The sequence below is a fragment of the Lithobates pipiens genome, unplaced genomic scaffold (genome assembly GCF_037356315.1).
Source record: "Lithobates pipiens isolate NorthernLeopardFrog02 unplaced genomic scaffold, aLitPip1_a1.2 Scaffold_8, whole genome shotgun sequence".
NCBI classification, from domain to species: Eukaryota; Metazoa; Chordata; class Amphibia; order Anura; family Ranidae; genus Lithobates; species Lithobates pipiens.
Window position 1 is genome coordinate 525,343,568 of NW_027507903.1, and position 72,089 is coordinate 525,415,656.

The window sequence follows — 72,089 nt, forward strand, 5'->3', positions numbered from 1 at the left end:
CTCCTCCACCCCCTCCTCTTCATCTTCCTCCATGGCCTCTTCCAGTGCTCTGTCCTCAGAATCAGCGGTGCTCCGTAGGCGTTTCAGGGGCTACGCAAGTACGCAGGCAAAACGATGCCATGCCGTGTCTTGTTTGGGGGACAGAAGCCACACTGGGGCAGATGTTTTGTCAGCTCTGCAGGGGCAGGCCGAGAGGTGGTTGACGCCACGCCAGCTTAAGCCAGGACTGGTGGTTTGCGACAATGGCACCAACCTCCTCTCCGCCCTCCGACAGGGACAACTGACCCTTGTGCCCTGTGTGGCTCACGTCCTTAACCTGGTGGTGCAGCGGTTCTTGGGCATGTACCCGGGCTTACAGGATGTCCTGAAGCAGGCCAGGAAAGTCTGTGTGCATTTCCGCCGATCATTTAATGCCTGTGCTCGGCTGGCTGAACTCCAAAAGGAGTTGAACCTGCCCAAGAACCGCCTTATATGTGACATGTCCACCAGGTGGAACTCAACGTTGGCCATGCTGCAGCGGCTGCACATGCAGCAGAGGGCCATCAATGAGTACCTGTGCAACTACAGCACCAGGACAGGGTCAGGGGAGCTCGTTTTTTTCTCACCACGCCAGTGGGGCATGATCAGGGATGCATGCACTGTCCTGTCACCGTTTGAGGAGGCCACAAGGATGGTGAGCAGTGACAGTGCATGCACCAGTGACACTGTACCTCTTGTCCACCTCTTGGAGCATACGCTGTGGGGAATAATGGACAGGGCACTTGAGGCAGAACAGAGGCAGGAAGAGGAGGACTTCCTTGCCTCTCAAGGCCCCCTTTATCCAGACAGTGTTCCTGCTGTGCCACCCATCACACAGGAAGAGGATGAGGAGGAGGAGGAGGATGATTGTGTCAGCATGGAGGTGGAGGCTGGCACTCAGCATCAGCAGCAGTCTTGTAGGGATGATTTACAGTCCCAAGAAACCCGTGGACTTGTACGTGGCTGGGAGGAGGTAGCTGTGGATCATGTTGTCCTTAGTGACCCAGAGGGCTCCAGACCAAATGCCTCAGCTAACCTACGCTGCATGACCTCCCTGATCCTGCAAAGCCTGCAGAAGGATCCTCGTATTCTTCGCATCAAGGAGAGGGACCATTACTGGCTGGCCACTCTCCTTGATCCGTGGTACAAGGGTAAGGTTGCCGACCTTATCTTGCCGTCGCAGAGGGAGCAGAGGATGAGACATCTCCGGGAGGCATTGCAGAAAGGTCTGTGCAACGCGTTCCCAGAGACTGGGAGATTACAAACTCCTGGTCCTGGACAACGTGTTGCTGAGGCATCGGTCAGAAGGAGCGGTGGAGAAGGTGGCCGTCTGACCGATGCGTTCAGACAATTTTTTAGTCCGCAGCCCCAAGGTATGATCGGTTCCAGCAACCATCGCCAGCGTCTGATTTACATGGTGCAGGAATACCTAGGGGCAAGGTCAGACTTGGACACCTTCCCCACCGAATATCCGCTGGCTTACTGGGTCTTGAGGATGGATCACTGGCCAGAGCTTGCACAGTATGCAATTGAGCTACTGGCCTGTCCTGCACCTAGCATTCTTTTGGAACGCACCTTCAGTGCTGCTGGTGGCTTTGTTACCGATCACAGGGTGCGCCTGTCCACCGACTCAGTTGATCGACTGACCTTCATCAAGATGAATCAGTCTTGGATCACCCACAGCTACCAAGCATCTGAAGCTGATGTAACCGAATAATTTTTTTTGAAATATCACATCCCTTCAAGACTGCCTATGCTGATGCTGAGTGACTGTCCTGTTATGTTGATTGTCTATCCTCTTCCACCTCCGCTGATATGTTGGAAGAACATTTTTGGTTCTGGGTGATGCCACCAGCCCAATTTTTCAGTCCCTGTTTAACAGGGGCGTTTAATTACAATTTTTGATGCAATGCTTTGCAGCAGGGCTCATTCCTGCACCGCAACTAGAGTATATGGGAGAGGTTGCAGTGTCGTGGCACCAGCCCAAGTGCCTAAGGCCCAATTTTTCAGCCCCTGTTTAAAAAGGGCGTTTAATTACAATTTTTGATGCAATACTTTGCAGCAGGGCTCATTCCTGCACCACAACTAGAGTATATGGGAGAGGTTGCAGTGTCGTGGCACCAGCACCAGTGCCTAAGGCCCAATTTTTCAGCCCTTATTTAACAGGGGCTTTTAATTACAATTTTTGATGCAATGCTTTGTAGCAGGGCTCATTCCTGCACCACAACTAGAGTATATGGGAGAGGTTGCAGTGTCGTGGCACCAGCACCAGTGCCTAATGCCCAATTTTTCAGCCCCTGTTTAACAGGGGCATGTAATTACAATTCTTGATATAATATTTCACAGCAGGGCCCGTTCCTGTGCCAACCCAGAATAACTGTGAGGACTTATAGTGTTGTGGCACCAGCACCACAACCACCAAAGGCCCAATTTTTCTACCACTGTTCAACAATGGCATGTAATTACAATTCTTGATATAATCGTTCACAGCAGGGGGCTCCAGCGCCCACCAAGAGTCAATTTGAGGGCTTACAATGTTGTGGCAACACCAACACCTTGTTCCGCCATTTCTGCAGAGCATATAGGGCAGGCCCCTACTTTCAAACATCCAACTTACAAACGTCTCCTACTTGCAAACGGAAGGAGACAACAGGAAGTGAGATGAAAAAAGACTGACGGCAAAACAAATTATACAGGGGGTGATAACCCTTCCCTATGTTTTCCAAAAAGCTTAAAAATAGATTTTTTTGACTGGAGCTACACTTTAAAAATGTACCAGTTGAAAATTACAAACAGATTCTACTTAACACAACAAACCTACACAGTCCCTGTCTTGTTTGCACCGCCTGTATACTGCTGTTCTGAGTATATAGGGCCTGGGGGCCACACGTATTTCCTTTTTTTAATATGGGTACGGGGTTCCCCTTAATATCCGTACAAGACCCAAAGGGGCTGGTAATGGGCAGGGGGGCTACCCATGCCATTTTTCTCAAATGTCATTTTGTGCGGGGACTGTTCTAAACACGGGAAACACGTGGCACTTCACAGGCATACTATAGACACCCCCCAGGCACGATATTTAAAGGAATATTTCACTTTTTTTTTCACTTTAATCGTCGTTAAAATCAGTGCTACCGCCAAAATGGACATTTTTAAAAACATTTTAGGCATTGACCCATGTGCCCTGGGGCAGGAGCCAGGTCCCCAAACCCTTTTTAGGACAGTATCTTGCATATTAGCCATTAAAATTAGCACTTTTAATTTTGGACGTTCGAGTCCCATAGACTGCAATGGGGTTCTAAAGTTCATACGAATTTTCGGTCCGTTCGAAAGTTCTGGTGCGAACCGAACCGGGGGGTGTTCGACTCATCCCTACTTGTGATTATCATTACTAATAAAATAATAAAAAATTATAAAAATTCCATAAATCAATAACCTATTTTGTAGGCACTATAACTTTTGCGCAAACCAATCAATATACACTTAGAAGAATACATATTGCCATAAAATGTATTTATTTATTTATTTTTTGGATATTTATTATAGCAGAAAGTAAAAAATATTGTGTTTTTTCAAAATTGTTGCTCTTTTTTGTTTATAGTGCAAAAAATAAAAGCTGCAGAGGTGATCAAATACCACCAAAAGAAAGCTCTATTTGTGGGGGGAAAAGGACGTCAGTTCTCTTTGGTTACAACTGCGCAATTGTCAGTTTAAGCGATGCAGTGCCCTATCCATCAAAATGGCCTGGGCAGGAAAGGGGTAGATTCTTCCATGGCTGAAGTGGTGAAGAAAAAAAACTGTAAGGTATTCACCACTGTATGTGTCGCATCAGACTCATTCCCATTACATGGAAACTCACCAAATTTATTTGCCTAACACTCTCATGGTTAGGCTAGTAAGCCATAAGAATCAGTTGTTCAAAGATTCCTTAATAAGCCAATCCACTTCTCCACAGTTCCTTGTAGAAAAGGTGCATATCCATGGGCATATCCATGGGTACATGAAAAAGAAAGGCTCCACTAGTGTAATATTGTAAAGCTCAATCTTTAATCTAAAAAAAAAAATATCCAGTCTCACATATAAAAAACCTTCTATCAAACATTGTATAGCTCATAACATAATCAAGTGATCCCCTTTCACCTTAACACCTCCACGCTGGCTGGCGGCTATCCATGAAAACAGCAATCGCTCTCACAATGTTAATGATTCCGGTTGCCGTCCAGTCACACCCTGGTGTATGTTTCGTCCCTTCTGACTTCATTACGGGGGTGAAAACATGGTACGGCAACCAGACTTATCAACACTCTGCTTCTGAGCCGTTAACCCCTTTCAAGGTCTTCAATCACTAGCCAGCTGTGCTAAGCTCAAACCTCATTACCTTCTCAGGGAAATACAAACAATTATGGGAGTGGCAACATCCCACTGTGTGCTCAATTAACCCCTCAACTTAAAATCTGAGCACTATTCAGTGTTTTTTGTCTGTCTGTGCAATTAACTCTTGATTTCCATCTATAGCTCCGTGCCTATACACCTCTAAATACAGACAATGATAGTACTCATTGGAGTAAAAATGAATATTAAAAAGAATTGCCATAACAGTACTCAGACCTTGGATAGAGCAACAACCAGAGTAAATAACAATGTTAACTACTTAAGCCCTGGACCAATTTGCAGCCAAAGGACCAGGCCCCTTTTTGCGATTCAGCACTGCGTTGCTTTAACTGACAATTACACGGTCGTGCTACGTGGCTCCCAAACAAAATTGGTGTCCTTTTTTTCCCACAAATAGAGCTTTCTTTTGGTGGTATTTTATCACCTCTGCCGTTTTTATTTTTTGCGCTATAAACAAAAATAGAGCGCCAATTTTGAAAAAAATGCAATATTTGTTTACTTTTTGCTATTATAAATATCCCCAAAAAATATATAAAACATTTTTTTTCCTCAGTTTAGGCTGATACGTATTCTTCTACATATTTTTGGTAAAAAAAAAAATCACAATTAGAGATTACTGATTGGTTTGCACAAAAGTTATAGCGTTTACAAAATAGGGGATAGTTTTATAGCATTTTTATTAATATTTTTTTTTTTACTAGTAATGGCAGCGATCAGTGATTTTTATTGTGACTGTAACATTATGGCAGACACATCGGACATTTTTGACACATTTTGGGACCATTGTCATTTATAGAGCAATCAATGTGCCATTTAAATGCACTGATTCCTGTGTAAATGACACTGGCAGTGAAGGAGTTAACCACTAGGAGGCAGGGAGGGGTTAAGTGTAACTTGTGTGTGTTTTTTTTACTGTTGGGGGGCATGGCTTGGCATGTGACGTCACTGATCGTCTTTCTCTATAATAAGGAACAGACGATCAGTGACAGCCACACTAGAAAGCATGGAGAGAGGTTTGTTTACACATACCTCTACTCGTTCTTCAGCTCTGTGACCCAATCACGGGACAACAACGGCGATCGGGACCACGGGTTCCGCGCCCACGTTCACAAAGCTCAGGACCGGGTAGCGAGCGCGCCGGAAGCGGCGTCTGTATGACCCATGGCTGGGCACTTAAAGAGCAACGTACCTGTACGTTGATGTGCCCAGCCGTGTCATTCTGCCGACGTAAATGTGCAGGAGGTGGTCCTTAAGTGGTTAATGAATCCAATTAAAAATACATACAGATATTAAAATCTGGATAATATTCCATAAAGTAGATAAACCAAAGCTCAAAATTAGACATACATACTAGAAATGTACATTTTAAAATATAGACATAGTATACATTTAAAAAAAACAAGGATCAAAACCCAATAATAAAAATTATTTTACTTTGTTCTCTTCTTTTTCGAACTCTGGATATGTTATGGTATCTCTTGGAAGCTTTCCATAAGTAACTGCTGATTTGATACCTAATCCTGGTTCTATGATATTTATGAATGTATCCACATGATGTGAGTTGACCATAGCTATTAGAGATACAATGTGTAATTGAGATTCTGACAAATTGTCATTATTTTCAGCATCTTACATCTTTTATATTTACTGAACATTTTCATGCTCTGTTTGTTTTTCCCTACAATATTATCTTTTTGGATTTTGTAATCCTGATACTATCTTGAAAAAAAGCTCAATAAAAACTACAATTACAAAACAAAGCAATAAAAACATTGTTAGAAGTTCAAATGCTTCCGCACTCTACTAAAAATGTATTTCAGCGTTTGTCTGTGTCCTCATTGGGGTGATTTCCCCATCACATTCTGCCCTGAAAATAAGTGAAATAAAATATGCCCAATAGAGACATAGAGGGTGATCAAAAAATAGAAGGTCTAACTCTACTAACCCTTGTCTGCTCCATCCAAAAATGGAAAATGATGTTAGTTTCATAGCAATTATTGTAATGCTATTTAAATTTATTCCTTACATCTGTGTCCCCATCAATGAAGCCCCTCCTTACATCTGTGTCCCCATCAGCAGAGCCCCTCCTCACATCTATGTCTCCATCAGCGGAGTCCCTCCTTATATCTGTGTCCCCATCAGCAGAGTCCACCTTACATCTGTCTCCCAATCACTGGAGTCCCTCCTTACATTTGTGTCCCCATCAGCAGGGTCTTCCTTACATCTGTGTCCCCATCAGCATTGTCCTCCTTACATCTGTGTGACAATCAGTGGAGCCCCTCCTTACATCTGTGTCCCCATCAGCAGTGTCCTCCTTACATCTGTGTCCCCATCAGCAGAGTCCTCCTTACATCTGTGTCTCATCAGCAGAGTCCTCCTTACATCTATGTACCCATCAGTGGAGCCCCTCCTTACATCTATGTCCCCATCAGCAGAGTCCCTCCTTACATCTGTGTCCCAATCAGCAGAGTCCCTCCTTACATCTGTGTCCCAATCAGCAGAGTCCACCTTACATCTGTATCTCATCAGCAAAGCCCCTCCTTACATCTGAGTCCCCATCAGTGGAGCCCCTCCTTACATCTATGTCCCCATCAGCAGAGTCCCTCCTTACATCTGTGTCCCAATCAGCAGAGTTCTCCTTACATCTGTGTGACCATCAGAGAAACCCCTCCTTACATCTGTGTCCCCATCAGCAGAGTCCCTCCTTACATCTGTGTCCCAATCAGCAGAGTCCACCTTACATCTGTCCCCCCATCAGCAAAGCCCCTCCTTACATCTGTGTCCTCATCAGCAGAGTCCTCTGTACATCTGTGTCCCCATCAGTGGAGCCCCTCCTTACATCTATGTCTCCATCAGCAAAGCCCCTCCTTACATCTGTGTCCCCATCAGCAGAATCCTCCTTACATCTGTGTCCACATCAGGGGAGCCCCTCCTCACATCCATGTTTCCATCAGTGGAGCCCCTCCTTACATCTGTGTCTCCATCAGTAGAGTCCTCCTTACATCTGTCTCCCCATCAGTGAAGCCCCTCCTTATATCTGTGTCCCCATCAGCAGAGTCCTCCTTACACCTGTGTCCCCATCAACGGAGCCCCTCCTCACATTTATGCCCCCATCAGCGTAGCCCCTCCTTACATCTGTGTCTCCATCAGCGGAGCCCTTCCTTACATCTGTGTCCCCATCAGCGGAGTCCTCCTAACATCTGTGTCCCCACCAGCGAAGTCCCTCCTTACATCTGTGTCCACATCAGCAGAGTCCTCCTTACATCTGTGTCACCATCAGCGAAGCCCCGAATTAAATTTGTGTTCCCATCAGTGGAGCTCCTCCTTTCTTCTGTGTCCCCATCAGCGAAACCCCTCCTTACATCTGTGTCCCCATCAGTGGAGCCCCTCCTTACATCTGTGTCCCCATCACCAAAGACCTCCTTACATCTGTGTCCCCTTCAGTGAAACCCCTCCTTACATCTGTATCCCCATCAGTGGAGCCCCTCCTCACATCTATGTTTCCATCAGCAGAGCCCCTCCTTATATCTGTGTCCCCATTAGCAGAGTCCTCCTTGCATCTTTCTCCCCATCAGTGAAGCCCCTTCTTACATCTGTGTCCCCATCAGCAGAGTCCTCCTTACACCTGCGTCACCATCAGCGAAGCCCCAAATTAAATTTGTGTTCCCATCAGTGGAGCTCCTCCTTTCTTCTGTTTCCTCATCAGCAGAGCCCTCCTTACATCTGTGTCCCCTTCAGCAGAGTCCTCCTCTCCATCTTTTTCCCCATCAGTGGAGCCCCTCCTTACATCTGTGTCCACATAAGCGGAGTCCCTCCTTACATCTGTGTCCCCATCAGCGGAGTCTTCCTTACATCTGTGTCCCCATCAGATGAGTCCTCCTTACATCTGTGTCCCCATCAGCGAAACCCCTCCTTACATCTGTGTCCCCATCAGTGGAGCCTCTCCTTACATCTGTGTCCCCATCACCAAAGACCTCCTTACATCTGTGTCCCCTTCAGTGAAGCCCCTCCTTACATCTGTATCCCCATCAGTGGAGCCCCTCCTCACATCTATGTTTCCATCAGCAGAGCCCCTCCTTATATCTGTGTCCCCATTAGCAGAGTCCTCCTTACATCTGTCTCCCCATCAGCAAAGTCCCTTCTTACATCTGTGTCCCCATAAGTGGAGCCCCTCCTTACATATGTGTCCCCATCAGCGGAGCCCCTCTTCACATCTATGTCCCCATCAGCGGAGCCCCTCCTTATATATGTGTTCCCATCAGTGAAGCCCCTCCTTACATCTGTATCCCCATCAGTGGAGCCCCTCCTCACATCTATGTTTCCATCAGCAGAGCCCCTCCTTAGATCTGTGTCCTCATTAGCAGAGTCCTCCTTGCATCTTTCTCCCCATCAGTGAAGCCCCTTCTTACATCTGTGTCCCCATCAGCAGAGTCCTCCTTACACCTGCGTCACTATCAGCGGAGTCCCTCTTCACATCTATGTCCCCATCAGTGGAGCCCCTCCTTACATCTGTGTTCCCATCAGCGGAGCCCCTCCTTACATCTGTATCCCCATCAGTGGAGCCCCCCTCACATCTATGTCTCCATCATCGGAGCCCCTCCTTATACCAACCTAATACCAACCTAATTGTCCACTTCGTTCCGCCCAAGACCTTCTGCTCTCTAGCTCCCTCATCACCGCCTCCTATATCTGCCTCCAGGACTTCTCCCGAGCCTCACCCATTCTCTGGAACTCACTACCCCAATCTGTTAGAATGTCTCCAAATTTATTCACTTTTAAGCGATCCCTGAAAACCTTCCTCTTCAGAGAAGCCTATCCTAACTCCATCTAACAACTGCACTATTTTCTCCATTAGCTCATCCCCCACAGCTATTAACCTTTTGTATAACTTTACCATCCCTCCTAGATTGTAAGCTCTAACGAGTAGGACCCTCTGATTCCCCCTGTCTTGAATTGTATTGTATTGTAATGTCTACCATAGTGTTGTAAAGTGCTGCGTAAACTGTTGGCGCTATATAAATCCTGTATAATAATAATAATATCTGTGTCCCCATCAGCAGAGTCCTCCTTACATCTGTCTCCCCATCAGCGGAGACCCTCCTTACATTTGTGTTCCCATCAGCAGAGTCCTACTTACATCTGTGTCCCCATCAGCAGAGTCCTCCTTTCATTGTGTATGCAAAACTTGTCCTTACATCTGTGTCCCCATCAGCAAAGCTCGTCCTTACATCTGTGTCCCCATCAGTGGAGCCCCTCCTTACATCTGTGTTCCCATCAGCATAGTCCTCCTTACATCGTCCCCATCAGCAGAGCCCCTTCTTACATCTGTGTGCCCATCAGCAGAGTCCTCCTTACATCTGTGTCCCCATCAGTGGAGCCCCTCCTCACATCTATGTCCCCATCAGCAGAGCCCCTCCTTAAATCTGTGTCCCATGAGCAGCGTCCTCCTTACATCTGTGTCCCCATCAGCGGAGCCCCTCCTCACATCTATGTCCCCATCAGCAGAGCCCCTCCTTAAATCTGTGTCCCCATCAGCAGAGTCCTCCTTATATCTGTGTCCCCATCAGCGGAGCCCCTCCTCACCTCTATGTGCCCATCAGCAAAGCCCCTCCTTACATCTATGTCCCCATCAGCAAAGCCCCTCCTTACATCTGTGTCCCCATCAGCAGTATCCTCCTTACATCTGTGTCCCCATCAGCGAAGCCCCTCCTTACATCTGTATCCCCATCAGCAAAGCCCCTCCTTACATCTGTGTCCCCATCAGCGGAGCCCCTCCTTACATCTGTGTACCCATCAGCAAAGCTCCTTCTTACATCTATGTCCCCATCAGCAAAGCCCCTCCTTACATCTGTGTCCCCATCAGCAGAGTCCTCCTTACATCTGTGTCCCCATCAGCAAAGCCCCTCCTTACATCTGTATCCCCATCAGCAAAGCCCTCCTTACATCTGTGTCCCCATCAGCGGAGCCCCTCCTTACATCTGTGTACCCATCAGCAAAGCTCCTCCTTACATCTGTGTCCCCATCAGCAGAGTCCTTCTTACATCTGTGCCCCCATCAGCGAAGCCCCTCCTTACATCTGTGTCCCCATCAGCGAAGCCCCTCCTTACATCTGTATCTCATCAGCAAAGCCCCTCCTTACATCTGAGTCCCCATCAGTGGAGCCCCTCCTTACATCTATGTCCCCATCAGCAGAGTCCCTCCTTACATCTGTGTCCCAATCAGCAGAGTTCTCCTTACATCTGTGTGACCATCAGAGAAACCCCTCCTTACATCTGTGTCCCCATCAGCAGAGTCCCTCCTTACATCTGTGTCCCAATCAGCAGAGTCCACTTTACATCTGTCCCCCCATCAGCAAAGCCCCTCCTTACATCTGTGTCCTCATCAGCAGAGTCCTCTGTACATCTGTGTCCCCATCAGTGGAGCCCCTCCTTACATCTATGTCTCCATCAGCAAAGCCCCTCCTTACATCTGTGTCCCCATCAGCAGAATCCTCCTTACATCTGTGTCCACATCAGGGGAGCCCCTCCTCACATCCATGTTTCCATCAGTGGAGCCCCTCCTTACATCTGTGTCTCCATCAGTAGAGTCCTCCTTACATCTGTCTCCCCATCAGTGAAGCCCCTCCTTATATCTGTGTCCCCATCAGCAGAGTCCTCCTTACACCTGTGTCCCCATCAACGGAGCCCCTCCTCACATTTATGCCCCCATCAGCGTAGCCCCTCCTTACATCTGTGTCTCCATCAGCGGAGCCCTTCCTTACATCTGTGTCCCCATCAGCGGAGTCCTCCTAACATCTGTGTCCCCACCAGCGAAGTCCCTCCTTACATCTGTGTCCACATCAGCAGAGTCCTCCTTACATCTGTGTCACCATCAGCGAAGCCCCGAATTAAATTTGTGTTCCCATCAGTGGAGCTCCTCCTTTCTTCTGTGTCCCCATCAGTGAAACCCCTCCTTACATCTGTGTCCCCATCAGTGGAGCCCCTCCTTACATCTGTGTCCCCATCACCAAAGACCTCCTTACATCTGTGTCCCCTTCAGTGAAACCCCTCCTTACATCTGTATCCCCATCAGTGGAGCCCCTCCTCACATCTATGTTTCCATCAGCAGAGCCCCTCCTTATATCTGTGTCCCCATTAGCAGAGTCCTCCTTGCATCTTTCTCCCCATCAGTGAAGCCCCTTCTTACATCTGTGTCCCCATAAGCAGAGTCCTCCTTACACCTGCGTCACCATCAGCGAAGCCCCAAATTAAATTTGTGTTCCCATCAGTGGAGCTCCTCCTTTCTTCTGTTTCCTCATCAGCAGAGCCCTCCTTACATCTGTGTCCCCTTCAGCAGAGTCCTCCTCTCCATCTTTTTCCCCATCAGTGGAGCCCCTCCTTACATCTGTGTCCACATAAGCGGAGTCCCTCCTTACATCTGTGTCCCCATCAGCGGAGTCTTCCTTACATCTGTGTCCCCATCAGATGAGTCCTCCTTACATCTGTGTCCCCATCAGCGAAACCCCTCCTTACATCTGTGTCCCCATCAGTGGAGCCTCTCCTTACATCTGTGTCCCCATCACCAAAGACCTCCTTACATCTGTGTCCCCTTCAGTGAAGCCCCTCCTTACATCTGTATCCCCATCAGTGGAGCCCCTCCTCACATCTATGTTTCCATCAGCAGAGCCCCTCCTTATATCTGTGTCCCCATTAGCAGAGTCCTCCTTACATCTGTCTCCCCATCAGCAAAGTCCCTTCTTACATCTGTGTCCCCATAAGTGGAGCCCCTCCTTACATATGTGTCCCCATCAGCGGAGCCCCTCTTCACATCTATGTCCCCATCAGCGGAGCCCCTCCTTATATATGTGTTCCCATCAGTGAAGCCCCTCCTTACATCTGTATCCCCATCAGTGGAGCCCCTCCTCACATCTATGTTTCCATCAGCAGAGCCCCTCCTTAGATCTGTGTCCCCATTAGCAGAGTCCTCCTTGCATCTTTCTCCCCATCAGTGAAGCCCCTTCTTACATCTGTGTCCCCATCAGCAGAGTCCTCCTTACACCTGCGTCACCATCAGCGGAGTCCCTCTTCACATCTATGTCCCCATCAGTGGAGCCCCTCCTTACATCTGTGTTCCCATCAGCGGAGCCCCTCCTTACATCTGTATCCCCATCAGTGGAGCCCCCCTCACATCTATGTCTCCATCATCGGAGCCCCTCCTTATACCAACCTAATACCAACCTAATTGTCCACTTCGTTCCGCCCAAGACCTTCTGCTCTCTAGCTCCCTCATCACCGCCTCCTATATCTGCCTCCAGGACTTCTCCCGAGCCTCACCCATTCTCTGGAACTCACTACCCCAATCTGTTAGAATGTCTCCAAATTTATTCACTTTTAAGCGATCCCTGAAAACCTTCCTCTTCAGAGAAGCCTATCCTAACTCCATCTAACAACTGCACTATTTTCTCCATTAGCTCATCCCCCACAGCTATTACCCTTTTGTATAACTTTACCATCCCTCCTAGATTGTAAGCTCTAACGAGTAGGACCCTCTGATTCCCCCTGTCTTGAATTGTATTGTATTGTAATGTCTACCATAGTGTTGTAAAGTGCTGCGTAAACTGTTGGCGCTATATAAATCCTGTATAATAATAATAATATCTGTGTCCCCATCAGCAGAGTCCTCCTTACATCTGTCTCCCCATCAGCGGAGACCCTCCTTACATTTGTGTTCCCATCAGCAGAGTCCTACTTACATCTGTGTCCCCATCAGCAGAGTCCTCCTTTCATTGTGTATGCAAAACTTGTCCTTACATCTGTGTCCCCATCAGCAAAGCTCGTCCTTACATCTGTGTCCCCATCAGTGGAGCCCCTCCTTACATCTGTGTTCCCATCAGCATAGTCCTCCTTACATCGTCCCCATCAGCAGAGCCCCTTCTTACATCTGTGTGCCCATCAGCAGAGTCCTCCTTACATCTGTGTCCCCATCAGTGGAGCCCCTCCTCACATCTATGTCCCCATCAGCAGAGCCCCTCCTTAAATCTGTGTCCCATGAGCAGCGTCCTCCTTACATCTGTGTCCCCATCAGCGGAGCCCCTCCTCACATCTATGTCCCCATCAGCAGAGCCCCTCCTTAAATCTGTGTCCCATGAGCAGCGTCCTCCTTAAATCTGTGTCCCCATCAGCAGAGTCCTCCTTATATCTGTGTCCCCATCAGCGGAGCCCCTCCTCACCTCTATGTGCCCATCAGCAAAGCCCCTCCTTACATCTATGTCCCCATCAGCAAAGCCCCTCCTTACATCTGTGTCCCCATCAGCAGTATCCTCCTTACATCTGTGTCCCCATCAGCGAAGCCCCTCCTTACATCTGTATCCCCATCAGCAAAGCCCCTCCTTACATCTGTGTCCCCATCAGCGGAGCCCCTCCTTACATCTGTGTACCCATCAGCAAAGCTCCTTCTTACATCTATGTCCCCATCAGCAAAGCCCCTCCTTACATCTGTGTCCCCATCAGCAGAGTCCTCCTTACATCTGTGTCCCCATCAGCAAAGCCCCTCCTTACATCTGTATCCCCATCAGCAAAGCCCTCCTTACATCTGTGTCCCCATCAGCGGAGCCCCTCCTTACATCTGTGTACCCATCAGCAAAGCTCCTCCTTACATCTGTGTCCCCATCAGCAGAGTCCTTCTTACATCTGTGCCCCCATCAGCGAAGCCCCTCCTTACATCTGTGTCCCCATCAGCGAAGCCCCTCCTTACATCTGTATCTCATCAGCAAAGCCCCTCCTTACATCTGAGTCCCCATCAGTGGAGCCCCTCCTTACATCTATGTCCCCATCAGCAGAGTCCCTCCTTACATCTGTGTCCCAATCAGCAGAGTTCTCCTTACATCTGTGTGACCATCAGAGAAACCCCTCCTTACATCTGTGTCCCCATCAGCAGAGTCCCTCCTTACATCTGTGTCCCAATCAGCAGAGTCCACTTTACATCTGTCCCCCCATCAGCAAAGCCCCTCCTTACATCTGTGTCCTCATCAGCAGAGTCCTCTGTACATCTGTGTCCCCATCAGTGGAGCCCCTCCTTACATCTATGTCTCCATCAGCAAAGCCCCTCCTTACATCTGTGTCCCCATCAGCAGAATCCTCCTTACATCTGTGTCCACATCAGGGGAGCCCCTCCTCACATCCATGTTTCCATCAGTGGAGCCCCTCCTTACATCTGTGTCTCCATCAGTAGAGTCCTCCTTACATCTGTCTCCCCATCAGTGAAGCCCCTCCTTATATCTGTGTCCCCATCAGCAGAGTCCTCCTTACACCTGTGTCCCCATCAACGGAGCCCCTCCTCACATTTATGCCCCCATCAGCGTAGCCCCTCCTTACATCTGTGTCTCCATCAGCGGAGCCCTTCCTTACATCTGTGTCCCCATCAGCGGAGTCCTCCTAACATCTGTGTCCCCACCAGCGAAGTCCCTCCTTACATCTGTGTCCACATCAGCAGAGTCCTCCTTACATCTGTGTCACCATCAGCGAAGCCCCGAATTAAATTTGTGTTCCCATCAGTGGAGCTCCTCCTTTCTTCTGTGTCCCCATCAGCGAAACCCCTCCTTACATCTGTGTCCCCATCAGTGGAGCCCCTCCTTACATCTGTGTCCCCATCACCAAAGACCTCCTTACATCTGTGTCCCCTTCAGTGAAACCCCTCCTTACATCTGTATCCCCATCAGTGGAGCCCCTCCTCACATCTATGTTTCCATCAGCAGAGCCCCTCCTTATATCTGTGTCCCCATTAGCAGAGTCCTCCTTGCATCTTTCTCCCCATCAGTGAAGCCCCTTCTTACATCTGTGTCCCCATCAGCAGAGTCCTCCTTACACCTGCGTCACCATCAGCGAAGCCCCAAATTAAATTTGTGTTCCCATCAGTGGAGCTCCTCCTTTCTTCTGTTTCCTCATCAGCAGAGCCCTCCTTACATCTGTGTCCCCTTCAGCAGAGTCCTCCTCTCCATCTTTTTCCCCATCAGTGGAGCCCCTCCTTACATCTGTGTCCACATAAGCGGAGTCCCTCCTTACATCTGTGTCCCCATCAGCGGAGTCTTCCTTACATCTGTGTCCCCATCAGATGAGTCCTCCTTACATCTGTGTCCCCATCAGCGAAACCCCTCCTTACATCTGTGTCCCCATCAGTGGAGCCTCTCCTTACATCTGTGTCCCCATCACCAAAGACCTCCTTACATCTGTGTCCCCTTCAGTGAAGCCCCTCCTTACATCTGTATCCCCATCAGTGGAGCCCCTCCTCACATCTATGTTTCCATCAGCAGAGCCCCTCCTTATATCTGTGTCCCCATTAGCAGAGTCCTCCTTACATCTGTCTCCCCATCAGCAAAGTCCCTTCTTACATCTGTGTCCCCATAAGTGGAGCCCCTCCTTACATATGTGTCCCCATCAGCGGAGCCCCTCTTCACATCTATGTCCCCATCAGCGGAGCCCCTCCTTATATATGTGTTCCCATCAGTGAAGCCCCTCCTTACATCTGTATCCCCATCAGTGGAGCCCCTCCTCACATCTATGTTTCCATCAGCAGAGCCCCTCCTTAGATCTGTGTCCCCATTAGCAGAGTCCTCCTTGCATCTTTCTCCCCATCAGTGAAGCCCCTTCTTACATCTGTGTCCCCATCAGCAGAGTCCTCCTTACACCTGCGTCACTATCAGCGGAGTCCCTCTTCACATCTATGTCCCCATCAGTGGAGCCCCTCCTTACATCTGTGTTCCCATCAGCGGAGCCCCTCCTTACATCTGTATCCCCATCAGTGGAGCCCCCCTCACATCTATGTCTCCATCATCGGAGCCCCTCCTTATACCAACCTAATACCAACCTAATTGTCCACTTCGTTCCGCCCAAGACCTTCTGCTCTCTAGCTCCCTCATCACCGCCTCCTATATCTGCCTCCAGGACTTCTCCCGAGCCTCACCCATTCTCTGGAACTCACTACCCCAATCTGTTAGAATGTCTCCAAATTTATTCACTTTTAAGCGATCCCTGAAAACCTTCCTCTTCAGAGAAGCCTATCCTAACTCCATCTAACAACTGCACTATTTTCTCCATTAGCTCATCCCCCACAGCTATTACCCTTTTGTATAACTTTACCATCCCTCCTAGATTGTAAGCTCTAACGAGTAGGACCCTCTGATTCCCCCTGTCTTGAATTGTATTGTATTGTAATGTCTACCATAGTGTTGTAAAGTGCTGCGTAAACTGTTGGCGCTATATAAATCCTGTATAATAATAATAATATCTGTGTCCCCATCAGCAGAGTCCTCCTTACATCTGTCTCCCCATCAGCGGAGACCCTCCTTACATTTGTGTTCCCATCAGCAGAGTCCTACTTACATCTGTGTCCCCATCAGCAGAGTCCTCCTTTCATTGTGTATGCAAAACTTGTCCTTACATCTGTGTCCCCATCAGCAAAGCTCGTCCTTACATCTGTGTCCCCATCAGTGGAGCCCCTCCTTACATCTGTGTTCCCATCAGCATAGTCCTCCTTACATCGTCCCCATCAGCAGAGCCCCTTCTTACATCTGTGTGCCCATCAGCAGAGTCCTCCTTACATCTGTGTCCCCATCAGTGGAGCCCCTCCTCACATCTATGTCCCCATCAGCAGAGCCCCTCCTTAAATCTGTGTCCCATGAGCAGCGTCCTCCTTACATCTGTGTCCCCATCAGCGGAGCCCCTCCTCACATCTATGTCCCCATCAGCAGAGCCCCTCCTTAAATCTGTGTCCCCATCAGCAGAGTCCTCCTTATATCTGTGTCCCCATCAGCGGAGCCCCTCCTCACCTCTATGTGCCCATCAGCAAAGCCCCTCCTTACATCTATGTCCCCATCAGCAAAGCCCCTCCTTACATCTGTGTCCCCATCAGCAGTATCCTCCTTACATCTGTGTCCCCATCAGCGAAGCCCCTCCTTACATCTGTATCCCCATCAGCAAAGCCCCTCCTTACATCTGTGTCCCCATCAGCGGAGCCCCTCCTTACATCTGTGTACCCATCAGCAAAGCTCCTTCTTACATCTATGTCCCCATCAGCAAAGCCCCTCCTTACATCTGTGTCCCCATCAGCAGAGTCCTCCTTACATCTGTGTCCCCATCAGCAAAGCCCCTCCTTACATCTGTATCCCCATCAGCAAAGCCCTCCTTACATCTGTGTCCCCATCAGCGGAGCCCCTCCTTACATCTGTGTACCCATCAGCAAAGCTCCTCCTTACATCTGTGTCCCCATCAGCAGAGTCCTTCTTACATCTGTGCCCCCATCAGCGAAGCCCCTCCTTACATCTGTGTCCCCATCAGCGAAGCCCCTCCTTACATCTGTATCTCATCAGCAAAGCCCCTCCTTACATCTGAGTCCCCATCAGTGGAGCCCCTCCTTACATCTATGTCCCCATCAGCAGAGTCCCTCCTTACATCTGTGTCCCAATCAGCAGAGTTCTCCTTACATCTGTGTGACCATCAGAGAAACCCCTCCTTACATCTGTGTCCCCATCAGCAGAGTCCCTCCTTACATCTGTGTCCCAATCAGCAGAGTCCACCTTACATCTGTCCCCCCATCAGCAAAGCCCCTCCTTACATCTGTGTCCTCATCAGCAGAGTCCTCTGTACATCTGTGTCCCCATCAGTGGAGCCCCTCCTTACATCTATGTCTCCATCAGCAAAGCCCCTCCTTACATCTGTGTCCCCATCAGCAGAATCCTCCTTACATCTGTGTCCACATCAGGGGAGCCCCTCCTCACATCCATGTTTCCATCAGTGGAGCCCCTCCTTACATCTGTGTCTCCATCAGTAGAGTCCTCCTTACATCTGTCTCCCCATCAGTGAAGCCCCTCCTTATATCTGTGTCCCCATCAGCAGAGTCCTCCTTACACCTGTGTCCCCATCAACGGAGCCCCTCCTCACATTTATGCCCCCATCAGCGTAGCCCCTCCTTACATCTGTGTCTCCATCAGCGGAGCCCTTCCTTACATCTGTGTCCCCATCAGCGGAGTCCTCCTAACATCTGTGTCCCCACCAGCGAAGTCCCTCCTTACATCTGTGTCCACATCAGCAGAGTCCTCCTTACATCTGTGTCACCATCAGCGAAGCCCCGAATTAAATTTGTGTTCCCATCAGTGGAGCTCCTCCTTTCTTCTGTGTCCCCATCAGCGAAACCCCTCCTTACATCTGTGTCCCCATCAGTGGAGCCCCTCCTTACATCTGTGTCCCCATCACCAAAGACCTCCTTACATCTGTGTCCCCTTCAGTGAAACCCCTCCTTACATCTGTATCCCCATCAGTGGAGCCCCTCCTCACATCTATGTTTCCATCAGCAGAGCCCCTCCTTATATCTGTGTCCCCATTAGCAGAGTCCTCCTTGCATCTTTCTCCCCATCAGTGAAGCCCCTTCTTACATCTGTGTCCCCATCAGCAGAGTCCTCCTTACACCTGCGTCACCATCAGCGAAGCCCCAAATTAAATTTGTGTTCCCATCAGTGGAGCTCCTCCTTTCTTCTGTTTCCTCATCAGCAGAGCCCTCCTTACATCTGTGTCCCCTTCAGCAGAGTCCTCCTCTCCATCTTTTTCCCCATCAGTGGAGCCCCTCCTTACATCTGTGTCCACATAAGCGGAGTCCCTCCTTACATCTGTGTCCCCATCAGCGGAGTCTTCCTTACATCTGTGTCCCCATCAGATGAGTCCTCCTTACATCTGTGTCCCCATCAGCGAAACCCCTCCTTACATCTGTGTCCCCATCAGTGGAGCCTCTCCTTACATCTGTGTCCCCATCACCAAAGACCTCCTTACATCTGTGTCCCCTTCAGTGAAGCCCCTCCTTACATCTGTATCCCCATCAGTGGAGCCCCTCCTCACATCTATGTTTCCATCAGCAGAGCCCCTCCTTATATCTGTGTCCCCATTAGCAGAGTCCTCCTTACATCTGTCTCCCCATCAGCAAAGTCCCTTCTTACATCTGTGTCCCCATAAGTGGAGCCCCTCCTTACATATGTGTCCCCATCAGCGGAGCCCCTCTTCACATCTATGTCCCCATCAGCGGAGCCCCTCCTTATATATGTGTTCCCATCAGTGAAGCCCCTCCTTACATCTGTATCCCCATCAGTGGAGCCCCTCCTCACATCTATGTTTCCATCAGCAGAGCCCCTCCTTAGATCTGTGTCCCCATTAGCAGAGTCCTCCTTGCATCTTTCTCCCCATCAGTGAAGCCCCTTCTTACATCTGTGTCCCCATCAGCAGAGTCCTCCTTACACCTGCGTCACTATCAGCGGAGTCCCTCTTCACATCTATGTCCCCATCAGTGGAGCCCCTCCTTACATCTGTGTTCCCATCAGCGGAGCCCCTCCTTACATCTGTATCCCCATCAGTGGAGCCCCCCTCACATCTATGTCTCCATCATCGGAGCCCCTCCTTATACCAACCTAATACCAACCTAATTGTCCACTTCGTTCCGCCCAAGACCTTCTGCTCTCTAGCTCCCTCATCACCGCCTCCTATATCTGCCTCCAGGACTTCTCCCGAGCCTCACCCATTCTCTGGAACTCACTACCCCAATCTGTTAGAATGTCTCCAAATTTATTCACTTTTAAGCGATCCCTGAAAACCTTCCTCTTCAGAGAAGCCTATCCTAACTCCATCTAACAACTGCACTATTTTCTCCATTAGCTCATCCCCCACAGCTATTACCCTTTTGTATAACTTTACCATCCCTCCTAGATTGTAAGCTCTAACGAGTAGGACCCTCTGATTCCCCCTGTCTTGAATTGTATTGTATTGTAATGTCTACCATAGTGTTGTAAAGTGCTGCGTAAACTGTTGGCGCTATATAAATCCTGTATAATAATAATAATATCTGTGTCCCCATCAGCAGAGTCCTCCTTACATCTGTCTCCCCATCAGCGGAGACCCTCCTTACATTTGTGTTCCCATCAGCAGAGTCCTACTTACATCTGTGTCCCCATCAGCAGAGTCCTCCTTTCATTGTGTATGCAAAACTTGTCCTTACATCTGTGTCCCCATCAGCAAAGCTCGTCCTTACATCTGTGTCCCCATCAGTGGAGCCCCTCCTTACATCTGTGTTCCCATCAGCATAGTCCTCCTTACATCGTCCCCATCAGCAGAGCCCCTTCTTACATCTGTGTGCCCATCAGCAGAGTCCTCCTTACATCTGTGTCCCCATCAGTGGAGCCCCTCCTCACATCTATGTCCCCATCAGCAGAGCCCCTCCTTAAATCTGTGTCCCATGAGCAGCGTCCTCCTTACATCTGTGTCCCCATCAGCGGAGCCCCTCCTCACATCTATGTCCCCATCAGCAGAGCCCCTCCTTAAATCTGTGTCCCCATCAGCAGAGTCCTCCTTATATCTGTGTCCCCATCAGCGGAGCCCCTCCTCACCTCTATGTGCCCATCAGCAAAGCCCCTCCTTACATCTATGTCCCCATCAGCAAAGCCCCTCCTTACATCTGTGTCCCCATCAGCAGTATCCTCCTTACATCTGTGTCCCCATCAGCGAAGCCCCTCCTTACATCTGTATCCCCATCAGCAAAGCCCCTCCTTACATCTGTGTCCCCATCAGCGGAGCCCCTCCTTACATCTGTGTACCCATCAGCAAAGCTCCTTCTTACATCTATGTCCCCATCAGCAAAGCCCCTCCTTACATCTGTGTCCCCATCAGCAGAGTCCTCCTTACATCTGTGTCCCCATCAGCAAAGCCCCTCCTTACATCTGTATCCCCATCAGCAAAGCCCTCCTTACATCTGTGTCCCCATCAGTGGAGCCCCTCCTTACATCTGTGTACCCATCAGCAAAGCTCCTCCTTACATCTGTGTCCCCATCAGCAGAGTCCTTCTTACATCTGTGCCCCCATCAGCGAAGCCCCTCCTTACATCTGTGTCCCCATCAGCGAAGCCCCTCCTTACATCTGTATCTCATCAGCAAAGCCCCTCCTTACATCTGAGTCCCCATCAGTGGAGCCCCTCCTTACATCTATGTCCCCATCAGCAGAGTCCCTCCTTACATCTGTGTCCCAATCAGCAGAGTTCTCCTTACATCTGTGTGACCATCAGAGAAACCCCTCCTTACATCTGTGTCCCCATCAGCAGAGTCCCTCCTTACATCTGTGTCCCAATCAGCAGAGTCCACCTTACATCTGTCCCCCCATCAGCAAAGCCCCTCCTTACATCTGTGTCCTCATCAGCAGAGTCCTCTGTACATCTGTGTCCCCATCAGTGGAGCCCCTCCTTACATCTATGTCTCCATCAGCAAAGCCCCTCCTTACATCTGTGTCCCCATCAGCAGAATCCTCCTTACATCTGTGTCCACATCAGGGGAGCCCCTCCTCACATCCATGTTTCCATCAGTGGAGCCCCTCCTTACATCTGTGTCTCCATCAGTAGAGTCCTCCTTACATCTGTCTCCCCATCAGTGAAGCCCCTCCTTATATCTGTGTCCCCATCAGCAGAGTCCTCCTTACACCTGTGTCCCCATCAACGGAGCCCCTCCTCACATTTATGCCCCCATCAGCGTAGCCCCTCCTTACATCTGTGTCTCCATCAGCGGAGCCCTTCCTTACATCTGTGTCCCCATCAGCGGAGTCCTCCTAACATCTGTGTCCCCACCAGCGAAGTCCCTCCTTACATCTGTGTCCACATCAGCAGAGTCCTCCTTACATCTGTGTCACCATCAGCGAAGCCCCGAATTAAATTTGTGTTCCCATCAGTGGAGCTCCTCCTTTCTTCTGTGTCCCCATCAGCGAAACCCCTCCTTACATCTGTGTCCCCATCAGTGGAGCCCCTCCTTACATCTGTGTCCCCATCACCAAAGACCTCCTTACATCTGTGTCCCCTTCAGTGAAACCCCTCCTTACATCTGTATCCCCATCAGTGGAGCCCCTCCTCACATCTATGTTTCCATCAGCAGAGCCCCTCCTTATATCTGTGTCCCCATTAGCAGAGTCCTCCTTGCATCTTTCTCCCCATCAGTGAAGCCCCTTCTTACATCTGTGTCCCCATCAGCAGAGTCCTCCTTACACCTGCGTCACCATCAGCGAAGCCCCAAATTAAATTTGTGTTCCCATCAGTGGAGCTCCTCCTTTCTTCTGTTTCCTCATCAGCAGAGCCCTCCTTACATCTGTGTCCCCTTCAGCAGAGTCCTCCTCTCCATCTTTTTCCCCATCAGTGGAGCCCCTCCTTACATCTGTGTCCACATAAGCGGAGTCCCTCCTTACATCTGTGTCCCCATCAGCGGAGTCTTCCTTACATCTGTGTCCCCATCAGATGAGTCCTCCTTACATCTGTGTCCCCATCAGCGAAACCCCTCCTTACATCTGTGTCCCCATCAGTGGAGCCTCTCCTTACATCTGTGTCCCCATCACCAAAGACCTCCTTACATCTGTGTCCCCTTCAGTGAAGCCCCTCCTTACATCTGTATCCCCATCAGTGGAGCCCCTCCTCACATCTATGTTTCCATCAGCAGAGCCCCTCCTTATATCTGTGTCCCCATTAGCAGAGCCCTCCTTACATCTGTCTCCCCATCAGCAAAGTCCCTTCTTACATCTGTGTCCCCATAAGTGGAGCCCCTCCTTACATATGTGTCCCCATCAGCGGAGCCCCTCTTCACATCTATGTCCCCATCAGCGGAGCCCCTCCTTATATATGTGTTCCCATCAGTGAAGCCCCTCCTTACATCTGTATCCCCATCAGTGGAGCCCCTCCTCACATCTATGTTTCCATCAGCAGAGCCCCTCCTTAGATCTGTGTCCCCATTAGCAGAGTCCTCCTTGCATCTTTCTCCCCATCAGTGAAGCCCCTTCTTACATCTGTGTCCCCATCAGCAGAGTCCTCCTTACACCTGCGTCACTATCAGCGGAGTCCCTCTTCACATCTATGTCCCCATCAGTGGAGCCCCTCCTTACATCTGTGTTCCCATCAGCGGAGCCCCTCCTTACATCTGTATCCCCATCAGTGGAGCCCCCCTCACATCTATGTCTCCATCATCGGAGCCCCTCCTTATACCAACCTAATACCAACCTAATTGTCCACTTCGTTCCGCCCAAGACCTTCTGCTCTCTAGCTCCCTCATCACCGCCTCCTATATCTGCCTCCAGGACTTCTCCCGAGCCTCACCCATTCTCTGGAACTCACTACCCCAATCTGTTAGAATGTCTCCAAATTTATTCACTTTTAAGCGATCCCTGAAAACCTTCCTCTTCAGAGAAGCCTATCCTAACTCCATCTAACAACTGCACTATTTTCTCCATTAGCTCATCCCCCACAGCTATTACCCTTTTGTATAACTTTACCATCCCTCCTAGATTGTAAGCTCTAACGAGTAGGACCCTCTGATTCCCCCTGTCTTGAATTGTATTGTATTGTAATGTCTACCATAGTGTTGTAAAGTGCTGCGTAAACTGTTGGCGCTATATAAATCCTGTATAATAATAATAATATCTGTGTCCCCATCAGCAGAGTCCTCCTTACATCTGTCTCCCCATCAGCGGAGACCCTCCTTACATTTGTGTTCCCATCAGCAGAGTCCTACTTACATCTGTGTCCCCATCAGCAGAGTCCTCCTTTCATTGTGTATGCAAAACTTGTCCTTACATCTGTGTCCCCATCAGCAAAGCTCGTCCTTACATCTGTGTCCCCATCAGTGGAGCCCCTCCTTACATCTGTGTTCCCATCAGCATAGTCCTCCTTACATCGTCCCCATCAGCAGAGCCCCTTCTTACATCTGTGTGCCCATCAGCAGAGTCCTCCTTACATCTGTGTCCCCATCAGTGGAGCCCCTCCTCACATCTATGTCCCCATCAGCAGAGCCCCTCCTTAAATCTGTGTCCCATGAGCAGCGTCCTCCTTACATCTGTGTCCCCATCAGCGGAGCCCCTCCTCACATCTATGTCCCCATCAGCAGAGCCCCTCCTTAAATCTGTGTCCCCATCAGCAGAGTCCTCCTTATATCTGTGTCCCCATCAGCGGAGCCCCTCCTCACCTCTATGTGCCCATCAGCAAAGCCCCTCCTTACATCTATGTCCCCATCAGCAAAGCCCCTCCTTACATCTGTGTCCCCATCAGCAGTATCCTCCTTACATCTGTGTCCCCATCAGCGAAGCCCCTCCTTACATCTGTATCCCCATCAGCAAAGCCCCTCCTTACATCTGTGTCCCCATCAGCGGAGCCCCTCCTTACATCTGTGTACCCATCAGCAAGGCTCCTTCTTACATCTATGTCCCCATCAGCAAAGCCCCTCCTTACATCTGTGTCCCCATCAGCAGAGTCCTCCTTACATCTGTGTCCCCATCAGCAAAGCCCCTCCTTACATCTGTATCCCCATCAGCAAAGCCCTCCTTACATCTGTGTCCCCATCAGCGGAGCCCCTCCTTACATCTGTGTACCCATCAGCAAAGCTCCTCCTTACATCTGTGTCCCCATCAGCAGAGTCCTTCTTACATCTGTGCCCCCATCAGCGAAGCCCCTCCTTACATCTGTGTCCCCATCAGCGAAGCCCCTCCTTACATCTGTATCCCCATCAGCGAAGTCCCTCCTTACATCTGTTTGCCCATCAGCAGATTCCTCCTTACATCTGTGTCCCTATCAGCGAAGCCCCTCCTTATATCTGTGTTCCCATCAGCAGAGTCCTCCTTACATCTGTGTCCCCATCAGCAGAGTCCTCCTTACATCTGTGTCCTATCAGCAGAGTCCTCCTTACATCTGTGTCCCCATCAGCGGAGCCCCTCCTCACATCTATGTTCCTACCAGTGGAGCCCCTCCTTACATCTGTGTCCCCATCAGCAGAGTCTTCCTTACATCTGTGTCCCCATCAGCAGAGTCCTCCTCACGTGTCCCTGGCAGCACAGCCCTCCTTTATGCCACTTCTGTCTCTGTCCCCTTCAGCGGCAGCTAGTTCCCGGCTTTCTCTGTGTGTCTAGTGGAGAGGGGAGGGGCCTCTCCTCTTCAAACAAAAAAAGAGCGACAATTTTGAAAAAAAAGCAATCTTTATTTATTACTATAATAAATATTCCCCAAAAATATGTAAAAAAAAACAAATTTTTTACTCAATTTAGGCCGATATGTATTCTTCTACATATTTTTGGTAAAAAAAAAAATCATAATAAGTGTATGTTGATTGGTCTGTGCAAAAAGTTATAGCGTCTACAAAATAGGGGATAGTTTTATGGCATTTTTATTATTATTATTATTTTATTAGTAATGGCGGCGATCTGCGATGTTTATCATGACTGCGACATTATGGCGGACACATCGGCCACTTTTAACACTATTTTGGGACCATTGTCATTTATATGTCGATCAGTGCTATAAAAATTGATTACTGTGTAAATGACACTGGCAGAAAAGGGTTAAACACTAGGGGAGCGATGAAGAGGTTAAGTGTGTCCTAGGGAGTGATTATAGCTGTGAGTTTGATGGGCTTCCACTCACATGACAGAGATCACTGCTCCCAATGACAGGGAGCAGTGATCTCTGTCATGTCACAAGGCAGAACGGGGAAATGCCTTATTTACATAGGTACTTCCCCGTTCTGCATCTCCATGACACAATTGCGAGGACACTGGTGGACATTGAGTCCACGGGTCCCGTGGGCATGGTCACACTATACGTGGTGAGGGCGCCCGCCCGCTAGCCCCGCCAATTAAAGGGGACGTACGGGTACACCCATTTGCCCACCGCTGACATTGTACCGAAGTATATCAGAGTGCAGCGTTCGGCAAGTGGTTAACGTAGACTTTGATATGAGAGACATGGGTGGCTGTCGTGGTTAAAATGGACATTTCAGTATCTTCACAAGCCTGCATGAATACATTTCTGACATCCCAGATAGCAAGGTTAACTTGCCACAAATTTGTGGCAGTGTTGAATTGTAAGTCTGTTAAATTCCTGCGCATTTTCACTGGCAAGTTGTAGACTTGCAGAGCACTTGAAGCACAAGTTCTAGTTGACATCAATTTGTAGCAAATTTGCGTGGCAAGCATCTAGCAAGAGCAAAGTTTCAGTGGTGAGTATACACCAAGAGCTCTGCAAGTCTATAGCATGAAAATTTAGCCACAGTGACCCCTGTGGTGGGATGACTATTGCACAACAGAACTGAACCAGAACTTGCAGCAGATTTGCAAAGAAAGTTGATCTAGAGTCATGCAATACAGACTTGCTGCAATTGTGCAACAAACTTGTGAAGCCTGGCAAGTCTAGCAACAGCTTAACAAGTCATTTTCAAACTTGCAGCACAATTGTTTGCTATCTGGCATGTAGAGCAACAATTCTTTTTTCAGATCCTCAGAGAGTTCTTGCCATGAGGTGCCATGTTGAACTTCCAGTGAACAGTATGAGAGAGTGAGAGTGATAACACCAAATTTAACACACCTTCTCCCCATTCACACCTGAGACCTTGTAACACTAACGAGCCACATGACACCGGGGAGGGAAAATGGCTAATTGGGCCCAATTTGGACATTTTCACTTAGGGGTGTACTCACTTTTGTTGTCAGTGGTTTAGACATTAATGGCTGTGTGTTGAGTTATTTTGAGGGGACAGCAAATTTACTCTGTTATACAAGCTGTACACCAACTACTTTAGATTATAGCAAAGTGACATTTCTTCAGTGTTGTCACATGAAAAGATATAATAAAATATTTACTAAAATATGAGGGGTGTACTAACTTTTTTCAGATACTGTATATATTATATATGCAAAAACATTATTCTACTGAGGAACCTTCTTTGAACAGAAGGTTTTTAGGTGTCTCCTTCCATCACATATTCCAACAATAGGAGTATTACTCCTCATTTTTGGACAGTGGATGGAGCCATTCCTTTACACCCCAATGGACACTGGAGTATAGTGCATGACCTAATATTTTGGAGCCATTTATTCCAAACTGCATATAGCTGTCTCAGACTTTTTGGGTATAATCAGTACAGTGCATGGTGACCATGGTTTCTATGGAGTAGAGCCCATATATTAAAAAATAAATAAAATTGGTTTAAAAAAAAAAATCAATATCCTGATTACTAATCCCCTGATCCAGCAATTAGCTTCCCTACACAGAATCACATGAGAAAACTTTATTTTGAGTTTATTCAATATTCTTCTTTTAACTGAAACCCTAATGAAGGGGGGCATTTTTCAGACCCCAGAAACACATTTGCTGTTCTTTTAGTTATTAGATTAATTTGGACTCTTTTATTCTTTGATCTGGTGCTCCTTCCAAAAATGCATGTTTTTTTTTTGTTTTTTTTTGGTAACCTGCTGGGGTACCAACTGAAGGGTAGCCTTGTGTGTCGTGAGGAGCCTAACCTGAGCCAGTGAGCTCTCCAAATGTTTTAGCCCTCTTACTACTTTGAATGAACTCACACCAAAGTTCCAGCACCTCGTGGATGCTTTTTACTTCACAAGAGTTTATCCTAGTTTAAAAGACATATGGATATGGGTGAGTAGCGCTGAATTGATGCTTGTTAATTAGTATCTGAACTGAGCCATAGAAATGAAGAATAACAAACAACATGGAATAAATCGGAGTGAGCTTGCCTACAGAAAATTGCATATGTCTGACTTTTCTGTTAATTCATTGCTGATAGTTTCTCTCAGTCTCTTCGTGTTCTTGCCATAAACATGTCACACATCATTCAATGCCTTTAACAAGTTTGTGATGGGGGTTACCATTTTGGGTTGCTAGTTAATTTCATTTGAGAGCTTTTCATCCCTGTAGCATGCCACAAAAGATCTTGATTTTAATAGATTTTTTCTTACCAACTGAGCAGAAAACTCTGCATTAATACACTCTGTTACATTTACCTCCTGATGGGTGGTTTGGATGTAATGGTTCTCATACCACCTGAGTCAGTGCTAAATAAAGGCATAAATATTGGTTATTTTTTATACCCCAGCTGTGTGATGGAAAGAAATTATGTGTCATAGACAAAAAGGAAACGACAGCATGTCCATTTGCGCAGTAGCTTTAAGGAATGAAAAGAAAGCCTTAAAGTAAGCCATTGCCTGACTGGAAAGTTAGTTCATTTGGGAGAGCTAATGGTTGTAGCTCTATATTGTTTAAACAAAATCAGTGTGAAATAATTATAGTACTTTGCAAGAATAAGCCAAAGCATTAAGGGGATTGCATAATTTGTACAGTTTGTGCTCGTATGTTCTATTAGGCTATATGTATTAGCTGTACACAAAGAATGTCAGCCCTGCGGTAAATATTGGATAGTGAAAAAAATCCTATTTTTGAACAACCTGGGAACAAATATCAAGTACTCTTATGAAAGGAAGCACATGGCTTAGAAGGCATAATGCAGTTGAGAACATTGAGAAGCTGGTATCATTTTATCACGTCTGTTACTACTTTTAAAGCAGATTTGATAACACATTGTGTTATCAAAAGTTTTGACCGCTGACAAATCTCATCTTTCCCCAACTGAGATATACTATAAACATACACATTCTGAAAAGACTCTTAAAGCTAAAATCCAGACACAACAAATATTGTCTAAATACAAAAGTCCTGTTTATTTTTACTTGAAACTTGGTTTACATTGTATACTTCCCCCAAATGAGTTCAGAAATCCAGCAAACGATTCCTGCACTTGGCCTTTGTATGACATTTCCTGTAATGAAGACTGGTCACTGATGCTCTCTCCTTATGCAGGATGACTGGTCTTGTATCTGCCTACCTCCTTGTACCTGGCAGCAACTAGTGGGAGGGCCTGCTGAATCCCTCCCACTTCTCTGTTCAGGCTATGTGTAGCACATTGATGATGTCACCACTCCTTAATAAGGTAATATCTGGGTTTTCAAAGGCATTTAGTGTGCACAAAGTTGATGTATATCCTTTGTGGCATTGAGGAATATATTTCATTGAATGTTTGTGTGCCTGGAGTTCAACTTTTACCACAGAAGAGCTTTCAGGTATAGGGGAGCATGTAACCTCCTCCATGTTTGGCTTTGAGTAGCGGGGTTCATCGGGGTAAAGTTCAAAACCATCTGACACCAAAGCTTACTCAGTTAGTCATCTCAGTCATCTCTGCCTGTGTTGGGGGGTGGACAAGGGAGCATGGCTGCTCACTGCAGTTAGCTAAAGAAGTAGAACCCCAAATTGGGGTGATTGTTTACCGTGACACAATATGGCATACACTGCAGAGGAATGGCATGCATGCATGAGAGTAGCCCACAGAGGAAGCCTCTCCTAAGACTCATGCACAAAAAAAACTGTTTAGAATTTGCCAGGGCCCATGCTGAAAAAGAAGAAGACATGTTTTCTAAAGTCCATTTTGGGACCTGGAGCCTGGAGATTTATAAGAGATTCGAGTGAGATGAAATCTCTAGTCCTCAGTCCAGATTTTGTGAATAGCCAGCTCACTGATTGCAAAAGTATGTGAAGGTCTTTTTGTAGAGACCTGACCATGGGTCTGGGCTCCACTCCAGAAGACAGGAGGTCATTGCCCAAGAGTTAGGAGAGCTCCACCTAGGACAGAGGTGGGAGCCAGAGCAGCAAGAGGCTGCTAAGTGTATGGCCCAAGCATTAGTGGACAAGCCACCATCAGGAAAATCAGGAAATCATCTGCATCTTCCTCAGGCTCTCTTTTGGTCTTTCTTCTCACATCTAGCATGATCCTCTGCTCTGCCTGCTCCACCTCTCGATGCTCAGTATCTGAAAAGAGTAAGAAATAAAGCAGATTATATGTTCGTTCCAACTGTGCCAAAAACATAGCTCACTGCTCTATCTGCCAATTTCTAACTGCAAAACTATTGTAGGGTGCCCACTGTTGCCTTGAAACACTTTCATGGAAAGACAATGACTTCCAAAGTAACAAATAAAGTTGCATGTCTCTCCATGCAGTCCTGAGAAGAACACAGGCCAGCTGTTGTCCAGTCTTCACAGCAAGGCACATTTTTGCAAAATGCTTAATGTGACTGAATCTACCATTCCTAACCACTTGCTTCCACTTCTTAAACAATACAAACAGAAGACAAAAAACAGCGCCAACCTAAGTGCAGTATTTCAAATCACAGGTATTTATTCACAAAGTAATAGACTCACTCTCTGTTGGAGTAATTCAGGCACATCACGTTTACGTGGAAGAGAAGTTTGTGGGGGACATCACAGGGCTCCCGGGGAGAAGCGGTCCTCTTAGGCTGTGGGTTCCCGTCCGGTGGCGCCGGTGGTTCCCAGCGTCTCCGGCTCGGTGTCGCAGCGTCACGGAGGTCAGCTGATGGATTGTTCAGGGTCACGCTGTGATGACGTCGTTTGCGCACGTGTTCGGAGCATGTGTGCTCCTTCATCAGGCAGTTTTTTCAATGTTCATTTGCTTAATAGCGATGAACGTTTGTTATTTAATAAAAGTTTTTCTTTTCTCTTTTATAACATCTGTATCCATGTCCATTAAATGGTTGTGGAGATAGATTGTTTTTTGGTCATAGGTTGTTTGAACAATTCTGCAGCGTTAGTGTTAGGGCTGCCTTCAATTAAGATGGCACTGAGAGATCTACATCCGGGATTCAGGTAGTGGTAGTATATTAGGTGGTGATTCAGCACGCTGCCCGTTCCCCATTGATAATGTTAGCTATGATGAAATGTGTCTGAGGAGATACATGCTGACTTCACCACGCCGTCTCGTTGAGGAGGACAGGAGCTTTTGCATTGTAGCCGACCGGCTTCGTATTTATATGCAAGGTTTTAACATTTGTAAGTACATCCTTCTTTTTTTTTTTCTATCATATTAAACTAAGTTTTGACATTATTACGCTATGGTTTATTGTATCCTCTCTTTGGGTTAATACCAACTGATACCCATGGGGATTACTTGGTTCTCTGCTGGGAGTTTTCTTTCCATCTATCAATCAAACTGCAAGTCTGTTTCCAGCTGAGGATTTATTTTCTTAAAGGGACAATTGCTTTTTTGGTTTGGCATCTGGTAAGGAGGCCCTCTGTGTGGTGGCGGTACACTCAATTGTGATTCATTCACCGGGTGGTTTTCTGTCCATGCATTTTTGGTTTTTCACACTGTAATGCTGCGTACACATGACCGGACTTTTCGATGGACCAGATCTGACGGTCTGCCCGATGGACTTTCGGCGGAGGTCCGATGGACTTTCTGAACGAGCAGACTTGGCCACACATGACCGGACTAAGTCCGTTCGAAAGTCCGTTAATTTTGAACATGATCACGTAAACGGGACTAGTTCAATAGCCAGTAGCCAATAGCTGCCTTTGCGTCATATTTGGTCCATCAGACTAGCACACAGACAAATGGTTTTCCTGAATTTTAGTCCGTCGGACTTGAGTCTGTCGGATAGATTTGAAACATGTTTTATTTCTATGGGAAAACTGAGCATAAGCTCAAACCATCAGGGAAAAATACTCAAAAAAGAGAGAATTTCCTAATAGTTAAGTGGGAACAGTAGGGACTATTACGGTATCGTGTAATAATAGTACCGTATATACTCGAGTATAGGCCGACCCGAATATAAGCCGAGGCCCCCAATTTACCCCCAAAAAACTGGAAAACTTATTGACTCGTGTATAAGCCGAGGGTGAGACATGGCTGTCCATCCCTGTGTGTCCGTCCATCCCTGTGTGTGTGTCCGTCCATCCATCCCTGTGTGTGTGTCCATCCATCCATCCATCCATCCATCCCTGTGTGTGTGTCCGTCCATCCATCCCTGTGTGTGTATCCATCCATCCATCCATCCCTGTGTGTGTGTGTGTGTGTGTGTGTGTGTGTATCCATCCATCCATCCATCCATCCCTGTGTGTGTGTGTGTGTGTGTGTGTGTGTATCCATCCATCCATCCATCCATCCCTGTGTGTGTGTGTGTGTGTGTGTGTGTGTGTGTGTGTGTGTGTGTGTGTGTGTGTGTGTGTGTGTGTGTGTGTCCGTGCAGCCTTGTGTGTGTGTCCAGCCTACCTGTGTCCCAAGCCTCCGTCCCGAGCCGCCGTCGTCCCGAGCCTCCTCTGTCCCGTGCCTCCTCTGTCCCGTGCCTCCTCTGTCCCGTGCCTCCTCCGTTCCGTGCCTCCTCCGTCCCGTGTCGTGCCGATGGATCGCCGCTCTTCTCGGCGGCCATTCTACAATTCAAAAGCCGCGCCTCCGTCCTCCGCCTGTGATAGGCGGAACACTCAATTTCCCAGCAGCCTGTGTTCCGCCTATCACGGACATCCTCTCATACTCGTCCGTAGTATGAGAATGAACGGATGTCCGTGATAGGCGGAACACTGACTGCTGGGAAATTCAGTGTTCCGCCTATCACAGGCGGAGGCGGAGAAGGAGGCGCGGCTTTTGAATTTTAATGTCCGCCGTCTGTCTGCTCGATACGCTGATCGAGCAGTCAGACAGCGGTGACTCGAGTATAAGCCGAGGGGGCACTTTCAGCCTCAAAAAAGAGGCTGAAAATCTCGGCTTATACTCGAGTATATACGGTAATACATAAAATTCAATCATATTTTATTATAAATAAGTATACACAAATAATGACAAAAAACATATATATATATACACAACAAAACCAAAATAAACAAAATACATTCAGTCCAAAAGAAAAAGGACAGAATAGATTCAGAAATGGTTAAGAGGTTTTCCAGCAAAGGGATTTTTTACAGGAATGTGGAGTTGACGCATAGATCCGACCAGTTTCTCGGTACTGAAACACCGCTTCCTCAGGGAACGTCAATTTACAAATCTAATATGTATAGAAAATATAATTTTTAGTGGATACAGTAAATAAAATTTTATAACCATAAATACATAAATGGAAAATACAATCAGATACAATCAGAAAATAATAGTCATAAACCAAATATAATAGATCATAAGTAATAATAATGAGTCATGACTCACCCCCGGATCTCTCAAACCATCTGCAGCCAAGCGACCAAACTCGAGACTTGGCTGCAGATGGTTTGAGAGATCCGGGGGTGAGTCATGACTCATTATTATTTCTTATGATGTATTATATTTGGTTTATGACTATTATTTTCTGATTGTATCTGATTGTATTTTCCATTTATGTATTTATGGTTATAAAATTTTATTTACTGTATCCACTAAAAATTATATTTTCTATATATATTAGATTTGTAAATTGACGTTCCCTGAGGAAGCGGTGTTTCAGTACCGCAAAACCGGTCGGATCTATGCGTCAACTCCACATTCCTGTAAAAAATCCCTTTGCTGGAAAACCTCTTAACCCTTTCTGAATCTATTCTGTCCTTTTTCTTTTGGACTGAATGTATTTTGTTTATTTTGGTTTTGTTGTGTATATATATATGTTTTTTGTCATTATTTGTGTATACTTATTTATAATAAAATATGATTGAATTTTATGTATTACTATTATTACACGATACCGTAATAGTCCCTACTGTTCCCACTTAACTATTAGGAAATTCTCTCTTTTTTGAGTATTTTTCCCTGATGGTTTGAGCTTATGCTCAGTTTTCCCATATATACTCATTGGGACGATGGTATCATATTTAAAGTTGAGGCTGCCACATTGTCTATGTTTTATTTCTAGGCCCGTTGGACTTTTGGGAAAGAAAAGTCAGTTGGAGCCCACACACAATCTAATTGTCCGACGGATTCTGGTCCGCCAGACCAAGTCTGCCGGAAAGTCCAATTGTGTGTATGCGGCATAGGTGTAACTGCATATATTGTACATTTATTCATTAATTTTGGCAATATTATGCTATGGTGTATTGTATTCTCTTTTTGTGTTACCAACCGATACCCACGGGTCATACAGATTACTTGGTTCTCTGCTGGGAGTTTTCTTTCCATCTATAAACAAAGCTGCATGTCTGTTTCCAGGAGAGGATTCATTTTCTTAAAGGGACATCTGCATTTTTGGTTAGGCATCTGGTAAGGAGGCCCTCTGTGTGGTGGCGGTACACTCAAATGTGATTTATCCACTGGGTGGTTTTCTGTCTGTGCATTTTTTTGTTTTTTACACTGTAAGTGCAATATATTATACATGTATTCATTATTTTTGACAATATTACGCTATGGTGTACATTTTTTTCCTTTTTGGTTGATATGAAATTATGATTTGTAGAATCAAGGCCAACCTATACTAAGAGGCTTGAAAATATACATCGAAGTATTGTGTCTTTTTGCAAAACTAAAAGCCCGGGCTAAGTTAAAACCACTTGCTTAATCGGCTTACAATCTGGTACGCATGTTTTTCATGAGGTGATGGTACACTCTTTTGTGGTTTAGTCACTGGGTGGACATTAAAGTGGTTGTATACCCACTTTTTTAACTTTTACCTACAGGAAAGCCTATAATAAGGCTTACCTGTAGGTAAAAAAAATATCTCCTAAACCTGTACGGTTTAGGAGATATTCCCCTCGGTATGCGCCGCTGACTGCAGCGGCGCATGCGCACAAGGGGGTTCTCTCCGTGAAAATCCGGCAGCGCTCGCCCGGCCGGATTGAAATCTCCCGCGCGCATGCGCGGGAGTGACGATATCGCGGCTCCGGCCACTCACAGCGCCGGAGCCGCGATACCCGGAAGAGACGCCGAGGGAGCATGTCGGCTCCCTCGGCGTGGATCGGGCGAGATGTCGGGGCCTCGTTCTAAGGTAAGTATTTCATAATGAGCTAGTATGAGGTGCATACTAACTCATTATGCCTTTTGCTTTGCAGGTTTAAAAAAATAAAAAAATAAATTGCGGGTTTACTACCGCTTTAAACTTATCTCCAGTTGTTCAAACATTTGGAATAGCATATATCATAATACTCTTTTGGACTGTAATTAGCACAATTTTCTCTCTTTAATTTTTATTTGTGCTTATCTCACATTAATTGCCGCTTTGAGACTAGTTCATCCAATTCATTTATTTGATTAGTGCAGTTTTTTTACTCTTTATGTGGATGCTACTGCAAGCTGCTCCTTCAGTAAATCTCTTTATAATTCTGCCTTTTCCCTCTTTTCAGATTCACTGTGTAGAGCATGCAGGAAGTGCAAACCAAACACAGCAAGTGCCAGCATCTCTCCCTTACTGAACCTAATACTTTTGAGACTAAAATCCAAGGAAAGATCAGAGATTCCATCCCCCCAAGCTCTATTCAAAGGAGAAGCATATCCAGCCAGCTCCTTTACAATAGACATCTACTGACTATTTATGGCCCAGGTAGGAAGGGTGCACGCCTTCAAGTCCTCCTGGAAACCAGAAACCTTGGCAACCATACTCTAACATAACAGTGTGCGCAGCATTTTCCCCCAGTACAAGCAACAAAACACACAACAGAAAACAAGTCTGCTTCAGTTGAGCTTTAGCACAATCCCAGACAAGCCCCCAAATGTTATGCTTTGCATCTATCTATCAGATTCTTGCGCTAAAAGCAAGGAAGTTTAGACTTCGGTATTGTATCAATGCTTTACTAAACAGGAAAGCTGCACATACAAATTGTAAGATGCACAATACTACACAACTCATAGCTTACAAAAATATACCTACAAATATAAGCAATAAGTAAACTAAAACGTTACTCAACTTAAGGTTTAAGATGTACACAGATTAAATAGAGTAGTGATAATAAAAGTGCAATATATGGAATAAAAATGACATTATATAAAGTGCTGAGTGCTATGTACTGATCATACCATGCATTGCGCCACATGTCATGTGATTTTATCAACCCTTGATAAAGTCACGTGACATGTGACGCACCGAGTAGGGAGGAGCCATTGACATCATCCGAGGTGTCTCTGTGTAACACAGCAGACATTGTGTGTATCGCTTTGAGCGGCTGATTGTTCTAAAGTGCTGGCATTGTGCATTCATATGAGAGTGGATCGGCTTTTGATTGTTGAAATATCTATAATGATCATTGCGCAATGATTGTTTTCTTTATCTTTATGATGCAAATGGATGAGCTTATTGAAAAAACTGAGAAATCTATGTAAAAGGTGAAGCTTAAAGGAGGAATGATCCTGAAAAACTGAAGTACTGTGGACATTGTTTATACTTGATGGGAAGATACTTCCTTGTGGAAGCATATTGAGGAACTGGTTTCTTTTCATTTCTCCTTTTTTTTTCTTTTATTCATACCATATATATGTGTAAGCCTAATTTCTGACTATTAATGGACACAGAGTTTTTATATTACACAATAGAGATCATAATTGTGGTATGATCAGTATATAGCACTCAGCACTTTATATAATGTAATTTTTATTCCATATATTGCACTTTTATTATCACTACTCTATTTAATACATGCACTTTAAATAGGAAGTTGATTGCAGTGCACTATTGCTAATTATATATATTGATTTGGGGTGTCAGAACACTACGAAAATGGCTGCAGTGTAATCATCTATTATTTATTACCACATCTGCACTTGAGTACATACCTTCTTATTAGGACTTAAGATATAATGTCCTTCATAGTTTCTTGCTCAGTCCAACTCAAAAGTTCTCCAAAACTCTCCAGCTTCTGGTAGCCATGTCTTTCCTCATTGTCTTTCCAAACAAATCTTTTGTCCGAACACATTTCTTTCAAAAGACACCAAGCCCTGTCACCAACTTCCTGTATAGTAACTTCCTGTCTCAGCTCCAAAACCTATCCAACTGGTTTATTTACATATCAATGGAGGGTAAGAGCCTTGGTAAACATATGCTCTTAAAAAGCTAACTCTATATTATTCTCAAAGGGATTAATAGCCATAGCAACGCAAAGGCCCATATAAATGAGCTTATGCACATTTATACAATTGAAATGCACGATTAATGGAGATTAGCAGATGATCAATAGCAGGTCAAGTGCACCTGTGAAGAAACTCTGAATAACCTGAAAATCATCTCAAACTGATTTCAAAATAAAGTTAAAGTTGAACTCTGGGAAGGAGACAAAATGTGTCCTTCCAATGCACCCCCTCCATATTGCAAATGTTACATGGATGCATGCGAGCCTCCTCACCTAAAATATAGGCACTGTGCATGATGACACAGAGGGACTGCCCAAACCTAGAGTTTGAGGACAGCGCTGGAGCCTGCTGGAACCAGGGATATGATAAGTAATACCGTTTATTCCTGCCCCTGTAAACTAAATAAGCATTTACCCCTTTGAGTTTGGGTGTGGGGGAAGGGGAAGAGGTGGCACTGCAAGGGTACATTTTGTCTCCTTGAAATTCAGCCTAAAAATGCACCTGAAGCTAAGGTGCATATTAAATTCTGAAGCTAAGGTGCATTTTCAATTGACACAAACCTTTACTCTAATCTAGATTGTTCATAGCTATCAGATTACTTTTACAAGTGAAAACAATAATTAAAGTGGTTCTAAAGGAAAATATTTTTTTACCTTAATGCATTCTCTGCATTACAATAAAAACTTTCAATAGTAGCCTCCCACCAAAACACTTTCCTGAGTCTATTCTTAATCCAGTAATAGTGGTGAATATGTAGCGCTAAACCAAACATATAAACAGTGAAAACTTGTGAGTGAGATTAATCAAACAAAAAATAAGTGAGAAAAAGTCCACATAGAGGTAAATGAAACACCAAATGTCTAAACATGTAGGTGAATACACAGGATGTCACACAGCCCTGGGAGTCATCAAACTATAGGCATCTTCAAAATAAACATCAAGGTTCATATATGCTTACCAGAGATGTTGGACTCGGCTATCATAAGACAATGAGTCAATCGAGCATGAATGCACCCATGGAACAGGCCCACAATGACTGTATATCCGATGCCAGGAAATTCCCAGATTGGCCTTACTCCAACTTCACATGGTATTGACCATGGATATAAGGGATACTGCAGGCGGTACCAGGACAGGAACTCCAGTGATGGCAAATGAATGACCAAAACCAACCCTAATAAGGGAGCTGGAAACAAATTGTGAAGCTCAGCAGCACTTGCATCGGTATACATAAAAAAGAAAAAAAAGGGGTGCAGGTCAAAAGACGGCTTTTAATAGGTAAAAAACAATGTACAAAAAAAGTATATAAATGTATAAAAACAATCATATGTGATAAAAGCAATATGGTACCTCCTCCGACACGTTTCGTCCAATAAGGACTTACTACTACTACTACTGTGGCATCTAGATGTGGTGCTGAGCTTCACCATTTGGTTCCAGCACCCTTATTAGGGTTGGTTTTGGTCATTCGCGCACTTTTTAACCATGTAATCGGCTGTGTCCAATCACAGCCGGTCACATGAAAAGAAGGAGATGCCGGTAATTGGCTCTCCTCGCCTCACACTGACAGGGTGTGAGGAGAGCCGATCAGCATCATCTCCTCACAGGGACATCTAGGTATGTAATCAGGGCACTGATCATCAGTGCTCTGATTACAATAAATAAATACAGTGTCACAAAACAGTGCCCACCATTGCCCACCAATGCCAGCATACAGTGCCCACCAGTGGCAGCAATCAGTGCACACCACTGCCCACAAGTGCCACCAATCAGTGGCCATTAGTGATGCCAGTGAGTGCTGGCAATCAGTGCCGCCTATCAGTGCTGTCCACCAATACCCATCACTGTTATCAATCAATGCCCATCAGTGTCGCCCATCAGTGCCACTCATCAATGCCCATCAGTGCCTGTCTGTTCTGCCTATCCATGCCACCTATCCGTGCTCACCAGTGCCGCCTATCAATGCCCATCAGTACCACCCAACAGTGCCCATCAGTTCCTACCTATCAGTGCTCATCAGTGCCACATATCAGTGCCACCTATCAATGCCCATAAATGCGGCATATTAGGACCTCCTCATGAGTGCCACCTCATCAGTGCCCATCAGTGCCGCCTCATCAGCGCACATCAGTGAAGGCGAAAAATTAGTTATAAAATTTACTGACAGAAAATAAGTAAAAAACATTTTTTTTCAAAATGTTTGGTCTTTTTTTTGTAAAAAATAAAAAACCCAGCAGTTATTAAATACAACCAAAAGAAATCTCTATTTGTGTGAAGAAAATGATAAAAAATTTGTTCGGGTACAGTGTTGCATGACTGCGCAATTGTCATTCAAAGTGCAACAGCCCTGAAAGCTGAAAAATGGCCTGGGCAGGAAGGGGGGTGTAAGTGCCTGGTAGGCAAGTGGTTAAATTAGTTGATATGAGTAAATTGTTGACTACAATTGCCTTCACTATAGTTTTTGTAATGTCTGACATTCGATAAAGTGAGGAAAATCTTTTTAAGACACTTCTTTTCCAACCCCGCCTCCCTTTCAGTATTCTCCTAGGTATGTAGAAATATTTTGAAATTTCCAGTGTGTTATTGCCCTGAATAAATATTACTGAAATTGAAAATGTTCCTCCTAAGAATTTGCAAATATGCTGAGTATGAACTGGCATATTTGCTGCATGCTAACAATCAGGAAAATGCTTAATTTACCAAACACAAAAGATTTGTTTTTAGCAACTTTCACAAGTGGGGAATAACCTGTCCGGGCATTCACAAAGTGTCATTCTCAATGTGCAAAATGCTGTTAATTTGCTTTGCAAATCTGAAAATCTACTCAAAATAACACATCTATCTATTCTATAAATATTTTTATATCCTGGTGTCTATTGAGAGATTTATCATTCACTTTAATGTAAACTGCAGATGTTTGTAAAGATAAAATGAGTATTATGATGTAATCTTAGAAAGCTATTCCTCAGTGAGCTTAGAGAATATTCTGCCACTATATACTTTTTTTTTTTAAATGCATAATGTACTGTAGACACCTCTAAGCCCCTGTACACACGGTCGGAGATTTCGACAACCAAATCCGTCGGATTTTGTCCGTCGGATTGTGTCCGAAACTGTTGCATACACACGGTCAGACAACGTTGTTGAAAAATCCGATCTTTCAGAACGTGATGACGTAATTTCGTTACGATGGGACTACATAGCTTTGATGTAGGAATTTGATCTGAGCATGTGTGGCACTTGGTCCGATCAAAATTCTCTACACATGATCGGAGTATGTCCGATCGGACCAGTTTGTCAGGAAATATTTCCAACAAGTTGGAAAATTGGGTCCGACGGATATTCCAACGGAATCAGTACGATGCATACCGCACACAGTCGGATTACCCGACAACACGGTCCGATAGGACACATTCCGACGGATTCTCCGACCGTGTGTACAAGGGCTAATAAGCCTTTTTACTTACAAAATCTTGGCATTCTAAGAGAGGAGCTGATCAGCAATTGCTTCAGCTGAGCCCTTCAGTCAAACAATTTAGCATGGCCTTTTCTACCCTCATCCCCTCTCTTATCATAAATGCTGTACAGAGTGGAGAGTCTGAACTTCCCTTTCCTCTAGAAATGGAATACCTGCACAAGCAAATGTGACAGACACATGAATATCAGACGCAAACATTATGCTCAGCGCTATTGCAATGAATATTAAACAAATTCCTAATTAGATGCTGCAGAAGAGTGATCTTTGTTCCTCTCTGCAAATATTCATTTTGTATATGTTGCAAGCATGCTGCTCCTTTGGCAAAAACAAATCAGCTTGCTGATATTGAAGTAGAAGAAAAATATGTTTTTCTTGCTTGCACTTAAAGCAGAACTTTACTCGCTCTATCAACATGAACTATTTTATATTTTTATGCTGCTAGCATTAGAAAAATAAAAAGGAAAATGTGTTGTATTTACTTGTTTTAAACTTTTTTTGGGCATTTCCTTAGTTGCTTCCTTGTTTCTGGCTTAGGCCAAAATGATGTCCCACATCCCAGGAGTCTTCATGGGCATTTTTTTTTCTTTCATCTGAAGCTAAGTACCCTTGTCTCCTGCCTGCATGCCTGAACTAATTGCAGATGGATTACAAGAAGTGAATGCTACATGAATTGTCTGCCCTTACTCAATATGGCCACAGCTAGAAATTCTGGGGAAAGTGGTGGAATTTCAAAGTGATTTCTAAATTAAATAAAGTATGGCAACATGGATGGCAAGGTGAGTTTGCTTTGATTAATAAAAATTCATTAAATAACATTTACAGATACAGTTAAAGGAGTTGTAAAGCCATCAATGCATTAAGATAAAAAGACTTCCATGCGCAGCAGCTGCCCCAGCCCCCCCCCTAATACTTACCTGAGCCCCATCTCTGTCCAGCGATGTCCACGAAAGACTCAGCCAAACCGAGACTCTCCTTGCTGATTGGCTGAGACATGGCAGCGATGCCATTGGCTCCCGCTGTTATCAATCAAAGTTCGTCAGCCAATCAGGAGAGAGAGTGGATGGGACCGGGCCACAGCTCTGTGTCTGAATGCACACATGAAGCTGTGACTCAGCTTGGGTGCCCCAAAGCAAGCTGCTTGCTGTGGGGGCACTTGACAGGAGGGAGGGGCCAGGGGCACAGAAGAGGGACCCAGGAAGAGGAGGATCAAGGCTGCTCTGTGCAAATCCACTGCAACAGAACAGCAGGTAAGTATAACATGTTTGTTATTTTTATTAAAAAAAAATTGACTTTACAGTCACTTTAAGCTCTGCTTTAAAGTGGAAGTAAACCCATCGATATAAGCAATTAAAAAAAAAGGCATGCCGGGAATGCTAACTGCACATTGGCTGTGCTATCAGCCAAACTATCAAACCATCCAATGGCTGGTGTCATAACGGACCACATGTGCAGCACCATAGCAGTTGAAGATTAAACAGAGGCAAAGATGGCAGCTTCCTTGGCTGAAAACAATAGGGGAGTTTACTTACAGTTTAAGCTTTATTTATATGACAGAAGTGTAATTAAGTGCAGTCCCTGAAAAAGCCTATCCCTGGGCTAAAATTCTTACCCATTCTTTATGTTTTTTTAATACCTTTTTTAAAATACATTTTATATTCACCTAAGTCTACCATTGGGCTCCCTCATTGACACCATTTTAAGGTGTGAGGGACTGGTAATCGTGCACTGCATATGTGCATTTGTTGGCAAGTCCCCATTTGTATTTTAAGAAAATTGGATTGCTTGCTGGATAAAGTCACATTTCCACAGAATAGAGCCCCTTTGTTACATTGTTCCAGATACTCTGGGTTACATCAATACTCATGTTCCCTGTGTTGCTATTGGACTCTACTACCACAGCTTCCGGAACAGGCATTCCTTGCGGCCCTGGCACCCCGGCGGTGTGTTTGTTTCACACTAAGCAGATACGTGAGTTTTACAGGGATGACCACCTTATGCTCCCTGTATGTATGTTCATTTCTTGTCCATGAATAGTTGAAGTTGATATATTTACCTCTTTTTATAGATGTATTATGCATCCGCCCCTGATGATTGGATAGATCCCATAAAACGCATCGGACCTTACTTAGATGCAATGCATACATACTTACATGGTCTTTGGATTCAGGCAATGCCATGGATTATAACTGTTATATTATAATGGTTTTTATTATTGAGGACATTACTATTGTATATTGTATATTCTGTTCATGTTTTTAACATGTAAATGTTTTTGGATACATGATTTGTTACATTATGTGCCATTATTGCATGTATTGTCTGCCATGTACCTACTCAATCATGGCAAACAAATAAATACTTGTTTATGTTTTACTTTGACTCCTTCGATTAGCTACAATATAGACACCTCATTTAAAGTCCCGACCCTTTTTCTCTATGTACAAATTAAATTACCAGGCCCTTCAGGTCTGGTATGGATATTAAGGGGAAACCCGTGTCAAATTTAAAGAAAAATTACGTGGGGTTTACCCCAAATATCCATACCAGAAACAAAGGGTCTGGTATGGATTTTAAGGGGAACTCCATGACAAATAAAATAAAATGGCGTGGAGTTCCCCCAAAAAATCCATACCAGACCCTTTATCCGAGCACGCAACCTGGCAGGCTGCAGGAAAAGAGGGGGGATGAGAGAGCGCCCCCCCTCCTGAACCGTACCAGGCCACATGCCCTCAACATTGGGAGGATGCTTTGGGGGTCTGTGACCCCTCAAAGCACCATGTCCCCATGTTGATAGGGACAAGGGCCTCATCCCCACAACCCTGGCTGGTGGTTGTGGGGGTCTGCGGGTGGGGGGGCTTATCAGAATCTGGAAGGGGACCCCCAGATCCCGGCCCCCCCTGTTTGAAATGGTAAGGGGGTACAAAAGTACCTCTATCATTTCACAAAGGAAGTGTAAAAAAAATTGTTAAAAAACACACAGACACCGTTGGGAAAAGTCCTTTATTAAAAAAAAAAAAAAAAAGATTCCAGCGGTGGTAATCCACTCTTTCTATGCAGTGATGGCTGATCTCTTCTCCGGGGTCCAGCGATGGGTGATCTCTTCTCCGGGGTCCAGCGATGAGTGATCTCTCCTGTTAGTCCAGCGCAGCGCATCCTGTCTCCACTGGAGACACTGCGGGAATCCTGGCAGCCTGACAGGTCTTAGCTGAGGAGGACGGGGTCACCAATCACCTGACCCCACCCCCTCTGATGCAAGGGGAAACCTGGGCTTCCCCAGTGATGTACGGGTGACCCCGCCCTCCTTGGATGTACATCACTGGGGAAGCCCAGGTTTCCCCTTGCGTCAGAGGGGGTGGGGTCAGGTGACAGGTGGCCCCGTCCTCCTCAGCTAAGACCTGTGTGCTGTGCGCTGTGCTGGACCATTGGGAGAGATCACCCATCGCTGGACCCCGGAGAATAGATCAGATCACCCATCGCTGGACCACGGACAGATGATCAGCCATCGCTGGATAGCAAGAGTGGATTTTTTAACTTTTAACTTTTTTTTGTTTATTTTTTTATAAAGGACTTTCCCAACGGTGTCTGTGTGTTTTTTAACAATTTTTTACACTTTCTTTGTGAAATGGTAGGGGTACTTTTGTACCCCCTTACCATTTCAAATGGGGGGCAGTGATCTGGGGGTCCCTTTGTTAAAGGGGCTTCAAGATTCTGATAAGCCCCCTACCCACAGACCCCCACAACCACTGGACAGTGTTGTGGGGATGAGGCCCTTGTCCCCATTAACATGGGGACATGGTGCTTTGAGGGGGTCACAGACCCCAAAGCATCCTCCCAATGTTGAGAGCATGTGGCCTGGTACGGTTCAAGGGGGGCACTCTCTTGTCCCCCCCTCTTTTCCTGCAGCCTGCCAGGTTGCATGCTCTGATAAAGGGTCTGGTATGGATTTTTGGGGGGAATTCCACGCCATTTTTTTTATTTGGCATGGAGTTCCCCTTAAAATCCATACCAGACCCGTTATTTGGGGGGAACCCCATGTCATTTTTTTTTTAAATTTGACTTGGGGTTCCCCTTAATATCCATACCAGACCTTAAGGGCCTGGTAATTGAATTTGGGGGAACCTCACACATTTTTTATTTTTTTTATCAATGACTTTCAATGACTGTTCTCTGTATTATGGGAAGCCAGCAATTCATTATAGAGTTAAAGAGTTCTTTTAAATGACTTTTTTTCCTGCAGAAATTACACTTTGTGCAGGGACAGTTCTAGCAACGGCAAACATGCGCCCCTCTATAGGTATACTATAGACCCCCCCCCCCCCCCCCGTACGAAATTTAAAGGAATATTACACTTTTATTGTTTCACTTTAAGCATTATTAAAATCACTGCTCCCAAAAAAACTGACGTTTTTAAAACTTTTTTTGCATTGATACATGTCTCCTGGGGCAGGACCCATGTCCCCAAACACTTTTTATGTCAATAACTTGCATATTAGCCTTTAAAATTAGCACGTTTGATTTTGAACGTTCAAGTCCCATAGACTTCAATAGGGTTCTAAAGTTCACACGAATTTTAGGTCTGTTCGCAGGTTCCGGTGCGAACCGAACTGGGGGTGTTCGGCTCATCCTTAATAGCCATGATACTTGGCTAGAACAGGAAATGATGGTGGGGATATCCTATATGAATCCTGATTGAAATCAATTTGCTGCTCTAAAATTTGTCAGAAGCCATGCAAAACAGTTTGGCATGAAGCTTGCCTTCAAGTACAAGCTGTACTGAACTTGGTCAAAGTTACATGAAATCGTATTGCACTGTTTGGAAATCGTAAGGATTCAGAATATGTAATGTTCAAAAATGGATCAATAGTGTCCTAAAATGTATCTTGTTGACCATGAAATATTTTATGTTCAGGCTGACTGTGAAGCTTTGAAATGACTAGTGTTGCACAGAGGAGCTCATTAGCATCAACAGTGTTGTTTTAGGATGTTGTTTTCAGTATAATATTCTACAAATGATCTGCAAACACAGTATGGTAATCTGACATATTAGCAGATACATTGTGGAGGTTTCTATACAAAAGAAAGAATTAAAAAGATACTACGTCCAGTTCATTTAACGTTTATGGAATGTACAGACTCAGAGGTGTTAATTTATGAAAACTAGTATGACATTAAAGCAAAATATGAGGCCACAACAAATATTCATGTTCAGTTTTCCTATAAGAATACAGAAGTCAGTTTCTATAGAAAGCAACTTCCCAATGCCAGAAAGAGTTTTAACAGTATATTGAAAGAAATGGAAGAAGTGGATTTATTATGCTAAACTCTAGATAATCATAAAGAAATACTACGGAATGCAATTACATATTCAGAATAAAATTATGTAGTTTGGTGTGTAATCAATGATCTTTATTGGCCAGTTCATATTCTCTTCTGTTTTTGAAATATATATTTTTTATAAATTTCACTATTATAAATATATGAATGTGTTCTAATATTAGCCTCCTGTAGTTCCTTGTGTAAGCAGATTCAAATTAGGAAATGAAGAACCACCAGTAGACCCTGCTATAGTGCACATGTGATGACACTGAACATGCTAATACAGTGGTGGTCACCTTTATATATACAGAGAGCATCAAGTGTGGCCCTTAAAATGTCTGAAAGGTTGCATATGTATAACTGTCCCTGAAAGTGCTGCTAGTTAAGGTGGGTCCTCTGTCGCTCACCTCGACCTTCCCAAGGACATCTGTCCTCTGAGATACCAGGCTGAGTAAACAAACACAATCATGGCAAAATCACTGACAGTGACATTAGTTCAAAGTTTAAAAAGCAAGTAATGCACTCACAAATTATCCAGTGCAATAGACATCTATAGTGGACAGCATGTCTGCACGAGGGAGCCCAGGAGTGGATAGCGGGCACTGCTAGTCCATATCAGCTACGGCAGTAGAGGCCGGGAGTTGGAGAGACAGCAACCTGTATGCTTGGTGACCTGGCATATGAGCTGTCATCTTCCCAACTCCTGGTATCTACTGCCTCAGCTGATACGGACTAGCGGTGCCTGCTGTCCACTCCTGGGCTGCCTCATGCTGATATGCTGTCCATTATACATGCCTATTGCACTGGATAATTTTTGAGTGCATTAGTTGCTTTTTAAACTTAGATTTTTTTCTAATAAACCATACTGCACTATAGCTATCTTTGCGCTTCTCTCTTCCTCCCCTTTCTTTGCATTCACAGACACCGAGTTCTCAATCCACCCTTGAAGCAGCCTAACCACCCGTAGCACAGATGTGGAGAAAATAAAAGACATTTTATGAACTCTCGTTAATTTATGAACTTTCTGACCCTCTGGGATTATACATCCCTAACCATTATGACTGTGAATTGTTCATGTTGCCAACAGGGTTAGCACTGATCTATACATATAGTGTGTTTCTCTGCTCTTGAAACCTAATATATTGTCATGGAATAAAGTGGGTAAAGGCAGGCAAGAATAAAAGATAAAAGGTGCAGCAATGGTGGTGATACACTTAAAATACAAGATAATTAATTACAAGTAACTGGGCTCAGGTTTTACCAACCAGCTTAAACTGTAACAGTCACCTAGTATATCATAAGGGCAGCCAGAAATAGATACAGACATACCCCACTTTTAAGTACACAATGGGGTTTATTTACTAAAGCTGAAAAGTGCAAAATAAGGCTCACTTCTGCATAAAAACCAATGAGCTTCTAACCCCAGCTTGTTCAATTAAGCTTTGGTTATAAAACCTGGAAGCTCGTTGATTTCTATGCAGAAGTGAGCCTGATTTTGCACTTTACAGATTTAGTAAATAAACTCCATTGTGTACTTAAAAGTGAGGTATGCCTGTAGTACAAACCCTAGGGCAGTGATGGCGAACCTTGGCACTCCAGATGTTTTGGAACTACAATTCCCAGGATACTCATCTACACTGCAGAGTGCATGAGCATCATGGGAAATGTAGTTCCAAAACATCTGGGGTGCCAAGGTTCGCCATCACTGCCCTAGGGGATACGCTGCCTTAGTCTCTGATGTGACCTTGCTAGGTACAAGTCTGCCCGCAGAACCTCAATGTTCAGGAAGGTGAAGGATCTGTATGAATGCATTAAAACAGAGAGGGAAAAATTAGCAAAAAAAATAGCTATTTCTGCCAGCGTGGATGGGACCCTGTTGGTGGTGCACTAATGATGATGATGAGTGGCTTTCAGATACTTCCAGCTCAAGAAGGTGGGAACTTGAGGGAGATTTATGGCAGGAATAAGTTGAACAAGACAAAACATTAATACAATGGGCAAGCAACAAGTGCAGGAAGGAGTTAGGTAGATCCAACCTAATATGTTAATAAGACAATATAGTTCTGCTCAGTGGTATGTTGTATAACTGTTGTAGCATCTAAGGAGCTTCATGGCAAACTGTGTAACTGGAGTCTCGATTGGTTTTGTGGTGCAGGTTGTTTGGTGGTGCAGGTGCAGGTTGTTTGGTGGGTTTGCTTCAGTAGTGGATTCCAATGGTAGAGGAGCTCCTTGTGGAATGATGGCATGAGATCTGGCAAACTCACTCTACAGTATATGGCTGCAGCCACAGATGATGACTAGTGAACCCGATCTGCATGGCTGTGGATGATAACAGGTTAACCTGGTTGTTTGTGGCGGTAGATGAAGAGGAGAAGGCTGCACTGGTGGGTGAGTGCCCTGCACCTCCTTCCCCAGTCTGGCGCCAAGTCCTTAACTTCTCCCAGGAAGAAAGTAAAGAAGATCCTTTTGACTTTTCCTTGCATCCTCCCGCCTCCTGGGATCTGTAGTTTTCTGCATTATCCCTGTGCAGAGTGTCATCCTGCTTATGAACTACCCCAGCGTGCAAAGTGGCAGCTAGTGTGTCCTCCTTCTGCCACTGTTTGGTTGCATAGTGTCTGCCAGGTAGGAGGATGGAGAAGCCTGAGTGAGCAGGGAGTGAGAGTTGTGTGGTACGCAGAAACATGCCACCTGCTGCTGCAATCTGTCCCTTCATGCAGTGGCTGCAGAGGGACGAGTGGGGGGAGGTGTGAACACTGGTAGCTGCTGACACTTGGCTACACACAAATTTGCTAATGTAGTAGTCCAGTGATTCTCAACCAGGGTTCCATGGAACTCTAGGGTTCCCCCAGAGGTTGCTAGGGGTTCCTTTAGCATTGGGCAATTTCTGCCTCTCATATAAGTTCCCACTAACACCATTGATCTTTTTAGATATCTGTAAGGAGGTAAGTCTTCCCAATGACCACAAGTCTAAGGACCATTCTTCCCACTGACCATCACACTAATGTATCATGAGTTGTAGATCTCTAAGTTTTTGTAGGGGTTCCCTGAGACCGGAGAACTATTTCAAGGGTTCCTCTCTGTTGAAAAAAGTTAAGAAAGGCTGCCTTAGTCTCTGGAGAGCAGCACCATGGATAAGGTGAGCATTTAGGTGCAAGACATTTTTTTTTACTTTTAAGTGCAAACAGTATATTAGTTAAAAAAAAAAAAAAGCTGTAAAAAAGATATCCTTTTCCTTGTGAAGTTTTTGTGTGTTAATTGGTTTATTTTGTTGTTATTAGAGGTAGTTATTAATTTATTTTTTAACGTGACACTAGGAACAAGATTGTGTTGCTGCTATTTGAACATCTTTTTAGGGCCAGTTCACACCAGATGCAGTTCCATGCAGTTCCGTGCAGTTCCGTTTTTTCTGCACCAATACAGTCAGTTCCGGTCAGTTTCTGCACCAGAAACTGACTGCATGGTGTGAACTAGAGCCATTGGAATACATGGAAAACACTGTGCATGCATTTTTAGTGCAGAAAAAAGCACACGGAACTGTGTCTTGTGTGAACTGGCCCTTATTGCCTCAAATAGTAAAGCGCACTTTAAAAGCAAACTGGAAGGGAGATGATAAAATAGATTTAAAAGTTCTGTCTTATTTTGTAAATTGTGTTTTATTTTTATAATTTCTTATAATTAATTTTTTAACAGATTTGTGTTTGTAAACAAATTCAGTAATAATACTCTGTTGAAAGTGAGTATTTTGGTGAGTTACCATTGTCCTCATCTCACCTTCTGACATTCACATCATTCAAACTTTGCTTGGATATTTCCTCATCACTCCCTTTCAAAAAAGACAGCAATTGATGTTTGGAGAAAGGCATGGTTAACTGTAGGTAGCCAAGTACCCTGATTCCCCTATTGTGATAAAGTGGCAATGTAATTAGGACTATGCAACTACTGTTGCACTATTCTCAGTATTGAAAAAGATACAAGTCTGCCCTAGGCTCCAATAACGTCAAATGTTATCCTAGGAAGTGGGTACGATCTTCAACAGTGTCATTACAGCTTTGAATAGGAGGGAGAGTTGCTTCTATGATCTCCACACAGGACAGACCTCTGTCACATATGGGAAAGCCCCCCCCCCCATATGGCCTTTTCCTCCATCAAGTACCATCCAGTATAATCTACAGCACTGTTTCCTTCTAATGTAATCCTCGCTTCATTGTCAGCTTTCATATACTGGCTACTCTAAACAGACATTGACTTTTTATTTAGAGGGGGACATTTATGGTTATTTTTATTATTAGACTAGGCATAGTAATGGATACTGTGACAGAATGAGGCTCTGTCACTGTGGAAAGGGATGGAATAAGGACACAGAGTTTGTATGTTAGGTACTGCAAGGCTACAGAGCAGTTATTTTGAGAAGAGAAATGTGCTCCGGCAGCTTTTGTCTCTGAGTTTTGCTAGTTCCGGATGGGACTCTGCAGTTTGGAGATCCCTAAGAGTTTTGGGTGGGATAGGATCTCTAACCCTGTGTCTGGGTCTTAGGGATAATCAGCAGGTTGTGTGCCTAGAGGCACACAGCCCATATAACAAGGGACTGGTGAGAGCAGTAGGGGAAGGAAGGTGGAGTGTGAGCAGCTTGCTACTGCTGTGTGAAGATAGACCTGTGTCTGGAAAGTGGTCTGCCCTGTGGGAGACTGCAGCCTGTGTAAGGTGAATTCTTTGACCAGGGACTGGGAAAGGCTAGCCAGCCTTGAGAGTCGGGAAGACTACAGAAGCCAGTGAGTCCAGGGGGCTAGAAAGAATCAAATCTGTTGAGAACAAGGGGAGGAACTGCTGACAAGTGTGAGAGCCAGGTGGCTTAGTATGTTTTTCATTTGAGTGTTAAATGAAGTTTGAACCCCTACATGGGAACCCTGAATTGACATTTTGCTTTTGTTTTTCCATTTAATAAACATGGGCTACCAGGCCCTTAAATATAATGCCTGTCTGAAATGGACTTACTGCACAAAAAATGCATCTACACTTAAGATAAACAATGACCAATATCACAATACCTATTCTGTGTTTTAATTATTAAGGTATTTTGAAGTAACAAAAAAAGGGCTGTGACTGAATTTAGGTGATATGATCATATTTAAATCAAAATCTGATAGCTGCGTATTGCTTCACTTTGTGTACTGGTGTATTATTATTTTACCTGTCTTTAATAACTATGCATCGCTGCATTTAATGTGATTGCATGCTGTATCTGTAGCTGATTCTGTTACATAGGACTGCTATAATTTGTAGTGTGACAAAGAAGCCTTTATGAAGCCCTTCAGGTGCCACCTCGTACCGTGACAAAAAACCTCTACATATCATTCTGTGAAGCAGACAATGTAGAAACATGGTTTCAAATCTGAGGCAGCTTGGGACTAAAAGGGTATTGAGAAACTTGCTGTCCTACTTAGCTTGAACGGTGCAGTCTCCTCTCACATCACTGGAAGCCTGTGTGGGAAGGTAACAACTTCAATCTATGGCCAAAATGATGTGGACAAACCTCCAAATTATTGAATACAAGTGCTTCAAGAAAAGGGAACTGCTAATACTACAGTACACAGTACAAGGACATTTTAGACTATTGTGCACTTCCAAGCTCATGGCAAAAATTTGGGTAGACCCTTTTCTGTTGCAACCTCTTATACAAAAAAACAGCTTCACAAAGACATGTTTTGACAAGTTTGATATGAAGGAATTTCTGTGGCCTGAAAATATCCCTGACCTCAAACCTGCTGAACCACTTTACAAGCCAGGTCTTCTATTCCAATATTAGTACCTGACCTTGTAATGATAAAGAGGTCTGACTACTCCAAACCTGTGTGGAGAGAAGGGGAAATTCATACTGAACACAGCGCCACACTCATTTCTCTAAATTTGCAATGGTCAGATTTAAATTTCAAGTCTGTGGTGGGCAGCCAAACAGGGTAACAAACGCAGCCAGTTGAAGACACAATTTTACACAAAGCAGAGAAAATTAGATGGATCGCAAAGGTGTCATAAAATGTCCTTTAGCAGAGTTAAATGTTCCCTGTGCTTAAAAAGACAGGCTGTAAAATGGTCTAGAAGAGAAATGTAAGCAATACACATCATAGACTTTTTAAAAAAAATTAGGTTTAGCACTACAAATGAGTCCAATCAAGTGAGACAGTTCTCTAAAAATAATTCTGGACTCTGCATCAGAAGTGATTCAAACCATACTCCACACCAAAAATAGACTAGGTGTAACTAAGGATAGTCACAAACACCCTTTCAAACTGCCCATTACCCCTTAATGTGGACCTCCTAAGGAAAGTCAGAAAAGCCTCATCCAAAGTAATCCTGGACTGGTGTCACTTAAGATATATTATTCCTCCTATAAGCCATATCTATAGATGACCGATATGCATAGCTTTAATCTTGCTTTTGCTGCAAGTTCCATGAAATCAGAGTTAAGGTATGCTAACATCACTGGCAGGGGGCTGCACTGTGTTAATTACATCCTATGCCTTCTTATTCTAGTACTTTGACACCAAATCTTTCCCAATACACATCAGTAAAGGCTGGTACATAAGGGCCAAATATTGGCCAGTTCAACAGAAACTGGCCGACATTCAGCCAGTGTGTGCAGCTGAACGGGCATGCTGGAAAAACAACAGCCAATTAGCATCTGACAAGCGCTTGCAGCCATTGGCTGCAAGCACTGACTGGTGTGTTCTGGTGGGTGTTGAAAGTACCCCTGTCAGAACACAATAGCACAGCGGGGAGATTGTTGTACTAACGTTGCATTGTTAATATAGGAATTCCTCCCAAGCTCCTCCATTTTTTTTTCAGCCCACTGGGTTGAATGAAAAAAGCTACCTGTGTATACTAGACCAAAATCTAGTTTTAAATGAACTGAAACTACCCTTTTCATACATCTTAACTTTTCTCATATTTCATAACTCCTATGGTAATGGAGTTACATTTATAAAAAGTGGTTATACTAATATATGAATGTATGAAAAATACCAATCAGTTAGATGCCAAAGAAGCCTATGCTACGAGGTCAAGTAGGCTAATTTTGGCAAACAAAAACACACTAGGGCTTATCTTTAGGGTAGGGCTTGCTATGCAGGAATCCTCAGTATGAACATATTAAAAGTGGTTGTAAAATCATTGAATCCTCTCTATTACAGGATCATATCATGTAAAAGGTGTGTGTTGGTGTAAAATACCTGTGCAAATACCTTCTCTCTTGGTGCTTCCATGGCCTGCCTCGAGGTGTTGAACAGCAGAGAAGCAAAGATCAGCTGAGCGCTGGCAGAGGGAGGGGGGCCGAGATCCTCCATTGACACCAGGGAGATAAGGAGAGATCAGCGACTGCAGAAGGAGGGAGCAAGACCCCCACTGATACCCGGGAGATAAGAAGAGATCAGCGACTGCAGAAGGAGGGGGCAAGACCCCCGCTGACATCCGGGAGATGAGGAGAGATCAGCTGAGAGCCTACAGAGGGAGGGGAGGTGAGATCTCCCACTGACACCCAGGAGATGAGGTGAGGAGGGATCAGCTGTGTGCCTGCAGAAAGAGGGTGGCGAGATCCCTCATTGACACCTGGGAGATGAGGAGAGAAGCGGTGATCAGCTGAATACCGCTCTGCGCTTCCACGGTCCACCCCAAGCTGTCTTCCCCACTCTGAACACTGCAGGGAGGGGGGCTGAGATCCTCCTCCTCCCTCTTCACCCAAGGAGGCTGGGGGTCCTGGTGGATGTTGTGCTGTGCATAGATACCTCGCTGCCAGCGCTGGACGATTGACATTGACCGCCATCAGCGTCGTGACAGAGGTGCTGTGAATTACCATCTGGCGTTCTACGCGAGGGAGTGTTCTGGCGCCATTTGCTGGGCACTTGGCCTTTAGCTGCCAGCGTGACATTGGCAGCCACAATTGGACACAGCGGAGTACATATACTCCCCTTTTTATTCAGAAAGAGGTACATCTACGAGGGTTGATGTTTCAGGGATACCGTGCACTAACTTGGATTATATTCCTAATTCAGTCTACTAGGTAACTTTTTTAGCAGATTTCTTTTCTTTTACACTTTTGTAATGGTTTGGAGTTTAGTTTTTTTACTTATTTATTGAAGCTCCTATATTGTTGGAGCATCTACATTACGTGTTACTAATGCCGCGTACACACGGGCAGACTGTATGGCGTACTTAGTCCGTCGAAACACATTTCAGCGGACAGTCCGCTCATGTGTGGGCTTCAGCGGACTTTTTCAGCGTGCAGTCCGGCGTACTAAGAATTTCGGATTTTTCGAAATTCTGTCCGTCGTACTTTGGTTTCAGCGGACAATCCGCTCGTCAGTATGCTAGTTCGACGGACTAAGAATGGAGCATGCCCAGAAAGGATTTACACGGCGGAAGGGTGCTTTGCTGTGTATTGGACTTCCTATTTCTAGTCCCGTCGTACGTGCTGTACACGTCATCGCGCAAGCTTTCGTCGGACTGTTTGGGTATCCGTGTGTGGTCAAGTCCGTTCAGTCGAAAGTATGACGGACTGTCCATCGGATTGTATGACGGACTAAGTACGCCATACAGTCCGCTCGTGTGTACGCGGCATTAGTTTGATTTTCACATATATAGGGTTTTGTATAATTATAAACCCTTCTGCACACACCCGCCTCTCGTTACTTCAAAGTATAAGCACAGGGTCAACCACTCACCATTAATTCAACACAATCCCTATATAATCTTACATATTAATATATTTAATTTTATGTTCATTCACAGATGGTTGATATAATATATATTACCATTGATTGTTTGGTGTGAACCACCCTCTCAGTCACACTCACCCTCTCACATTTTTCTGTTGCTGTGCCATATATTGTGCCGTCTCAGCTCCCATGCTAGACGATGCCCTCAATTACCTCAGTGCTCGCTGCCACACATGTCATCCATAATCGGCTTATAAGTATGGGGGGTGGTCTTTCATTTCCCCCACCCCCTCTTTTATGTAAGTCCAATTTTTTTATTGTTTGTTTTAATATATCTTTCTTAGACATCCATTATACATCTGCTCCCTATGAGTGGTGGCATAGTCACAAAACACGTTGAGCTTCAGATGCTACAATAGTGTTTATAACATAGATCTATTTATTCTATGCTACATGTCTAATTTCAAAATATTTGGATCAATCTCAAAATATGTAATACACTAACATGAATGAAGAAACTGATAATAACAATGTATCATGAATCATTGTGCCTTGTATGTATATTTGTGCCTTTATGTGTATACACGTGTAATATCAAATAAATATAACATCATTAAAGAAATACAATGTATTTTTTGCTTTCCAACTGCATGCTTCATGTAAAGCCCCAGCCTTGCTCCATATGGTCTCTATCTAATCATAATTCTATTCTGTTCAATAATATTTGGGATGTTGAATTGTGATTTTTTTTTTCAGATTGAAATATACCAGTAAAAAAAAACGTCAGCCCCTTCAGCACACCAGTAGATCCCTTGATATGTTGTGGTAATGCTGCAAACTCCCTCCCCAGGGGCCAGAAAACATGGTTGCATTTGCAGCTTTTGGTTCTTGTCCACCATACAAACTATGAAGGGATGCTAATAGTTATTTATGTGAGCCAATGACTCTGCTATACTGGATTGCATTTATTCTGCCAGAGAAAAGGTCTCTATATGTAATGAAAATCAAGAGAACTTTACTTTTTGTAAGTATTTTTTAGCTGTATTTCCTTTTATTTTACTGTTGTTATTGTGTGTTTTGTAATATTTTTGTGAAAACATTTTCTTGCACTGTTTTTCATTTCTTTCATTACAGCAATATTTAAAAATAATTAAAGTGCTACCAAACCCACAAGACTAAAATCAGTCTGTGTATGCAGTAAAGCATGCTTGTTATACTCACTGTGGAGCATAATGGGTAATCCTCTGCATTGTGTAAAAAGGCTCTCAGCCCTTCCTTCTCTGAGCAGGCCGTTCGGCTGTCGGTTATTTGCCAGATCCAATCTTTCCACAGTGACTCACCTGGTGAGGATATCCTGTTCATCAGTCTTGCTGGTTACTTAAGCTGCTCAGTCCAGATCATTTCTGCCTTCGCCTTGGTCAAACATATCAAGAGTCTCTCTCCTGTGCTGTGTTCCTGTTAAGACTTGCTTGGCTAACATCCCTTCTGGTTCCATACCCTGCACTACACTGATTCTCCGGTTTCCTGATTTCTTGGCCTGTTCTAAAGTACACTGATCCCTGCCTCCCTGACATCCTGGCTTGTCTGACTATCCGTTCCGGTTTCTGAACTCTGGCTATGTTTTGACTATGTTTGCTCTATTTACCTTTTACCTTTATTATTAATAAACAGTGTAATTTTACTGCACTTCTGTCTCAGTCCGATTCATGGTCCCTGGCAGGTTTATTCTCTGATCCTCCCCTTTTTACACAGTCCCCAATCCATCTCCATCTCTTAATAGTACAGAGTCTTGGGGGAACTCTGCACATGCTCAGTTTGGTGTATATTGAGTTTTTCTGTGTACTGTGTGAGAACAGATATAGTGAATGCAGGGTCCTGGGTTTAGTAAAACTTTAAGCTAAAGCTCTAAATGTTTTATTTGGAAATAAAATAACTTTTTTTTCTATTTGAGGGAAGTATCATATTGTAATTTATGTTAGATTGTCTGGGCATAGCAGCAAGTGATACAGACATTTCTTTTAAAAAGTCAGAATTGTTCTAGCAGGTGCCGTAATCTATTACTCTTATTATTAAAACACATGGAGGTAGCTGCGTAATTAACTGTGTCAACTGTTAACTGCTAAATGTTAATAGTTAACCTGCCCCAGCGATGATCACTCTTGCTCTGCTAGTGCTTAGACTGTTGTCCAAGAGCAGAAAAATGTCTGCACAGGGTAGGATCCGACAGTGTAATATTCAAAAACATCACAAATGCTCTTTGGTGGAATAGGCATACATTTCTACAGGTACACTCTGAAATCTGATGAAAATCCTTCCCAGAAGAGTGGAATCTGTTGTAGCCACAAAGGGGTTATCTCCATATTAATGACAATTTTTGGGGAAGGGGATGCTCATAAGTGCTAAGTACTATGGAAAATCACTCTGGTAGGAGGGTCAGGCCACTGGTTGTAATTCAAAGAAGTATTTATGGCCCTGCTGCCCAACATACAGTCCACCAGTCCTCAGTGTACAGTGTATAAACACAGCTATTGACTTGTTAGTTCAGGAGCGCTGGCAGATTGGCAATCGTACCAGTATAAGCAAGCCCTGAAAATAAATTGTTTGCAGGTTTCCTATGGCACAGACCTTTCTTCTGACAGTATTCCTGACCATCTCTCTTCCACCAACTCATCCTGGCAGTGTCCCTTTTTAATAATGCAACCCCAAGCACCCATCTCTCAGACCCCTCCTTTCCTAGCCTTCACCCACCCCCCTCAAAGTTTTGTTTTCCCTAATATGTTTCCCCCAGTCAGATAACAACTGGCCACCCATATTTCTGTCAGACTGCTCCTCTCCCTTTTCCCAAGAGACATAGCAGCTGCTTCTGGGGATTGCTGGTATGAATGGGTTTGTTTATCTTTAAACCCACTTATAATTTCTGAATGGGTTTGAAGGTAAACAGAGCCATGTATATGAATGTCAGCAGGTGAAATATCACTAAGGATGAATTTGTTTATAAACAAAAATGTATCTATCGAAGTTAATTAAAATATAAAAACACAATTTATAAAAATAATTTTAAAAATGAAAAAAATAGATAATATAATTCTATAATTCTATATTTTGGTGTATTTTAATATTTGAAACATAAAAAAAATGAAGTCCAAATAGCAACTTTAAAAATGTAAAGAGACAGCAACACAATCCCGTGCCTAATGAAAATACCTTTTTAAGTAATTTTTTAAAAATAAGCTATTAAAACTACAAATTAATACTCAAAAATAACACAAGGAAAAGAACATTTTTTGCACAATTATAAGGGGTATACAGCTGTGGCAGGTGAAGTGTTTTAATGCTGCCTTGTAGCTTTTTCTGCAAAACTTGCCTTTTCCCGTGCTGTTTCCCACAGACTTACCATTCCAAGGTCCAGCACTGTTCCTCTTTCAGGTTGACTGATAGCAAGCATAACTATGCTGCCATGGTTCCAACCCCTGGGAAGGCATTTGAAAATTTACAGAAGCAAAGTAATGGTGTAGACCTTCAGACATGATGGCGATACGCTTGAGGACCTCTGAATTTACTAAGTTGATTAGCATTTGTTTATGGGCAGAAAGTGAGATGATGGCTAGACTGGGTTTTAAGGGGCTGAGAAATAACTTTTACCAGCCCCAGTTACTTTACTCATGTTATTGGGTTTGCTGTGGAAATACCAGTGTCCAGGCAAAACTTTTTCTATATGATATAATTATTTCAGTGGTTTATTTACTTTTTAGTGGTTTCCCTAGAGTTCAACAAAAAGTTTGGGTGATATTGGACTGATTTAAGAGGCTTGATTAGTCTGTAGGTTTTCACAGACGCAGTGAATTCATTGTTGCCGCCAGCTTATTGAATTTCTTGCATCTTTATTGACCATTTAACTTAAAAATGTGCATCTATTCCAACGAAAAAATATGAAGCTGGGTTTTTGTGAAGAATATTCTAATGTGAACACATTAGAATGTGGGTAAAACAAAGATTTATTCATGCTGTGGGTAGGCAGTGGGTGGATGGAATTGAACATAATATACCATGATTGGTACTATAACTTTACACTGCAATTTTATTATCTGTTTTTCATGTGAATGAGCAAAGCAAAACAAATATTTGTGATCTGCACAGAAAATTTTTGATTAACCCCTAACGGGAGAATTCAGCTAGTGAAAGTGAAAAGACTGCTTTTAGCATTTTAGTAATGTGGCAACTTTGAGTTGTATATACAAATAACATTAACAATAATTAGAGACAAGCAAATCAATTAATCAAATTCAAGGTTCGTTTCAGTTTTTTGGGCTTAATCCTATTAAAGATCCTACGTGTACAGAAAAATACCTGTGTTGTGTGTTATTAACCTTGCCCATTTGTCTTGTTTCTGCTAAACCATGCAACTACTTCCACTATCAGATCTCTACAATATAAAGACTAATGCCGCATACATACGACCGGTTGTCCCGTCGGAATAAACTCCAAAGGTTTTTCTGACGGAGTTCTGACAGAGTTCTGCTGAAACGGTTGTGTGTACATGCGATCACACCAAAATCCAATCGTTAACAACGTGGTGACATACAGCATGTACGACTGGACTAGAAAAAGGAAGTTCAAGACCCAGTATGCCACCCTTTGGGCTCCTTCTGCTGATCTTGTGTTAGTAGAAGTTTGGTTAGAGACGAGTCGCAGTTTTCAGACTCCAGCTTATTCCAGTTTTTCAGAGCGTTCTGGTCCGCTCATTACTGATCTTCAGCTCGCTTTTCACAAGCCTTGCTGTTCTTCAGTGCATTCTGTTAAGTTTGATCTGAAGAGCCAAGTGTTTTGAAACCATGGGGCGGATATGTACTCACTGTAGACTTTGTGCTGTGCGGGGGCTTGGTGTTGGGGTTCATAATTTGACCCAAGCTCAGTCCATGAACAGGGCAAGGAGGAGTTCATGGACCAAGAATTAATTACTCCAGCGTGACCAATTCTCGCACATGCCTCTGCTTCGTGAGATCCAGGAGAATAATCCTAATGATTTCAGGAATTATCTCAGGATGACGGACCCCATTTTTCACCGTCTGTTGGCTTTGATCACCCCTTATATCAGCAGGCAGGATACCTGCATGCGGAAAGCCATCACTCCAGAGCAGAGGCTAGTCACCACCTTGCAGGACTTCAAGTTCTCAACAGGCATCTCCCCCATGCTCTGGGGTTCATTATTCTAGAGACCTGTTCTGCCATCATTCAGATCCCGCAGAAGGACTATATTAGGGTGCGTTTTATCCCTTAACATCACATTATATGTATTTAATATTTGCTATGTATTGTATTTATTTTATCATTCCCTAATCACCATGATTGAATATACTGTGAATGTCCTCTTTAACCTCTTGCATGCTGGAAGCATTTTTAATACTCCTTTTTTGGCCTACATGCATATTTGCCTTCACTACCCTCTCCAACATGCTATCCTGGGCCATATACACCTATAGCCTAGTCCCTTTAACAATGTATATTGTCAGCTCCATTGTACTGCTTTCCATGAAACACCCCTTAAAATGTGTCCAAATGTTATGATTGTCCTTAAATTCATTTATAACCCTTCACCACCCCCTAAAATGTGTCCAAATGTTATGTGTGTCCTTAAATGAATTTATAACCTTCCCCCACTAGTGATGGATGAACTTCCGACGGGACGTTTCGCGAACACGGCCGATAGTTCGCGAACCGTAACATTCGCGGCGGGCCCCATTGACTTCAATGGGAGGCGAACTTTGCAAACCTACAGTTCAAATTTGCAGCCACAAAATAATTACTAGCTGTGCAAACATAGTCCCATCACATGGCCAATGACATAACACATGTATGAGGTGAATCTGGGATCGACAACTACAAGCATTCTTTTTTTATATGTGAAATTGTTATGACAATTCAGGACTGTGGAGCGCATGAAGGCAATGGAGGAGAGGGAAGGTCAGGGTAGGCAAAGAAGAGGGTGCAGGAGATGATCACCAGCAGCGTGACATACAGCAATGACACCTGCACCGTGATAGAGTGATCTGACACCAGCACCGTGATAGAGAGAACTGACATCAGCAGCGTGACATACAGCAATGACACCTGCACCGTGATAGAGTGATCTGACACCAGCACCGTGATAGAGAGCACTGACATCAGCAGCGTGACATACAGCAATGACACCTGCACCGTGATAGAGTGATCTGACACCAGCACCGTGATAGAGAGCACTGACATCAGCAGCGTGACATAAAGCACTGACACCAGCACCATGATATACAGCACTGACAGCAGCACCGTGACAGAGAGCACTGACATCAGCAGCGTGACATACAGCAATGACACCTGCACCGTGATAGAGAGATCTGACACCAGCACCGTGATAGAGAGCACTGACATCAGCAGGATGACATAAAGCACTGACACCAGCACCGTGATATACAGCACTGACAGCAGCACCGTGATAGAGAGCACTGACATCAGCAGTGTGACATACAGCAATGACACCTGCACCATGATAGAGTGATCTGACACCAGCACCGTGATAGAGAGCATTGACATCAGCAGCGTGACTTAAAGCACTGACACCAGCACCGTGATATACAGCACTGACACCAGCACCATGATAGAGAGCACTGACATCAGCAGCGTGACATAAAGCACTCACACCAGCACCGTGATATACAGCACTGACACCAGCACCGTGATATGCAGTACTGACACCTGCACCGTAAGCAGCCCCAGGAGGAAGTCAGCATAGCACAGGGATGGTGGGAGCCCCTCATAATGAGCATAGCACAGGGATGGTGGGAGCCTCTCATAATATGCACAGCAGAGGTACAGCCCCAGGAGGAAGTCAGCACAGCACAGGGATGGTGGGAGCCCCTCATAATAAGCAGCCCCAGGAGGATGTCAGCATAGCACAGGGATGGTGGGAGCCCCTCATAATAAGCAGCCCCAGGAGGATGTCAGCATAGCACAGGGATGGTGGGAGCCCCTCATAATAAGCAGCCCCAGGAGGAAGTCAGCACAGCACAGGGATGGTGGGAGCCCCTCATAATGAGCATAGCACAGGGATGGTGGGAGCCCCTCATAATATGCACAGCAGAGGTACAGCCCCAGGAGGAAGTCAGCACAGCACAGGGATGGTGGGGGCCCCTCATAATAAGCAGCCCCAGGTTGATGTCAGCATAGCACAGGGATGGTGGGAGCCCCTCATAATAAGCAGCCCCAGGAGAAAGTCAGCACAGCACAGGGATGGTGGGAGCCCCTCATAATAAGCAGCCCCAGGAGGATTTCAGCATAGCACAGGGATGGTGGGAGCCCCTCATAATAAGCAGCCCCAGGAGGAAGTCAGCACAGCACAGGGATGGTGGGAGCCCCTCATAATGAGCATAGCACAGGGATGGTGGGAGCCCCTTATAATATGCACAGTAGAGGTACAGCCCCAAGAGGAAGTCAGCACAGCACAGGGATGGTGGGAGCCCCTTATAATAAGCAGCCCCAGGAGGAAGTCAGCACAGCACAGGGATGGTGGGAGCCCCTCATAATGAGCATAGCACAGGGATGGTGGGAGCCCCTTATAATATGCACAGTAGAGGTACAGCCCCAAGAGGAAGTCAGCACAGCACAGGGTTGGTGGGAGCCCCTCATAATAAGCAGCCCCAGTAGAAATATGACACCGCTCAACCTCTTCAAACAGGAGGGTACGGGCATATAGTACGGGGTGCTTTTTTTGGACAAGGAAGTGAGCCAAATGAAGAAAGAAGGTCTGTGTGCTCGATTAAAAAAATTGTTTATAGACATATACATGGTCTACTGGTCACATGTGTTGAATTCCTCCGAGATCCATGCCTCATTCATTTTTAGAAATGTGAGGTAGTTAACACTGTCGTGAGCTAGGCGAGTACGCTTATCGGTCACGATCCCCCCTGCTGCGCTGAACGTCCTTTCGGACAGGACACTGGACGAGGGGCAAGCCAACAGTTCGATTGCAAATTGGGCAAGCTCTGGCCAGAGGTCAAGCCTGCCCACCCAGTAGTCCAGGGGTTCATCACTCCTCAGTGCGTCCACATCAGCCGTTAACCCGATGTAGTCGGACACCTGATGGTCTAGGCGTTCCCTGATGCTGGATCCAGATGACACCTGTCGATGGGTCAGCTGAAAGAATGACCTCATATCCAAAGTCACCAACACATCTTCAAACCGGGCTCTTCTTGCAGGTGCTGTTGGATTGGTACCCGCAACTCCTTCTCTGGGAGTGGGAATTGCTCCTCTGCCAGCGCACGCAGAAGCAGAATGCAGCATTTCTCGAAGCAAGGCCTGGAAGTGCTCCATTCTGACAGCCCTCTGTGACGGCGGTAACATTTCCGCCATTTTGTGTTTGTACCGGGGGTCTAAGTATGTTGCCACCCAGTACTGATCCTTGACCCTTATGCTTTTTATACGGGGGTCCCTATTAAAACACTGGAGCATGAAGGCCCCCATTTGCACTAAACTGGAAGCGGTGTGGTAGCTTGGCTCCTGCTCATCATCCAGGATAATGTCGTCCTCTTCATTCTCCTCTCCCCATCCACGCACAACAACAGGGATCCCAGAAAGGTTTAAAGCATGCTCTTCTTGCTCCTCCTCATCCGCCCCGGCACCATCCTTTTCTGACTCCTCTTCAGACTCCTGTTGTTCACTTGTCTCAGATAGAGTAGCCCCCCCTGGGAATTCATCCAGCATTGCGACTTCCTCATCTTCCCGCTCCTGCTCCTCCACAGCTTGATCAATGACACAACGCAATGCACGCTCCATAAAGAAGGCATAAGGTAGCATGTCACTGATGGCGCCATGGCTGCGACTGACCAGTTTGGTGATCTCCTCAAATGGCCGCAGAAGTCTGCATGCGTCGCGCATGAGCAGCCACTGGCGCAGTGAATAAAAACCCAGCTCCCAGAACCTGTTCTACCACAGAGTTCATACAGGTAGATGTTAACTGCACGTTTCTTCTGGAGCAGCCTATCAAGCATATAGAAGGTTGAGTTCCATCGCGTCGGGCAATTGCAAATAAGACGTCTGACCGGCAGATTGTGTCGCCGCTGAATGTCAGCAAGGCAAGCCATGGCCGTGTAAGATCTTCTGAAATGGGCCGAGATTTTCCTTGCCTGCAGCAAGATGTCCTGGACCCCAGGGTATTTGACAACGAATCGCTGCACGATCAAGTTTAAGACGTGTGCCATGCATGGCAGGTGCGTAATTTTGCCCTGTTTCAATGCGCTAAGCAGATTGGCACCGTTGTCACACACCACTTTACCAACTGTCAAATTGAGCGGTGTTAGCCACTGATCTGCCTGTGAACGCAAAGCTGAAAGGAGTGCCGGGCTAGTGTGGCTCTATATATATAGTATATAGTATAGTATATAGTACGGTGTGCTTTTTTTGTACAAGGAAGTGAGCCAAATGTAGAAAAAAGGTCTGTGTGCTCGATTAAATAAATTGTTTATAGAGATATACATGGTCTACTGGTCACATGTGTTGAATTCCTCCGAGATCCATGCCTCATTCATTTTTATAAATGTGAGGTAGTTAACACTATCGTGAGCTAGGCGAGTGCGCTTATCGGTCACGATCCCCCCTGCTGCGCTGAACGTCCTTTTGGACAGGGCACTGGACGAGGGGCAAGCCAACAGTTCCATTGCACATTGGGCAAGCTCTGGCCAGAGGTCAAGCCTGCCAACCCAGTAGTCCAGGGGTTCATAACTCCTCAGAGCGTCCACATCGGCCGCTATCCCGATGTAGTCAGACACCTGTCGGTCTAGGCGTTCCCTAATGCTGGATCCGGATGAGACCTGTCGATGGGTCAGCTGAAAGAATGACCTCATATCATAAGTCACCAACACATCTTCAAACCGGCCTCTTCTTGCAGGTGCTGTTGGATTGGTATCCGCAACTCTTTCTCTGGGAGTGGGAATTCCTCCTCTGCCAGCGCACGCAAAAGCATAATGCAGCATTTCTCGAAGCAAGGCCTGGAAGTGCTCCATTCTGACAGCCCTCTGTGACGGTGGTAACATTTCCGCCATTTTGTGTTTGTACCGGGGGTCTAAGTATGTTGCCACCCAGTACTGGTCCTTGACCCTTATGCTTTTTATACGGGGGTCCCTGTTAAAACACTGGAGCATGAAGGCCCCCATTTGCACTAAACTGGAAGCGGTGTGGTGGCCAGGCTCCTGCTCATCATCCAGGATAATGTCGTCCTCCTCGTTCTCCTCTCCCCATCCACACACAACAACAGGGATCCCAGAAAGGTTTAAAGCATGCTCTTCTTGCTCCTCCTCATCCACCCCGGCACCATCCTCCTCTGACTCCTCTTCAGACTCCTTTTGTTGACTTGTCTCAGATAGAGTAGCCCCCCTGTGAATTCATTCAGAATTGCACGACACAATGCACGATCCATAAAGAAGGCATAAGGTACCATGTCACTGATGGCGCCATGGCTGCGACTGACCAGTTTGGTGATCTCATCAAATGACCACAGAAGTCTGCATGCGTCGCGCATGAGCAGCCACTGGTGCGGTGAAAAAAAACCCAGCTCCCCAGAACCTGTTCTGCCGCAGAGTTCGTACAGGTAGACGTTAACTGCACGTTTCTGCTGGAGCAGCCTATCAAGGTATATATAGACGGTTGAGTTCCATCGCGTCGGACAATCGCAAATAAGACGGCTGACTGGCAGATTGTGTCACCGCTGAATGTCAGCAAGGCGAGCCATGGCCGTGTAAGATCTTCTGAAATGGGCCGAGACTTTCCTTGCCTGCCGCAAGATGTCCTGGACCCCAGGGTATTTGACAACCAAATTTAAGACATGTGCCATGCATGGCACGTGCGTAATTTTGCCCTGTTTCAATGCGCTAAGCAGATTGGCACCGTTGTCACACACCACTTTACCAACTGTCAAATTGAGCGGTGTTAGCCACTGAACTGCCTGTGAACGCAAAGCTGAAAGGAGTGCAGGGCCAGTGCGACTCTTGGCTTCCAGGCACAACAGACGCAGCACGGCATGGCGAGTCTCACCTGGCATGTCGAATAGGTTCTGGGGAGCTTGGGCGGCGCAGCGGAAGAGACGCTAGCAGCGGAAAAGGAGGAGTCAGCCGAGGAGGAGAGGGAGGAGGATGGAGTAGGAGGAGGAGGAGGAGAAGAAGAGCCAGGCCTGCATGCAATCCATGGCGGTAAAACCAAATCTACACGGGTGCCACGGGTTACATGCTTGACGGCCGTCAGAAGGTTCACCCAGTGGGCAGTAAAAGTGATATACCTTCCCTACCCGTGTTTGCTAGACCACGTGTATGTGGTCAGATGTATCTTGGCACCGACACTGTGTGCCAGAGATACATTCACTTGCCGCTGAACATGGCCATATAGCTCTGGGATGGCCTTCTCTGAGAAATACTTCCTTCCTGGGACCTTCCATTGTGGTGTTCCAATGGCCACAAATTTTCGAAATGCCTCCGAGTCCACCAGTTTATATGGCCGTAGTTGGCAGGCTATCAGTTCTGACAAGCCAGCCGTCAACCGTTGGGCAAGAGGGTTATCCGGCATCATCATTTTTTTACGCTCGAACATTAGGCCCACGGAAGCCTGCCTTTTTGCAGAAAAACGTGAGCTTGGTGTGATGGAAGGTGGAGTGGAGGACAATTGTGAGGAGAGAGGAGAAGGAGAAGTAGAAGACGAGGCTGGACGGTGAGAGCCTGGAGTGTGGCTTTGTGTGTTCCGTTGCTCCCACTGGGCTCGGTGATGGCTGCTCATGTGCCTTCTTAAGGCGGTCATCCCTAGGTGAGTGTTGGGCTTACCGCGACTAATGCATTGACTGCAAACGGCGGACACGTTAAAAAAAAGCCCACACTGCGGAGCCATGTGGCGGAGTCCTGGGAATGCCAGATGTGACCGTACATGGTCGATGACTCGCTCCTGATACATTTGCAGTCTGCTTTGTCCCTCCTGTGCAATGTAAGTTATTCCTGCTTCTCCTCCCTATCTGCTGGTCCATATCTCCCTCTGAACTCCCCTCCTCTTCCTCTCTTGTGGGAATCCACGTGACATCACTAGACACGTCATCATCGACGTCACCTTCCCCACCGCTATAAGTAGAGATCTCGGGGTAGGCAGCAACACCGGGGACCAACCTCCTCCTTGGGCTGATCTGGGTACTGTCGTCAGACTGCTGAGTGGCGGTTGTTGCTGCCTCCTCTTCCTGATCCAATGCCAAGAGTGGTTGCGCATCAGAAATATCTTGATATGGATCGGAAAATAATTCCTGTGACTCAAGCAGAAGGTATGTGGTGGTGGTGGTGGTGGTGTTGCTGGTGGTAGTGTCTTTGGGGGTGCACATAGCAGAGAGTGAAGAAGAGGGTGCAGATCGAGAGGATGAGGAGGGTGCAGAAGAGTAAGGCTGGATGAGCCACTCAACCAAGTCTGGTGCGTCCTTTAAAGTAATTGTACGCACCTTCTGCAACTTCCCACTTTGGCTCAAGCCTGTTGCTCCTGCCCTACCCCTACCACCCCTGCGGAAGGGCCTGCCTCTTCCTCTGCCTGTCATTTTTTAAATGACCCTGTGACAAAACTCTCAGTCCCTATACTGATAAAGGACTGCAGCAGAATAGGGCAGCAGTCAGCAGTAGTGCACCTCAACCCTATATATTGTGGACCTATACCAGTCCTTAAGGAATAGCAGTCTGTACCTCACTCAACCCTATGTACTGTAGTACACTATACCTTACCAGTCCTTATAAGGACCTTTGTGGAACTAGTAGGTTGTGAATGATTAGCAGACTGTACCTCAGTCCCTATACTGATAAAGGACTGCTGCAGCAGAAGGGCAGCAGTCAGCAGTAGTGCACCTCAACCCTATATATTGTGGACCTATACCAGTCCTTAAGGAATAGCAGACTGTACCTCACTCAACCCTATGTACTGTAGTACCCTATACCTTACCAGTCCTTATAAGGACCTTTGTGGAACAAGTAGGTTGTGAATGATTAGCAGACTGTACCTCAGTCCCTATACTGATAAAGGACTACTGCAACAGAAGGGCAGCAGTCAAGTATAATATTCTTTCTATATTTGGAAGAAAGAATATTATACGTGTACAAGCCTATTACCATACCAGTCCTGAAAAGAACCTTTGTGGACCTAATAGTAACAGCTACTGATTAAACTGACTGTCCCTCACTGCCTCACACACAGCTTCCTGCCTGTCCCTATTTAAACTGACAAAACACAGGCTGCTGGAACAATAACTTGAATAGCACTTTTGTGGACCTAATAGTAACAGCTAATGTTTAAACTGACTGTCCCTGCAGCACACAGCGTCCTGTCCCTCTCTCTGCACTGACAAAAGACAGGCTGCTGCAACAATCATAGCACAGCAGTGCCTCAAACCTATATCCTGAACTACACCTAACACCTATACCAGTCCTGAAAAGAACTTTTGTGGACCAAATAGCTAGAGATTTGGGTCACTGCAGTCTCTCCCTGCTCCACACAGCAGCCTCTCCCTATAGTGACATACGAAAGAATGTAAAATGGCCGCCGGATCGGGTCTATTTATAAGTTAGGGGGAATGTCCAAGTGTCCATGTGCTTTAATGTCTCAATTGACTGTCCTGTACCCCATGATGGATGTGTCATCATGGGTCAAAGTTCTTTTACACAGTAAACACGGAAGTCCGCCGGGCGAATGGCGGCAATAGTCCGCCGATCGGGCGGACGGTGAACAGCCGAAATTCGCCATGAAACGACCGCCAGGCAAACCATTCGGCCATCCCTACCCCCCACTCCCTAAAATGTGTCCAAATGTAATGTGTGTCCTTAAATTCAGGCAGAGTGCTTGAGGCTTTCTTTTGGGCTCCAAAAGTCACCTCAAACCCTCCCCCATATACAATTTTATTATATATTTTTGTCTTTTTAAATACTCCTTAAAATAAATGTGCAAGGATGTTTTTGTGTAATCTGCTTGCAATGTTATGTGCAAAAGTACTTATATATTTTTTTCTTGTTTGAATGGCAATCCGTGGACTCCCATTTTGCCGACCATTGGGACTTTTCCAACTGTGGAGGGGCTATAGATGGGAAAACATGTCCACATTGATCCCCTAGACCCATCAAGGAATTTAATGGGGAACGTCTGTGCAAAAAAGAGAAGTGCGGGCAATTGCCCTATATAAGCACCTGTAAAATTACACATATACATTGATGATTATTTATATCACCTAAATCAATTGGGATCCTTTCTGGATTAATTTGTGCCTAACCTAATATTTTAAGAAGTTTACCAAATCGATTGATCAATATTTAAATTATTTTCGGAATGCATACTTCCTCTGGTGCCATCTATAATATATTTAAACATAAGATTCTTACTAATTAAACAAATAAATGTTTTGCTATGATTTTCTTTTCAAATAATTTTATTGACAAATTAAATTATATAGAAAGAACAATACATTTCACTTTTAAACAAACAAATGTAACATAGCAATCAGTACAGTATTGATACCGCAATAACATATATTATTGTACTCAGCGTAGGTTCTGTTATTTAGCTAAAGGGTGGACCTGAATTGTGCAAGTAGGGAGTCCAGAGAGAAAGAAAGACTGTCGTCCTTTCTTATTTCCCAACCAGAGAGCTTGAGGACATCCCTTGGAAAGCTTGCTCTGTCATACTTATTTTTAGAAGAAAAAGAGAGGAAGTCATAGAAGAAGTGTAGAGAGAGAGGGCAAGGAAAGTAAATAAAGAAAAGAAGTAAAGGTTAGAGAGACATAGTGGGGAGAGGGAAAGTGGCCGGTGACCTGGGCGGGCCCAGGGCATTAGTTGTTACTGTAGGGTGGCATTTAGATTGGGTTAGGGTTCCAACAGCCATCTGTCAAAGTTGTGGGGTAGAAAGTGTTCTATCCATGGCTGCCATACCTTTCTATGTAGGGGAAGTTTGTTGAGAATTGTTGCTTCTATCTTGCTATGAATCATAGCCTGGGTAACTCTATTTTTTACCTCAATAATTTGTAGGGACGGGGACTTCCAGGCCTTTGCAATGGTTTGCTTAGCTGCCGTTGTTAACTGAAGGAGAAGTCGGGTTTGGGATCTAGTAAGTTTAAGGGGCACTGAATTTAACAGGGCAACTGCTGGGTCTGGTTTTAGGGTGATTTGCATTAACACTGATAACATATGAAATATTGTCGCCCAGAAGCATTTCACTACCGGGCATGTCCACCAAATATGGGCATGAGTGCCTAACTCCTTGCAGCCTCGGAAGCAGTTTGGGGGATATCCAGGTACAAACCTGGAGATCCTCGCTGGGACCAAGTACCAGCGCATTAAAACTTTATAGTTTGCCTCCGACGCGACAACATTATTACCCTTGTACACACGGTCGGACATTCCGACGGATAAGGTTCGATTAGACTGTGTTGTCGGATAATCCGACCGTGTGTGGGCTCCGTCAGACTTTTTCCGTCGGAATGTCTGAGCAACAAAGTTTGAGAGCTGGATATAAAATTTTCCAACAACATGATCCGATCGGAGAAAGTGGCACGCATGCTCAGATCAAATTACGAGGCCAAAGCTATTGGCTACTAGCCGCAACATAGTCCCGTCGCAACGACCGAATGTCATCACGTTCCGAACGATCGGATTTTCCGCCAACTTTGTCTGACCGTGTGTACGCAACACCACTTTCGGACAAAATCCGTCGGAAAAAAATCAGACAAATTTTTTTTGTCAGAATGTCCGACCGTGTGTACAAGGGCTTAGTGTTAATCCAAACTATTTCCCATGTTTCTGTATCAAGATCCAACACCAGGTCAGTGGACCATTGCGTAGCGTACGGTGGGAAAGTGGCTGATGTAGAGGATAGGTGGGTGTAGAGATGGGAGATAATTCCTGGGGAGTGTGGGTTTGAGTTACATATACTCTCAAACTGGGATAACTGATCCAAATCTGTGCAGGTTTTTATCAGGGATTGGATAAAGTGGTTTATTTGAAGATATCGAAAACATTCTTTGTGAGGGAGCTGAGTCTGAGCTTGCAGAGCCGGGAACGTTAGAATTGAGTTGCCTGAAGTCAAGTCACACACACGAACAAGACCTGCTCGGGACAAAGCAGAAAATGCAGAAGGTTCTGTGTAGGCTGGATAAAAGTATGGGTGGACAAAGAATGAGAGTAAGGGGGAATGAGGGGACTTTAATTTAAAGGGAACTCTTAATTTATCCCAGATCCCAAGCGAATTCTGAGTAACAGGGTTGGTAATTGTTCTTCTCATTTGGGGGGGCAATCATAACAGGTTAGATACTGTTAAAGGGTGAGCTACTATTGTTTCAAGACTGACCCATAACGAGTTTCACTTTTCGCATGGTACAGGGCCATTTGGGCCAGCTGTGCCGCATTGAAGTAATTATGAAAATTGGGTACTCCTAGGCCCCCATTTGTTTTGTGGCAAAATAAAATTAGTCTAGGGATTCTAGGCTTCGTTGCTCCCGAAATGTATTTAAAGGTTAGGCTCTGTATAACCCTGTGGAAATATGGGGGGACCGTGACCGGGAGGACTCTGTATAGGTATAACAGCTTGGGTAGCAATGACATTTTCACGGCCCCGATCTGTCCCAACCAAGAGACACACAGAGGTTGCCAGGAAGCAAGAAGAGTTGTAAGGTTACGTAGTGTGGGGAGATAATTAGCGTGAAACAGTTGGGCAAGGTTACTGGTTAATTTTATACCCAAATATGGTATAGAGGTCATGGACCTGGTAACACAGGCAGGTTTCCGTTACATCAGAGGGGAGCGGGGTCACCCATACGTCACAGGGAACCCCGGGTTTCCCCTTGCGTCAGAGAGGGGCGGGGTCAGGTGACGGGTGGCCCCGCCCTCCGTATATAAGAAACGTCAGGCCGCCGGAATCCTTGCAGTGTCTCCTCTGCGGAGACAGAAGAAGGATGGATACGCTGCGCTGGATGAGATGAACCATCGCTGGAGAGATGACCGTCCGTCGCTGGATAGCAAGAGTGGATTACCGCCGCTGGAATCTTTTTTTTATTTTTTTTATTTTTAATAAAGGAATTTTTCAAAAGTGTGTTTGTCTTATTTAACAATTTTTTACACTTTCTTTGTGAAATGGTAGGGGTACTTTTGTACCCCCTTACCATTTCAAACAGGGGGGGGCGGGATCTGGGGTTCCCCTTGTTAAAGGGGGCTTCCAGATTCTGATAAGCCCCCCGCCCGCAGACCTCCACAACCACCGGCCACGGTTGTGGGGATGAGGCCCTTGTCCTCATCAACATGGGGACAAGGTGCTTTGAGGGGTCACAGACCCCCAAAGCATCCTCCCAATGTTGAGGGCATGTGGCCTGGTACGGTTCAGGAGGGAGGGGGGGCCGCTCTCTCATCCCCCCCTCTTTTCCTGCGGCCTGCCAGGCTGCGTGCTCGGATAAAGGGTCTGGTATGGATTTTTAGGTGGACCCCCACGTCAATTTTTTTTTAAATTTGA

The 72,089-nt window shown here is 45.4% G+C and overlaps 1 long non-coding RNA gene across 1 annotated transcript; it reads right to left on the reverse strand.

The window, feature by feature from the left end:
- Nucleotides 1–28,910: 28,910 nt before the first annotated feature.
- On the reverse strand, nt 28,911–36,957 carry LOC143963490 (uncharacterized). The gene is made up of 2 exons (XR_013270977.1): nt 36,779–36,957; nt 28,911–30,075 (listed from the first exon to the last, which is right to left on the reverse strand). It is a non-coding gene; the product is annotated as an uncharacterized LOC143963490 (long non-coding RNA).
- Between the last annotated feature and the right edge of the window lie 35,132 nt (nt 36,958–72,089).